The following is a 55110-nucleotide window of genomic DNA, read 5'->3' on the forward strand; positions in this document are numbered from 1 at the left end:
TGCTCAAAGGTTACTAAAAGAGATCTTTAAGGGATAAATTCGTCATTGTACGTACTTACATCTTCCTATTTTCATGTGTGTTTGTGTACATACTTACTGTGGCTTGCTGTGGGCATTATGCTGAGTGGGGACCTGTTTATATCTTTATTTGTTTATATTGTTTGTTCCTATGTTTGTTTTTTATGGCGTTAAATAAATGATTTTCTTTCATTCTTTCTTTCTTTCTTTTACATTGAAAAGACACATTACATTAAGCGTTCGAATATTAACTTCATCTGTTGACTAATATAAGGACCTACATCATAATTGTTTTGTGGGTCACATCTTGCAAGATGAGATGAGTTCTCCAACTTCATGTGAACTCTACTTCAGTCAACCTGACTTTTGGTATAAATACTCGTAAGTATGTGTTTGTCGTATGTGTTACTACATATATTTTGTAGGTAATAATTCAACAAACCACCAACCAAAAAACTTACATTAAAAACGATTCATTTTATAAAATCTTTTAAACTTGGTCGTTTCAGATCTTTAGGTTTTACCCTAATTTCGTTTGTTGACTAAAGATATTTAATTTGCATGTACAGCTAATCTATAAATAAAACAGAAATTACGAAATATTTAAGACCTGATCTCGCACAAATGAAACTACGTCACGTACGTTAAAAGCTAATAAAGTGACAAGTAAAAAAATCACGTTATACACTTATGAACTTACGAACTTACCACAGAATGAACCGTAATCCAACATTATAAGAATCATATTAGAGCAGCGACTATCTTGTTTCAGTCAACTTTAGTTATTTATATGTAAAGATATTCAGGGTATTCATGTAATTTGATCTTTGCGGTCATAACGAAGTGCCTCTTTGTTGGTAGTCATCTAGGGCTAATGCGATGTCTAAGTGACGACGTAATCTATGAAACTCTTTTGTGTTGGATCTAGATATGGGACGTGAGATGTACGATAGCGCTTTGTCAATGGTATGAGGCGAAGATATATAATAATAAATAGATATATGTGACACTTAACTAACGGAACTAAAACTTACGGAGCAACATTTAAGCGCCATTCATATTTATCTGTCGTGTTGTGACGTGACGCAGAACGGTATGGGTAGAGAGAGAGAGAGAGAGAGAGAGAGAGAGAGAGAGAGATCGATCGATCTTTTGGTATCTTTCTTAGACCCAGCCCAGGGCCCTATGCCCGCCCATGATTACAAAGGCTCCACTTCCAACCTTTTGGCTGTCACAGGACTGTGTGTGGAGTTTTCTCTGCTGTAGGTATGAACCGTACACCGTACCTACCTATTACTCCAATGGTTATTAGACATAAAAAAGCTTGAAATAAAAACTAAAAAGGAAATTCAAGTGTAGTAGTCCAGAACTCTGTAAAGTAACTTCAACAGTTGGGACCTACCACTAATATTATAAATGCGAAAGTTTGTAAGTCTGTTTGTTTGTTTGTTACTTCAACACGTCTAAATCACTGAATAGATTTTGATGAAATTCGGTACACATATATAATTTGAATCCCGGAAACGGACATGGTAGGTAGTTTTTATCCCGGAAAATTGCATAGTTTCCGCGGTATAGCGATAAACGAATTCTGCGCGGACGGAGTCGCGGGTAACGTCTAGTTTGAAATATATGCTAATTACAAACTTTCATTTGATACTCATATTGTTATGTTAAAAAAAATATTTAAATAATCCCCTTCCATATTTTTTTTTCGCCGATGCCAAATTTCAAGATGTATTATATGTATAGCCTTTATCATTCCGACAGTTTAAACGAATCTAATGATCCTTATATGTTGAAAACCGTCCAACCGTTTAGTATATAAGCTCGAAAACCATGACCCTCCTTCGGTCAGTTGAGTGATAATAGTGAAACTTTTTTGGCTTCCTCTTAACTAAATCGGTTTTTTTCCCTGGCCTGACTTTGTAACGAAAACTTAAGTCGTGACTATTAAACATAGGAGTAGCTTCTAGTTGCTAATTAAAGTAAGTAGCTTTAATAAACATAGTTCAAAGTGCAGCGATAAAATGCATCAGATAAATATATATTAAAACCGAGCTTGTGTAATTTAAGGCCAAGGTATATTTTTGAAATTAGCCAAGTTTTAGTTCACTTTTATATAAAAAAGAAGAAGATTTATTATAATACTACCGTTTACCCGCGGTTCGCACGCGTAAATCATTAGATACAGCAGTTGAATTGAAATTCCGGGATTTTATTAAATTCTCGTGGGAATTCCCTAAAAATACATTCTGGTTTTCATTGACGTTATAAATAACAACCATGCCAAATTTCACGACTCTAAACCCAGCGGTTGTTATTTCAAGATTTTATCCCTATCCCGTGGGAATATCGGGATAAAAAGTAGCCTATGTGTTATTTCAGACGTCCAGTTACCTACCTACATACCAAATTTCATGACTAAGCCCAGCTGTTATTATTTCGAGATTTTATCCCTATTCCGTGGGAATATTGAGATAGAATGTAGCCTATGTGTTATTTCAGATGTTCATCTATCAGTTTCAGCGTGAAGAAGTAACAAACATACTCACTCATTCACTCACAAACTTTCACATTTATAATATTAGCAGGATATACAAATCTTCTTCGAATAAATATGTACCTATCTACTTACGTTTTAGTGTTCATGATTATTTAACGGTTCAAATCATACCAGACTGTTATGGTTTGTCTAATGTTTGTCTGCCTGACTGTCACCAGGCTGTATCTCATGAACCGCGATAGTGTTGCCGCTATAACAACAAATACTAAAAACATAATAAAATATTTGAAGGGGGCTCCCAAACAACAAACGCGATTTTTTTGCCGTATTTGCTAATGTCTCATGTAACTCATGTCGTATAGGTAATTGCACGGACCCTTTCGCACTTGGCCGGTTTATTTCTGTAAAAACGACCGCTTAAAGAGTATTCTCAATAAATTAATTTTAATTTCATTTAAATGCAAATTTTTTGTTCAATGTTCCTTGTGGATATTTATGCAACCGAATATAACCTGATCTTAAGTTTGTGACAATGTGGCAATTTATACTAAATAGCATCGTTTATTGGCAGTAAAGACACGAGCTGCCAATGAAACGGAATCATGTGCAACAATTTTAATCGACACAATTGTCTCATTATTGGTACTCGTATCGGTTTATCACTAACATTAGAGGGCGTTCTTCAAGGTCGAAACATGAGTCCGTAAATAGTATATTTTTTATTGAGGGACTAAAATAAGCCAATATATACTCGAGGTGTTTAGCCACCCGAGCTTTAGCAAGGGCGTCTATTTATCCGAGGGTTTATATTGACTTTTAGTCACGTCTCGAGGTGAAAACTCTATTTTACACTTCGATTGCCAAAAAAAATAGGCATTTCTGTCAAAGAATTAATGCCTTTCTGGAGGAATACCTCCAGTCCATAAAACTTTCATAGGTTTTTAAATAAATCTTTCTAGATTTCGGCGGCAAAAGATTATCAATTAAGTATGTCTTTTGCTCTTTGCTCGACATCATAATTTTCACTATCACTTGACGACATTGTGAGAATAATCAATTTATTTTAATCGTTTATGATGTATTTTTTTCCAACCAGGCGCTCGGCAAAATGGTCCATACACAAACTGGAATAAGTAGAATGGCGCCACCTTCTATGCGGAAAAAGCATAGAACTAAGACCACGTAGACTAAGAACGTAACATTTTCGTCATGAAAATGGTCCACACACAATCTTATTTTATGCCAAAAAAATAGGCAAGTATTGGCTGTTTGAGTTTATATAAGTCACTCGAAGTAAATTAAAATAATTAATTACTTTTACTGCCTAGGGACTAAAGTACTCACTTTACTCCCGCCTCGTAAGGCTATATTGACCTACTTTTAGAGCATGAGAAGTGAAAAAATTACATGAACAGTATGTAAAATTTAAGTATGGCAAATTATAACAATGATCACAGAATGAGAATCACGTTTTATGTTGGCGGCAAATTCAACCTATATATTTTTTTACATTTTCCTCTGTCTAAATTTCCAATATTTATATTTCGCTAGCCTTCAGAGCACACCGCGTTTTACTTTCCATGAGGCAGCCATACCTCGCATCGCATGCGTATCGCGTTTGTTTCGATACACACGCGCGTCGACGGAGCGTTTAAAAAACTCGGTGTGCAAAGGACGGGCTTTGTTCACCTGAACCATAAAGGGTTAGATTTGACTATTGTATTGAAATTTCATGATTTCAGTAGGTAAATTCTCGTGGAAGATTTCATGTTTTTATTATACCTAAACAGCTGTGAACCCGATTTTGTGGGAATGTTTGAATTAAAAGGAATCTATTGGCTATTTTACCTAAATTCAGTTATTTTCACACCAAATTTCAACAAATTTGTCCAGCAAGATTTGTAATTAACGAGACATATCAGACTATCTTAGATGCCATCAGATACAGTCAGTGAATTCCAAAAAAACTTTAGCCACTGATTTCTACTGATTGTTTTAACGTGGCTTATACAAACAACTCACTATTTTCAGTTAATTCATCAACAAGACGTGTCATTCTGACCCATTCCCGTAGAAGACAGAGAACCTGATCAATTGTTTCTCTTTTTGAAACATTATCTCCCGGTTGTATTTTAGTCTTACCCGTCTTCTGGCCTGGTGACGACGGCGTCAATATTAGCTGTGGACTCAGAAAACACGCTGCGTTTGTCGCGGCCCAACGGCTCATTGTTCAGGGCTTCTGAAAAAAAAAACACAATTAATAAACAATAAACAGTTTAATGTAAGAGTTAAACTCAACTATTTACTAATGTGTGTGGTGTGTAGCAAAATGAGTCGTCGCTACAATTTTTAAATACCTATATAATGATAATCTAAACAACATCATAATATCTTTCACATAGCACGTTAATGACTAAAAATTTTTCAATGAAGATATTTATTTATGACAACAACAAGAAAAAAAGAAACATTGTAGATGCTAATTCTTTGTCCGAGAGAGCTTCTAGCTCTTGGGTCTAGCCTCTTTATAATTTTCTTACAAAGCCTCAACGCGCCAGGACCCCACGTACCAAGGGATATCATCAATAAGTAGGTATGTCCTATTTATCTGTTCCCAAAAGTTAAGAAGTATTAAAATTAAAATAAATTTTTGCCTGTGTAGCATGTTCAAAATCCGACAAGAGCACACAAAAAACTTTTTTCGTATTTAAAATCTCAGATACAGTTAATCGGTAGACATTGTTATGACTTGGGGTATTCTCGTGATTGCAATTGTAGATACCTAATAGCAGATTATATCGGAATTGGTACAATGAAAATGGTCCCTAACATAATAAATAGGTATATACAGCTTAGTTTTGTAACAAATCAGCGACTTGTTTGAAACATGCCCCCGAGCTGTATGACTGGAAGATAATACAGCCCCTCCAAGAACAAACTCAAACTTTGCAAATTATATTTATTACGGTACCACATCAAAGGAGAAAGTTGGAACTTCTAATTAAAACATATAAAATGTAAGCGGCTTTGCTGACTGTTTAAGCTTGTTTATTATTTATTTACATTCACTAAGACCCTTGTCATCTTCTTGTCACGTATCTCGTCGCTATAATTGCAAAAATTAACGCTCCTTCGACTCAAAATACATCGTTAATTAACAAAAACACACACACAGAGACCAGAAAAATGTCAATATAAATATAAGTATATTAGGAGAGCTCTCCAATTCGATGGTTGATCTTATGATTTATGAAGTTTGTGAGTTGTTACGATTTGAAATGTAATTACTTACTGTTATTTTAATAACACTATACCTAGTGCCATCCACGAAGATGCGTGATTTTGTCAAAATTAGCCATTAATGACATTGTAATAAGAACCACGGCACGCATCGTCGTGAATGACTCTACCTATACCTATGTACATCTTTTAGCTAATTGATTAGTCTAATGGTGCTTAAGTTATCTGTAGGTTTCTCTACGCGTATGGAAACGTAGAAACTAATTAGGTAGGTAATATAATAATTTGATCAAATAATTGGCAATAATTTTACATCTGGTGGCACAGTAGTGTCCCCGCCAAGTCGAATAAGGCAAAAAGCTGTACCGTCTTTTCTCGAACCATTTTGGCGTGTTGTGACGCCTCTGTCTTGCAGCACTGGGATATAGTGGAAGATTAAAATTCTGCTCATTTGATGAGCTAAGGGTGCCTACTAATAACACGATAATTTCCAGGTGATAGCTTCATTCGTTGAGAATAAAGGATTGCAAAGTTACGCAAAAAAAAGTGAACTAGTAATTAGGTACTTCCACAATACCTATAGCACTGCAATTTGGCACAGACCTAGTGCGAAATTGCAGCTCCAAAAACACTCGAAATGCGGTTTCTGTGTTGTTATTATCTTTTAACTTCAATATCATGCGCTATTTCCTTCTCAGTTTCCGCAAGCTCTTCTAACCTATAAAAAGCCATATGAACAGTGGATATTTTTTCTACAGTTAAATGAAGATTTCGCTTTATTTAAACAATTTATTTAAAGTCTACCTCGGGAAGTAGCTAACGGCTCTTAACACTTTAAACGCAATAAACATTATGAGAAAACAGTAAAGAAAGCTAAACAAAGCTACACTCGCTTTGGCTCTTTACACAGATCTGCAAAAGATCTAGCAAAACAAAGGCACGGCCGTACCATGCTTTTCTCGAAGTATGTTTACTTGAAATGATTACAGGGAAAATTATTTAAGTTTTTAATGAAGCAAACACAAGAGTTAGAGGGGAAGACCAAGATTCTTATCCGGAATGCTTCCAAAGTTCTAAGTCTCACCAGATGGTAAGTGAACAGATAAAAAGAGAAGGGGGAAAGAGTCTCCCTTACCCTACTTACCCTCACCTAGTACTCACGTCCGTTAATAGCTAAGATATCAAGAGTTTAAGGATTCAAAACAAGTAAGTTGAGTGGTTTGACCTAGTAGAGGATCGTGTGCTCGAGTTCAATGAGAGAGTTCAGTGGTGTGTATGAAATTCTTAATCCTCACCGGACCCTTGAGGGAACTATGACCAATGTCCTTTCATTCCGAGAAGAGTCCTGTGCACAACAGTGGGACGCATATAGGCTGGGATGAGCAATAAATAGTAAGTAGTATTAACAAATTTTTGGTTGAATTCAAATTACTGTGAGACGTAATAATATCTCTCTCTGATGTACTCTTTTGAATGATGTTTGTGTAAGAAATCGGTTCACTGTTCACATACCGGGTTCGTCCGACTTCGACTTGACCTCGGTCTTCTGCAGCAAGCGGTGGATCTCTCGGATGTTAGAGGGTGGCCGCTCGCGCCCCGACGTCACCACCGACCCCGTGAAGTCTTCGGGCTTCAGATGCACCATGTTGGATGTGCCCGTCTGTTGAAATCAATGCACCTTTACTCATAGCAGCCAGCGTAGACAGGTGAAGCGTCGATGTTAAAAGAAAGTGTCTCCCGATGGAGATTCTCCTCGACAAGCCCATATTACTTCAACTCATCTGCTTATAGCCTAGGGACGATTGCAAGATTAAATTTGAAAAAATACATAGTAAAGAGAATATAACGTTTGTCAAATGCAAATACTTACTGATATTTGTATTTAACAGTGTCTAATATCATAATGTAAGCGTTCAAAAGCTATTTCACGGTGCTGGTTTAGAAAATCCTACACGAAGAGTCATCATTCCCGTTAGGTATTATAGAGCTTTTTGTGGTAACCTATCACTATAACGTAGGTATTTGGTTTGAATACCCAACACTCTACACTGCATTACATAACAGCATTCAATATCTAAAAGTGACTAGAATATCTGTGAATAATTACATTTTAATCGTGATTATAAATCTCCTGAATCCATATCATTATCTTCCTGTTCCGATGTTAGCCCCTTGACAAAGGAGAATTGATTCATGTTCGGAAATCGGAATCAGTAAATTTTTCTTTGTCGTTTGAGCTATGTCTCAAAATTTTCATAAAAATGACGTTTATTTAATTTATTCTTTCAACCGTACCATTATAGATATTTTATGATCAGTCTTCCTTAGATTTTCGATCACTTCCACAAACACTTAAATTAAGTAATAGAGAATAAGTATGCATAAAATGCTTAATAAGGGGTCATTAATAAATAACGTCACATATTTAGGGAACGGTTTGTGTTAAGTACATGTTTTACAGAAACAAAATAATTACGATTTTCATAACATTAGGTGTGACAGGTGGAAGGAAGAAGGGTTTAAAATTGGTGAATCGTATGGCCCCTAAGCGCCGCCAGCATCGATAGATGGTTTCAAATTTATGTTAATAATTACTCGCAAGAGCGGTTATAACGATGCTTAAACATGAGTAGAGTAGAAACATAAGACTCATACTTCACAGGTTGTGAAGTTTCTACACGATCAAATTGCGGTTTGCGAAGTAAAAGTTGCTTAATAGCTGAAACGTATGAACTTGGAAGATAGTGTCGTACGAAGTTTTCACTCCGCAGCTTCCAGTTTGTTCCCTAACTAAGGTGAAAAGCCCGTGGAGCTTTTAGCGAGCTTACAAGCTTTATTCAGATGAGGCTTATTGGCAACGTTGCTTTAATGCGGATCTCCTTTATACAACCCATTAAAGCTTTTGCTATAAAGAAATTTGATCCAGGCATTATCGTGTTTACGGGTAAGCTTTGTGATAAAGTAAATGTCTGAGAAACCGCTTTATTAGGCGTATTTCAGTAAGCGATCATAGAATTGTTACAACCAACTTAAGTACCTAATTTTAAATACGCTAATGTATGTTGCTTTGTTTATATGCCGAATACACATTGTCTTTCTTTCTTAATTTTGCGGACAAATACGTAAGTAGTACAGAACTATTTACCATTCGGACAGCTTATTCAGAGGACGGAAGCCGCGGCGCGCGAGTCCAACGCTTGGCTTTTGTTTTTTGAAATTGTGCTTTCAAATAAAAACCATGGGCGTCAAAACTTATAATTTTCGTTGCAATACGTAGGAACCCTCGGCCCTTGGTCGGACTTTTTCGAGGGTTACCTAAACCAGAACTAATTGATCCGTTTCCTTTAAAACTTTCGCAGACAGCGACCCGTTGGTGTTTCTCTCAAGCACAATAGCTAACCTAACCAACAAAAAACATGTCTAAGAACCATCGCCATTGGAAATCCCCCGACTAAACCGATTTTGATGGAGCATATCTAAGAACTATCGCTAGAAAACCTGATTTCAAATAAAAAAACACATTTAAATCGGTCCACCCGTTTAAGAGCTACGGTGCCAAAGACAGATACACAGAAACACATAGAGGTCAAACTTATAACAACCCTCTATTTGCGTCGGGGGTTAAAAATAGAAACCACATAAAAACGTAAAATAAAGCGTAAAATAAAAACATAAAAACGTGATCGATCAATTAACATCAACCACATGGCAGAGAGCTATATTAATAATAATAATAATGTTTATTAACAAAAAGTTACAGTTAGTTAAAGTTGATAATAGTTATAACATGAGATGTAGGGTGATTAGTCTAAATATACGACACCCTATGGTGTCTAAACTAGGCTGAGCCTGTCTCTTAGACACCAGTTTCTTCCTATGCCATTACTAATTGGTGAATGCGATTATTAACTACCATAAATAGTGCAACAATAAATAACAGAAAATACAAACAATTACTGACTGATCTCAAAGCAATAATAAAATCAGGACCGAGTTATACTCGTATCCAAGGGCCAAAGTAACCCTTCAGGGCCAAAGTACCCCGATCTTACGGTAGGTACTTCAGCCAATATTTAAGAAAAAAATTGGTTGAAAATTGATTTTATAGTGATTTAAAAAAAAACTTTATACCTGTCTCTGTCTTAATTTCTTAATCTTGAATTTCAAACATTTGTAACTCTTATTATGTAAAGGTAGATAAAAAATATTTTTCTTTTGATAATATGCTTTAAACAAGGCGTGATTTAAGAAAGAAATTAAAAACAGTTAAATACCATTCAATAAATACCAACCTTTTCCCTCCTCCTGTCATAATCCGCATACCAGTACCCGCTCTCTCCGTCATCATCATCATCGTACATGTCTTCGTCGTCGGCCATGTCATCATCCTCCAGGACAGTCAGGTCCACCAGCTTACGCAGAGTGTCCACATCTTTGACTGTCGTCAGTTCAGGGTCTTCGTCGCCGTCTGCGTATATCTGGAAGAATAAGTTTAGTTGCTGAAAAACAAGCTATTTGCTGTCGTTACCTTACTTTTCCATAGGCATCGGAGTTGGTTCTACAGGAAAAGGTGAAAATGGACTCCAGTCCCCTGTACCACAAACGTCATAATGTGCTACAATTCCACATAATTGTCACTTTTTTGTATGAGAAAATTAACAATTATGTGATATGATTGTAGCACTAAAAACCGGCCAAGAGCGTGTCGTACACGCCCAGGATAGGGTTCCGTAGCCATTACAAAAATATCAAATAATATTTTTATTTCACAGTAAACGTCATAATCACATCGCATTAATTAACAATAAAAATCGTAATGACTTTTCCTTTGAAAAAGTTCCACGGCAGCTCATGAATGAATTAAAGTCCTTGACCATAACCAAAAAAGAAAGATAAAATCTAATAAGAATGTTTTAAGAGTACTTCTACTTTGTCCAATTTAGCGATGTAAAACGGGATCTAAAATGAAAATTACAAGACATAAAAAGCTTTCGGCGCTGCGCCGCCGGCGTTTGCCCTAAGTTTTGCAATTAGTGTTCCAGGAAAAGTTAACAAATAAATATTTGACTCTATAGATATATGTGACGTTTGCCGACAGGAACTCTATGGGAAACTAAATTTCGAAGAAACAATTAAGACACACGGTAGTGTGTCAGCAAGGTGTCAACTCAACTTTAAAAAACGAGCGACACTGCAATGGTATTAACATTTAACGAACTAATATTTTAAATGCAAAAGTATGTTTCTCTCGCTGTTGTCTCTTCCCGCTTAAACTGCTGAACCGCTTAAAATTAATGTCGGTATGAAGATGGTTTGAGGCCCTGGGAAGGACATAGGATAGTTTTTATCCCGGATAATTAGGTACATAGTTCCCGAGGAATTCCAATAGATAAACAATTTTTTCACAAAGGGAGTAGAGAGCAAAACAAGAAACTTACAATCACGTAGAGCCATATTCTTTTGGTACCTGTAAGCTACACATTTTTAAGTTTTAGAACATACCTAACCACATTGCCCAAGCAAAATCACATTAAAAATGAATTTGGAGATTTTTAATATTTTCTTGTAGGTTAATATATGCATATTTATAAGCATGTCTTATACAGAGCCCGGTAATCAATCTTCGTATCCACTGAATGTAACGAAGATACTGCGTTGACACGTTTTTTTCTTGCAAGCTGTAAGTAAACTAATATATATTTTTACGATCAGGATAAAAACTGCTTACTACCATGTAGGTCAATTTTTTAGGTCGGTGAAGCTTTGATAAATGACTGAACAAAAAAGTCGGATTTTTAGTGAATTCAGAACAAGAAAAACACATTTGACATAGATTTCGTCAGTGAAATCTATGCCGAATGCAAATTTCAGAGCAACGCCTACACACAACGTGAATAACACGCTGATGAGCAAAAATAACAGGTCACTCCTTATAGTTCTCTCTCATACCTAATCAATTAAAAATAGGTTTTGTAAGAACGAAGTACTTCAAACTTTACTAACGCCAAAAGCCTTTTCAAAGTGTTTAACAGCAACGAAGCAAACTTGAGTATATTACGTAAGGATACATATTTTAAGCTCTAAAACGGGCTCTTAATACCTCTAATATGTCTGGTATTGAAAAAAATATACCCACAATGACCCACATCTTTTATCGAAAAAAAAACGAAATGAATACTTTTTAGTCGCTTCTAGTTATGGTCAGTAAAATTGTGTTTTTAATTGTTTTGTGTTTTTTAGTTTTATCAAAAAAAACCTAAAACACATATTTGATACGTACCTACTGTGTAGGTACTCTATTCCCGTGACTACCGACAAATTTATGTACTATTTTATGAAGTAAATAAAATTCGATTAATGGAATACCCTCGTCGAAAGTTCCGGCATAATCGCAGCCTTAAAAATAAATTAATCGTGTGATCGCCATTGAGAACGAGGTTGCATATTAATTATTTTATGAGACTTGTAACGTGTAATGTGTTACGTTTATTACTCGCATGACTCTAATCTTGATAACATGTATTTGAACATGTTTGTTAGCTATCTGATAGGATTGAGGTTCGAGCTTTAGTCTTTTTCTTATTAAAGTCTCACAAACTTTAAGTCAAAGTATAGGTATTTATAAAATAAGTTACTTTAAAAAAAAATATTTTCTCACAGGGACTTTTCTACAATACTTTATTATTACATTGACAGATGCTTTATACATCTACCTCCCAAATTTTAACCCAATTGTTCCTGGGAGTGGGTCCAATTACACTTGCAAAACTTGAAGAATACAAATAAGAAAAGAAATAATAAATAAGGCAAGTTATATAAAAGTTTTATCAGTAAAAAGCTCAACTGATTTACTGACAGCAAACTCCCCCTTCCCCTTCGTTATATCCCACCCCCTTCAATGAACAGAGATGACTATTCGGGATTGGTGAAATAACATGTATAGGATTTTTCACTGAATTATTGGTATCGTTAGTAATTCAACCAAAAATTTGATGAAATTTATAGAAAATAAAAATGAATTAAAGAAAGAAAAAGAATAATACTTAGTCTTACAAATTAAATACGATCTACTCCTTTTGTGTCAACCAAAAGGGAAGTTAAAAATATTAGGATTATCTCGTGTAACTCAATAAACTTCAGACAGTTTAATGAAGTTGCACAAAAAACTGACTCTTCACAAAGACTGTGTTTAGCTGAAATTGGACCCGACACCCGTGGGTGGCTGAGCACAGTCCTTTGAAAGACATTTAAATTAGTTTAGCATAAATTAAACGTAACGAAATGCAGGGGAGTGTTTGTAACAATTAGCGACTGGCCAACGCTTCACACGGAGTTTAAGTCTGCCTTGATAAATAAGTAACAGCATGTAATCTACAATACGATTGGACAATTATATTTTTTAATTTGAAAATTTGAATTTAGTACAGAAAAAGAACAAATATTTTTTTTTTACTCGCGTTCTACAATGTGTGATCGCAACTTTGAAATTTCATTGTGAAACGTTACATAATGAAATGTCAAAGTTGCGATCACAAGCACCTCATTGGATTACCGATAGCGATATCGTTAGTAGCACATTGTGCTACGTGAGTAGAAAAAATAATATTTTAACACAAACATTTTGCTGTGTGTTTTTTGTTGATTTTAGATACATTGTCATGCAAACATTGGTATCATTGAAAAATTTCAGAATTACACGCAATTATTAATTCAAACATGGTCATCGCTTATCCACCAGTACGTCTCATATTTCGTTTACAAGGATTTTTACCGTAAAAAGGCAAAACCTACTAGAAGCTGGCAAAATTGTCCTTCTATGAAAAGAAAGAAAGAAAGAAAGAAAAAGAAAGAAAATACATTTATTTAAGTATGGATAGAGCCATATACATATTATTATAGAAAATTAAACAAAGTATGATATCTACAAAAGCTTAGATTTAAAATTAAGCGTGACTAGCCTGCTTACATAATTGAAACTTTAAATGAATAACATTTGGTATGCGCTTTTTGACAGGTTACAACTGTTGAAAGAAGTACATTTACAATTCCCACTTCTATATACTCGTCACTAGCACTATTTCCCAAACCTATTGTTTTCATGAAAATGAAACCGTAAATCTATCCCTAACTCGATCTCTTTCAGCTAATTTTATTTCCTTCGTGATAGATACTCGTAAAGCCAAAGGGATAACTACAGCTGCTTTCTTCGATGTCGCATCTCGAGGATATATTACACACGTTCCCGGAAAGTAACAGGGTTTTTTATAGAAAACTCAATATCTCGACAAGGTGAGCGTTAGAACTATTTACCGTTGGGATGTCTCGATAATTCCCTCACGCTGTTATTTGTTTGGAGTTTAGTCGAGGATTTTCTGCATATTTAGTATGTACCAGAGCGATCGAGCTTTACGCAGAGTTTTTTCTTTTTGTCGTATTTGGTTTGTTTGGGGAAGATACGTAGCTATTTAAATGAGCTTTAAAAGGAAAACGTAACTGAAGATATAAAAAGAAGTTTTTTAAAACTAAAATAATTTAACGTGTTACAAATAAAACAAATGATGTAAAAATCATCAGTGTCTGATGAAAAATATGGAAGATACGAGAGAATGAAGTATGTATTCCATCTCTTTGTAGAAAATGATATTTAGTATAGACTTTTATCGTCGAGGCATATTTATTTATGTACATTAGATGAAAATTTAAGTAATAATATTTATTACATATTACGACGCGAGACTGAGTGTATTTTAAACCTCTATGGAACCATCTTATAGTCAATTTTATAGTGAAAATTTCCAGCAGGGGATAGCTGCAAAACAACTCTAGGTACTTAACGTAAGTAAATCAATATTTTGTATATCAATCAACGACGTGGACCGGCTTGGGCATCACGGTCTTTCCTGCCAGAGAAGTGCGGGTCGTTTCTCAAGACATGCTGCCCTTAATGATATTATCGTCGGTCTCTTGCTACGGTCAATGTGCCGGCTATTTTAGAGCCAACAGGCATATCTAGAAATGACGGCAAGAGACCGGACGGAATGTCGCTGATTCCGTGGAGTATGGGACGTGTGCTAGTATATGCAACTTGTGTTGACACACTGGCCCGTCTCATCTACCGAACATCAATAAGGGCAGCAGCAGCAGCAGAAATGGCGGAACTGCCAAAGCAGGAAATATAGTGGTCTCGGTGCTGAATATGACTTTGTACCTTTCGGCGTCGAGACCCTTGGTCCGTGGGCCCTGGCGCTCAGAGTCTCTTCAAAGATCTATCGAAGAGACTCAGAGATACCACAGAGACCGAAGAGCTGGCAGTTTCCTCGCTCAACGCATCAGTCTTGCGATCCAAAATGCTGTCTTTGGTACCATGCCGCAGGGTCCATTTTTAGATTTATATTTTTAGTTTATTTAATTATTGCATAATATACCTTATTTAGAATGCAATGTAATATGCTATTAGATCTTAAAAGCTCATCCGACGTTCCTGCGCCATTAGCATTTCATCCGCGTGACAGCGTCGGCATAATTATCTTGCGGCCTATAATTTTGGCGAAAAAAACGTTGGTAAATTGTGAATTACAATTACCGAGCCCTTTTGCCAAAAGCTGAGCTACGTTGTTGTTGCGGATTTAAGTTGTGACTCCGACAGCTTGATCTTCACTTGCCTGTACCTAAGTACTAAGAAAACAATGCCATACATCCCACTAAATTACTCCATAAGATCGTCCGGCCAATAAAGTCATCTAAATTAAAACGTCACGTCATAGCAAACCATCTCCTACGGCATTTGGTTATCTGGCATAGAAAACAGAATAAAGGGAGGACGAATTTATGCCGGCCATCAATTCGTACCGTCTAAATTGGTTCGGACAGCCGGCATGCTTCCGAGTTATTTATATGAAGCTCTAAATATTACTCGTTATTTGATACCTTGATATTAAGAGGTTGAATGAGTTTTCGATTCGTGTGTCTGGCTACCAATGATGTGCAAAGATGAGAGCGCCGCTTCGTGCACAAGATCAGTAGGTACGAGTATTCACTATTTGTTTATTATTGACAGACAAAAAGACCGTCACCTTAAAAGACTTCAGAAAGTAATCAATTACTATGGGTAAGAAGCAATAGAATGAAATGATTCTTTGAATATTTTGCTGCAAATGAAAATGATAGTGACACAAATTATACAATTTAATACACTTCCCCACAGCAACGATTTATGTCGGTGTACATTATGTGGGGTTAATATTGACAAGCTATAAAATTGCATCTGATATATCGTAACAGCTGCCCTGATTCAGTCGATCGATACCGAATATCGTCCAATTAAACAGCAAATTGGCCAAACGTGTGCCAGATGTATGATCTCAAATAATCAAAAGTACTTCGACTGACAGCGAGATATATGATTTTGTTTTGTGTAGGTACGTGGGCGGGCCTTTTAATATGGAAGGAAACACGTTAAATCATAATAAAATATGAAATATTTACCAGCATAAGAACGCTTTGGAAACAGCTGTTGCATTAAACAAACATGGATATGTTTGTGCGCAAAGCGGGTTATGTGCATCCCACGCCTAAAATTCATTTAAACGGTCGGTGCGAGAAATATCGTGCAAATCAGTTATTCTTACTAATATTATAATACGAAAGCAACTGTCTGTCTGCTGTCTGTCGGTCTGTTACCTTTTTATGCTTAACAGAACCGATTTCGATAAAATTTGGCACAGATATAGCTTGAGGCCTTAGAAAGGCTAGTGATAGTTTTTATCCTGCAAAATTGTATAGTTCCCGCGGGATAGTGATAAAAGAATTCTAGGTAGACAAAGTCACAGGCAAAAGCATAATTTATAAGTAACTAGCAACCTGCCCCAGCTTTGCACGGGTGCAACTTTGAAAAAAAGGATTATAAATAATCAAAAGCACTTCACATTTTTGACCTTCCTTTCCCCAAAACTACATCCTTGTGAAGCCGGGGTGCGTCGCTAGTTATACGTAAGTATTATAATATTTAGGTATTATTTTATTTAGGTTGCCTGGAAGAGATCGCTCTTAAGCGATAAGGCCGCCTATTGCTTACCTTGTAATTTTCTCTCTGTGTATCTGTTTTCTGTATCGCTCACTATTTTTGGTGTACAATAAACAGTCATTGTATTGTATTTATTTATTTATAAATCATTCAGGATGGTGAAAACCGTATAAAAATACCGCAGTACGCACAATATTTCTCACCGTATGTTTGAGAGCTAACATAATAATAATAAATACTTTCCCATAAGTAGGTACTAGTGATGGTGATACGTTTCGATGCCACACGAAGTAATAAGATGCGGTCAATGATACAATAAACGAGAATAAGTAAATTCTCATTAAAATTTAAATTAAGATACAATTTTAGGAACAGGTTTATTGTTCCAATGAAATTAGTAGGTAGACCCTCTAGCGGAACGTTTGCGATATTCGTGTTTCCATACAAATTGAGATTTTAACGCGAACGCGGTCGAGACGTATTTTGTAACCGAAAACTTACACTAAGGGTACTCACCTGTACTTCTTAAATACCTAATATAACTATCGAAGTCTCTGATTGCTCAGAAAACTATAAAGATACTGTGTGTACCTACACTGTACAATAGAAATAGAAATAGAAATAGAAATATATTTTATTTGCATTAAATGTTGTATACAGTATACTGTAACGCGTAAAAACGAAAACTCATTTACCAATTCGATGACGTAGGTTTTAACAGTAAGACTGAAGCGTATTGTGAATGAATGCAATGTTTTTGGTAGCCAGCCGAGTTTAGACATTTATTTTTAAATACAAAATAATAGTCCGGCTTGGATTGTGTGAATTTGGCTGGCATCGCATCAAGCGCCGATAAATATTACTGCGCACATTGCTTTTTAAAGATCTAGATCGTTGAACTCATGACGTATTACTTTAATAGCATTTTGAGCGACGGCAAGTTTCAAATTGCAGCCCAAATATATAATAGACAAGTCATTATTATATTATACCTACATTATTTTACCTTTTCAACTTCAGGATATTTGGATTTCCTCATCTCAAATTTTCTAAAAGATTTTCACAACGGTTTTTTGTTAGTCTTGACATCAAAAAAAATCAAAATCATTTATTCAGTAAATAGGCCGCAATGGGCATTTATACACGTCATTTTTTAAAACTACAAGCGCTTTCGGAAAGACCATCATTGCCAAGAAGAATGCGCCGCAAGAAACTTGGCAGAAAGTCATTTTTTCAACATAAAATAATTACAAATAAAATACTTAAAAACTACAGTATACAATTAAATAAAAGAAAATATAAAAAAAATATAATAATAATACAGGGATGTATGGGGTCCCTTAGTTACAAAACTAAACACTAACTATAATCTACGTTCAAAAGTGTAGACTGCTTCCACCGTCATAAATAAAAAAAATAAAAATTATAATAATAATAATTAATTCTGAAATTTACATTTCAGGTCAAGTAACCATTAAACTTTTGGATTCCGAAGGCAAGCTCACGTCTGCCGCCCCAAAGTTAGCTTACACGAACTCATGTCATGCTCTGAAAGCAGAGCGGTACCGAGGCATGGTATTGCTTCCGTCCATAAGCTCTATGGGATCGTCTTGGGAGCTTCGACGTCGCGGGCCTGTGACTAGAAATTAAACTAAAATATACAAATTTAAAATCCATAAGCTTAACAATATACAGCCTTAAATATAGCAAGGGGATGTATAAAGTCCCTGAGTTAATAATAAAATTACTATATAGCAAGGGGATGTAGAAAGTCCCTGAGTTAATAATAAATAAAATTCCTAATCTAAATAATTCAGAGATGTATATAGTCTCTGAATGTCAAAGTAAACTAATTTAATTAATTAAATTATACAATCTTCAGAGGTGTAAAAAGCCTCCAATGTCAAAAACTAAAAATAATTATTAAAATAAAGAAATGGAGATGTATAAGGTCTCCAAATGTCAAACCAATAAATATTTTTAAATTAAATTCTGCAACGTGGACAACGGCAACAGAACCAGAAACTAGACACGAAATGCGCCGGGACACTGCCAAGTCACACTTCACAACACTTATTTATACACCGACATAAACACACACACACACAAACACGAATACATCACATCACACATCAACATCCTAATTTTCATCGGCTTTCAGTTTAGGCCATGTCGCATCATCACATAAGTACTCCTCAACGTTATCAGCCGGAAGTCATTTGAAATTCTTAGAACTTTGCTAAAAAAAAGAGAAAGAATTCAGAAATCATTCAAGTTTGAAAAAATAGGATTGGGCTGATGTTTACCCGTTAATGTTCAGGCAAAATTGTACTTCCTTACAAGCTTCTCATCATCTAATTTAGGTTTTTTTTACAGCTAATAATGTCATAGTTTAATAATCGTCTGAGTAACAAGCAGAGTGAGTGGAGTTATACTCTGTATAAAATAAATCCAATGTTATAAAATGAACGCTTGTTAAAAGTTTTTCCCCGGACGAACGTTAAAAATAAAATTAGGATTAGGTACCTACTTGTTTTTTTTTTATAATGAAACGGGATTAAGAGTCAAATATACATCCATATTCAAACATACATATTATTATCTAAAAAAATCTGAAACATTTCTTAACGCGTTATAAAACAATTGTGAATCAGAAAATAATTCTTACTAGTTACGTTTAGATGGCTTACTCCTTTTCTGTATCTTTCTTTAATTAAAATGCTTACTGACCTTTTGGAGCAAAGCTCGTTATGCGGCATTTAAATTTACAAGTTTTAATTTTTAACACCTGTAAATTACTACAGGAATCGAAAGAGTTTTGCCTCCTGAACATGGGAAAATATTTATTATAATTTAATTTCTCCATATTTAAAAAAAATACAAAAAAATATATATCTGAATTTGCCAAAACTACCACAGAATAGATATGTTTCCTTTGTCATAATTTTGACAACATCTACGTCAGACTTACGTGATCTTTTTTTTTAAATAGAGACTAGACAAAAGTAATGGATCTATTGTGTGGTAGTTTTGGAGTTATGCTCCTTTAGAATAAGCACATCTTTAAAAATTGTAATAAATTAATTGATAATCGTAGCGAAATTTTAAAAATATCAGCGTCTTTCTCTTTCCAAGAAGAATACAGAGAACGAATCAAATTATAGTCTTAGAAATATGAAATCTTGTCAATTGCCCGTTAACATAAAAAAATATTGGGTCTTAAAAATAAAACAAAATACCGACCGCAACTCCCGAACAAACCTTTGTCTTGCTATTTCATTTAATTCAGCAATTTTTTTGTTTGCCAAACAACACCAAATTTTAACTGGCTTCCGTTCCTTGCCACAGCTTTTTGTTAATAAAATGAAAAAGCAAACAACAAGAATCATACTAAAATGAAATTAAAAACACGAAGAAACCTGTCGCATATAAGAGGGAAAATGATTCGAGAACCTTGTGTTGTTATTTATAAACTAAAGTGTGCTTTTCGTCCGCTGTAATTTAAAGGACGCTGCGTCAAGTCGCAGTAGCAGTGTTTTTAGGCTTTCTAAAGATATAGCCTACAGTTTGGCCAAGGCTAAATTTGGAAGTCTCGAACTGTTAGTCTTAAACCAGGTTTATGACTTAAATTTGATATTTTTTAGCGAGTGGCCAGCTCTTGTAGCTGTAATTCTTGTAAGTAAACCAGTAAGCAAACTACAAAATATTCCAAATAGGCAGACATTTTGAGGGTGATTAAATAAGAAGGTACATACCTAAGTACCAAAGATATTGAGAATTATACAGGTTTAACTTAGTCGCAAGTTAGTTCACAAAATAATCAGGATTATTAAAATGCATCGAAATAAATTATAGTTAAAACTAAGAATAACATATTTTTCACCGTATTCCTGCAACTATCCGGGCGCTTCAGGTGTACATACGTGCCGCTTGAAACGGTCACTTACAGACTCGACTTCATATATCGAACTAAATGATTTATTATAAAAAAGAATCATTTTATTGCGCAAAATAAATTCAAAAACCCCCTTGTTCCTTACAGATAACCATAGCTAGATAACGGGTAATCTTTGAAGAATTTTTTTCTTCCAGTATAACTAGTTATCTCCAAAGATTTTATTTTCCCTACAGATAACTGTTTTTTTTAACGGTTATCTGCAAGAAAAATCCATTCCTTCCAGATTACTAGCTATCTCCGGGGATTTCTTTTCCCCACAAATAACTGTTTTTTTTAACGGTTGACTGTAAGGAAACTTTGTTTGCCCTACGGGTTATTTCTATTTCATTACTGTACAATAAAAGTCAATTATACCACAAAGTATTATACTAACAGTGTCCAACAGTGGACGTCCTACGGCTGAGATGATGATGATGATGATGATACTAACTAATAAACGCATTTCTTACTAATATTATAAACGTGAAAGTTTGTGAGTATGTAGGTATGGATGTATGGATGTATGGATGTTTGTTACTCTTTCCCGCAAAAAGTACTAAATGGATTTTAATGAAACTTTACAATAATATAGCTTATGCATCAGAATAACACATAGGCTATAATTTATAAAGATATTGAGTGAATTGTCCAAAATATAACGATAAGTAAGTAGGAAAAAAATCTGCCATGTGCGAGCTATTCAAAGGGAATCAATAATTTCGTATAAGAAGGACTTTTCGTATAAGACTTTTATCTGTTAACTTTTTGTTACAAATAAAGAATGTTTATGCATTTTTGACCAATTATAGTCATCCTTTAGGGGGTGAAAAGAGGGGTGGAGAAAAAATAAGCTACCCAAATTACTAATTCCACGCAGACGAAGTCGCGGGCAAAAGCTAGTTATTATTTTAAATTGAAAATAAAAGAAGCATTTAAATCACAAATCCCACTTAAAACCGTTAAAAAAAACCGTTATCTGTGGGTAAAACAATCCCCGGAGATAGCAAGTTACCTGGAAGGAATGGATTTTACTTGCAGATAACCGTTAAAAAAAACAGTTAAGTATCTGTGGGGAAAATAAAATTCTCGGAGATAACTAGTTACACTGGAAGAAAAAAATTCTTCACAGATTACCAGTTCTCTAGTCATGATTATCTCTAAGGAACAAATACTTAAATATTATAACCGATTGTATTAAGTAGATGTTATATTACTACAATGGAAATGGTCACTTGAATGGTGTGTGAAGTCCCCAATGTACATAATAGGCCCGCATAGGAAACAAAACCCAAACAATCTCATGGCATGAGACCAGCAGGGCTACTACGAAACTAGAAACTCGAAGTTCGTGTCATGCGGTCCCTCTGACACTTACTGTTTTTGTACGAGAGTGAAAGGGATGGTACGATACGAACTTCGAGTTCCGAGTTTCGTAGTAGCCCTGCTGTTTCCAGTTGAGACGTATATCGGACAGAAGAAAACGTCCATTAATATAGTGCGGCTTTGAATTTCTTCGCACGGTCCGTACACGACGGACCGATGCATGAATGATTCGACAAACTCGAATTATTTACAAATAGTAGGCCAAATGTGGTGACCGATCCGATATGATAGCTGAATGAAATAAAACCAATAGGTGCTTTATCGTTTAACTACGTAGTTTTATGCAAAATAACCCTTACATGACTTGAACCTATCGCTACATGGTGCGGCGTTGCCACTGCAGTCTCGCTGCCAACTGACCTTACAGTTGGAGAATATAAGTCATCTCCTGAACATACCAATAATTTCAAGTTTCAAAGAGTTAGAGTATTATATCGATAACCAAGTAAACAAAAGCAAGGACTTAGTGTATTTTGGCCCTGGCAACTCAACTCCAAAAAACCGGCCAAGAGCGTGTCGGACACGCCCAAAATAGGGTTCCGTAGCCATTACGAAAAAAATAAGTAATATTTTTCTAAGGATTTCGTATTTTATACGGAATCTTCCAAGTTTAGGTATATTTTATACCTGAGGCTGCTATTTACTCTTAAACTACTAATAATTCTCAAGCAAACTTAGCCGTTATAGTTTCCTTCATTTGATAAATTACTACCATTATAATTTTTTCAAAATTTTCCACCCACCGGTTTAGATTTTAGAGGGGGGGGGGGGCGCTCGATTTTAATGAAAATTTGCACTTTAAAGTTGAATATTTTGCAATTAAATCACTGAATCGAAAAATCGTTATAGCAACCCCCTAATGATTTTAAAATACCTATCCAACGATACCCCACACTACAAGGTTGGATGAGAAAAAAAATCACCTCCACTGTACGTCTATGGAAGGTACATTAAAAAAAATTTTTTTTCAATTTTTATTGTACCATTTTGTCTACATAGTTTACATACATATTCGTGCAAAATCACAGCTTTCTAGCATTGATAGTCCCTGAGCAAAGCCGCGGACGGACGGACAGACAGACAGACAGACAGACATGGCGAAACTATAAAGGTTCCGTTTTTACCATTTTGGCTCCGTAACCCTAAAAACGAAATGTCCAATGTCAATGTGTTTTACTACAGCCAGTTATACTGTCGTGACATAAGGGGGGAAAAATAAGCTTAAATACTTATTCCTCTTAACTTCTTAAGTTTCTTATGTCATCTTTAGCGAAAAAAACGGGTGGATGTTAAAATAAAATATCTAAAAATATTACTAACTAATTCGCGTCGAGTAGGGAGACACCCGGCTTGCTGGCGTAACACCATGCAGTCGAAACGCAAAATTGTGTTAACCTATATTATCTGTGACTGAAATAGCGCGGCTGCGGTTGCAACGATGCAACACTTGCACTCTAGCAATTGAAGTGCAAATATTAAAATACTAACTTTTGCACGCAACTTCGTCTGCGTAGAATTCGTTACCTATTACTATCACGTGAGAACTACATAAGGTAAAAGTAGTTTCTCTAAAATTTCATACAAATCTATTTAGCTTTTTACAAGATTAGTGATTGAGTACCTAACTATAACAAACAAACAATCTTACCAACCTTTACATTTTATTACAAGCTTTTATTCAACTTACCCTGTTCGTTGTAGGTAATTAAGTAATTCATTTTCATTATGGAATATTATTAATTGCACATCAAATAAATAATTGTCTATCAATTTATTTTGAATGGAGTATTTTGCTGTGCAATCAGTAATTTTGATGTGAATTCGGTTTTTTTTTGCATAAAAAAAGGTCTTTTTTTGATGTGCGTTTAAATACTACCCATTAATTATAGTTATAATGGTTGAGTTGAAATCTGGCCTGCTTACATTATACAAATGTAATTCCGGCGATAATACAATACTGGTAGTATCGTCTCGAAACTTGGTATATACGAATGTTAAGTTTGGATGACAATGCAAGCACAGTCAACAAAAATTACCATTAAGAAAAAAGTATGTACTGAAAACGGTATTTTAACAAAAATTTATAGTATTAGTAGAAATACCTAGAGAGTTTTTTTGTTCTTAATTAACGAAAGCAAATAACAAACAAGTTTCAGTTTTAACTCAAGTTCCACGAGGACGAGTGGGCGTGATAGCCGATAGCAGAGCCGCGCCCAATAAAATGCTTTATTTTTATTCAATTCCAAATTTAAATATTATTCAGCCAGTTCCAACAGCGTTTTTCCAAGAAACAAGAAAAAAGAAGAAAACCTTTTTCAAATTGGCCGTAGTCGTTTTTTTATTTTGATAGTTCGTTTAAATATTCAAATTATGTTATACTAGCTGTTGCCCGCGACTCCCTCCGCGTAGAATTCGTTTATCGCTATCCTGCGAGAACTATGCAATTTTCCGGGATAAAAACTATCCTATGTCATTTAAATCGGTTCAACCGTTTAAACGTGGTGAAGTAACAAACAAACAGACTTACAAACTTTCGCATGTATATTAGTGGGATAGATAGTTTAGTTATTCTAATTCGAATTAAGTTTGCAGAAATGAAATAAATGTATTTTTGAATAAAAAGATGAGCAAAACCCTTTCTTAGTTTTGCTAAAAACATTATAAAACCTCAGCGTCCAAAAATTGCTTAGAGAGAAGACGCCTGGTCAATTCTTGCGTAAACTACCGACTATACCAAGCAACAAGGACTGTCGCGGCGTTTGTAATAAATTAAGGCCGGAGCCAAGCTTAATTTCAATCTAGGGCTCCTTCCTAGAAGCAAATGATTATTAACTGGTTTAATTTGTTTAACCGGCGTAGCATTCAGCAATTATAAATATCAGTCGGTACAAAGGTTTGTTGTTGCTTACATCAGCGCAACGAATAGAATCGGTGCCACGTTTATTGACACGTTTAATAGGCATCATCATCATCTCAGCTTATATTCGTCCCACTTCTCGGCAAAGGCCTCCACGCAGAAGAAGAGGGCTTGGGCCGTAGTTCTCACGCGGGTCCAGCACGGATTTGGAACTTCAGAGACATCATTGAACTGCTTTTCCTTGCTGCAGAGGTTTCCTCGCGATGTTTTCCTTCACCTTAAAGCTTGTGGTAAATTTAAAAAATGTTATTTCCTAGGTTCTAAAAACTGAGAGGTGCGAGCCGGGGTTTGAACCCACGATCCTCTGCTTCATCGGGTCCAATAGAAATAGGTCAAAGATCTATCAAAGCATTTTGCAACTAATAAAATCTAAATAAATCTAAATCTAATTTTGGGCATGGTAGCTCAAAATAAGTTGATATTCAATTTAATTTAAAGAGCATATATTTTTAAAAAGGTATCAGTTTTTTAACCCATTAGGTACCTATTACCTTTACTCCTGCTGTTGACCTAAAATGTTTTATACAAATAATTTACTGACGCAAAGTTATATGCATGTATAGACATCGTTACGAGAACTAAGCCCGTAGGTGCGGGTCGGCGATTGTCAATTGTCCACTTAACTTCAATTCTTTCCTTCTGCTAATTCTATTAAATGATCTCCAGCCCACGTTCCACCACATTCACCCTATTTGAAACAAAATTTACCTCGTATATATCTACTTACTTCATCATCATCATCTTCTTCCTTTTTATAGCGGCAATATTTCCTATTGTTATTTTTACTTATTATGTGTCATTGCTGTTAAATAAATTATTTTCTTTCTTTCTTTCTTTCTTTCATCTTGGCCTATACAAATGAAAGGGCTTGGGCAGTTGTCCGCGCGAGCCCAGTGCGGATTGGAAACAGTCACAAACCATTGAATTGCTTCGTAGGTTAGTGCAAAAACCTGTACCTATCATGATAAAGATTATGGTAAATTTCTTTTACTTAGATACTTATCTCATGTCACTAATCTCATGTTCTCACCAATTTAGGGTCCTTGTCACTAATATTACACATAAATGCGAAAGTTTGTAAGTCTGTTTGTTTTTTTGTTTGTTACTTCAGACGAAGTCGTGTGGGTGGCAGGCTTGCACATATTTTTTTCGGCACTATAAAAAAAGGTAAACATGAAACATATTTGCTGAGGGATAAAGACTGTCATTACTTTTAATAAGCTCCAGATATTGTCTAACGGTCTGTAATAATTAACCGCGAATTAGTAAAATAAAGTTAGCGTTTCTGAGCACGCAGCAGCAAAATCTTTGTACAGTTAGTTCTATAAAGTTGTATGAGGATTGATTCATCATCGAACCGCAAACGTTGAATTTCATATTTCATTGTTTATTGGAATGACTAATGTTTAATTATTGACGATAACTAAAAATTACTCAGTATGATATTGGTTGTTTGGATCCAAAGGTTCTTGCGTATTAATAATTTGTTATATGTATTTCTTCCCCAATATCCATCCACCTCCATCGCGGAATACTTTTGATATTTCTATGAAACCGCTCACTTAACTAGAACGGGTTTTCCGTTTTGGTGAACTAACGTTTTAGCTGTTTTAAGTTTCTTCATAAATAAACTCAGAGTTGCTCAGCAAGCTATGGAGACAGCTATATATGCTCGAGCTTTCTCTACGGGATCGAATTAGAAATGAGGAGATACGTGGAAGAACGAGGGTCACCAGCATAGCCAAGCGAATTAGCTCGTTGAAGTGACAATGGGCAGGCCATATAGCACGGAGAACAGATGGCCGTTGCGACCGCAGATCGGTAAGCGCAGCTTAGGACCTCCACCATCGAGATGAACGGATGACCTGGTTGAAGTCGAGGGATTATGGTGGATGCAGGCCGCTCTCCAATGTCCGGCCTACGACTGATATGATGATGTTGAAGTTCTTTTGTTTATAAACTACACTTGTTGTTCACGAATTTATTTCTGGAATACGTTGTGCAAAATCAAAAGGGCAGGCTTCTTCTACGCCGATACTCATGAACAAAATCACCGGTAAACACCACGCCGTCTTTAATTTTTGCTAAAACTCTACACCCATTAATTACCGTTTTAGAGACCGGCGTACTTTTTAAGAGAAAATAATATATTCCCGCGACAGTTTAATGTTTGCCACTCTAATTCCTCGGCACTGGACCGCTTAATCCCAAACGGAAGCTGAGTCACGGGCATACAATAAAAAACTCCCTGCTATGAGGAAGTCTTGTAATAAATCGCTGTTAAAAGGACATTAGAAATACGATTTGTGCGTTATTAAAATGATTTATAGTCTTATAACTTTTGACATCTTATGTTATGTATCATCGAACTAAATCAATAGTGACCCGCCGTAGGACGTTCTCATAAAGTTTTCAGGAACTGCAATGTCTGTAATGGCATTTCTTGTGAAAAAGTTCCAAGGTAGACTACGATTTAACTGGTTAGAAAGTACAAGGATCATCGCTAACGGGCTAAAGATATGAGATTTAATTTCTCGCCCCCAGACTGTACTTACTGTATTACCTATTATTTATATGCTGCTGAGTTGAGTAGGTACTAACTCTGAATGTGACGACTTGGTAGTTCCCACTTCCCACTAGGCTCACTGCAATTGGAAACTTCATACACTATTCTACGGTATGTTTTCAGATCCTATGCTTTTAATAATAATAATAATACATTTATTTATTTCGGGCAACTTGGCCCATACAATAAGTACCTTTTAGACATATTTTTTATTTTAAGTGAGCACGAGGATTTTGTGATAGTTCACTGTGTCTCTGGTTGTGTACCGGATAAACCTGGTGTTATTTTTGTTTATTTTTTTTGTACCGCATATAGGTATTTATGAAAAAAAAAACCTACACCAAATGAGAGTCAGATCATAATCAGGTAATAGCGAGGAGGGAATGTTTTGGTTAGACAACTCCCGGAGAATGAGTAAAGCACGAGTAAGTCTTTGAGAGTTAAGTGAGTCTTTGGATACGGCACCTGGCAGTTAGTAACTCATACAAATTTAGGCAACCCGGCGGGAATCGAGTGATACGACGTCCCGCCACCTACCCACATTCTGCTGAATTATTTGAGGTTGCGAACTAAAAGGCATACAGCACTGCGTTCCAGGATGACGTCAGTAACATGGAGAGTCGCTAGGCGGGGCAGGTATGAATAGTGATCACGCAAAAGACGTGGACTTGCGGAAAATAGCATGCTACTAATAACACCAAAAACAGTTAGGTACCTATAACATTTAGGTACCAATAATAATTAGCTACCAATAACTGTTAAGTACCAATAACAATTAGCTACCAATAACTGTTAGGTACAGTCAAGTGCAAAGATATCGACACAGCCAAAGTTTTAAAAATATCTATACACGACTTTATGCACTTTACATTATGTTTGTAAAAAGAATCTGTATCAAAGAAACATCGTCTTATATGAAAAAAACTTCACTAAGAAGTTAAAGATATTTCCAGAAAGACAAAATGACGAGCTAAGTTATAAAAAATCTCAAAATACTTTCCTACGTTATTCCCATCTCCCGGCGGCTATCACGTTAATAAATTAAATATCGCGAGACGAGATGCGCTTAATTTTATTAAAGCACATTAGCCTTGAGGCTATTAGGGTCCCACGTTTCTCATTTTACAATCTCTTGATCTCTTGATTAATAATTTAAAATATTACATCATTTAACACGTGTTGGTATAAATTAAACAACGGCACATTACTAATTTGGCGTTTTTTTACCTCTATTTATACGATGTTAAAACACAAGTATGTTACCGTAATTAAATGAAGCTTAAAAGTGTAGAAAATACATGAAAGTATGACCTAAAACATAAGTATTTTCTTTATTTTAGATAGACCGATTGAAGCGCGTTTCAGCTCTGTTATAAATGCTTTCTTAAATCTAAAAGGATCTCCGACTATTTCTCTTCTACAGTTCGCATTTCTCAGCCGATTTTGGTTAAATTTTATGAGCAGTTTCAAAAGGACATGGATTTTTTATAAATGGCGGAACCATGTGGAGGTAGAAAACTTAAATATATGTATGCATACACATAATATATATTTCAGCCATTTGGAAAACCTCACGGTCTACAACTCGCAGTGCCACTAGTGGCCACAGATGCAGACTAAGGGGCTGTTTCACCATTCAATGAGTAGAGTTAACTGACGGTTAAATGTGATGCCGTCTCCGTCTATTCGAACAAAACACTAATCAATGGATGGTGAAACAGCCCCTAAAACTAAAACTGAAATACTAAACTGTTACGATGTTCTGCGTCAAAAATGCGACAATAACAAAAAGTAACCTTATGAAAATAGCAATAGATTTATTTGAATTTTTTACATATTTTAATTTTAATTAAAAAAAACATATTTTAATTTTATTGCCGAGCCTGAACAAACTAAGGAAGCCTATATGCAAACATGTATAAGTACACATGCCATTACTGGTCTACCTACGCAGCTCCACCTCCTTAAACATTTAACAAGATTTTCTTAGAATTCTATTCAGACATAAATAAAATGTCACGGAAAATAACATTTATTTTTGTGAATAATATTTCAATGCTATAAATGGTAAACCGTACTTGGCATGCCTAAATTTAGGCATGTCAAGCATATACGCTTAGCTTTTATATACATACTTACTTACTTATATGATAAATAAAACTGCCAACTTTTCTGGAAAGCGAGCTTAGCAGTATACGGGTCTTACACCACGTACGCCTGCATGACATATTGTGATAATTTAATTTGTTACGTTCCTAGATACTTATACTAAATACGATACCTGCGCATTTTATGATATTTTTGGGAAAGGAGAAATTTGCGATGATGGCCTGTAATTAAGTGCTCTGTCTGAGCAAGCCAACCTGGAGTAGCTCTTCATTCTACTAATATTATAAATGTGAAAATTTGTGAGTGAGTGAGTGAGTATGTTGGTTAGTTCTTTGCGCTGAAACGGCTGGACAGATTTGGCGAAAAGTTAGTTTATAACCTGGATTAAAACATAAGATACTTTTTATCCCGTTATTCCTACGGGATAGGGATACAATTTTGAAATAACAACCGCTGGGCTAAGAGTCATGAAATTTGGTATGGTTGTTTGTTGTAATATAACGTCAATGAAAACCACGATGTAATTTTAGGGAATTACCACGAGAATTTAATAAATCCCGGAATTTCAATTCAACTGCTGTATCTAATGATTTACGCATGCGACAGCCGCGAGTAAACGCTAGTATTTTCATATCTTTTGTTGCTACAGTAACTATTTCGTGTAAGATAATAATTGGGTCTGTTGTATAAATTCACGAATTTCAGAGAAAATCTTGTCCTATTTGCTTTGTAAAGAGGACCTGGAAATATATTTTCCTTATATTACAATGTTCTGACGTTTTCGTAGGAAAATTTTGTAAATTATTTATACAATATCTGGGAGCTTCAATTTAATCCCTCTTCTTGTCGTGTTTGTTCTTAAGAATTCAGTAAATTTAGAAATTTCCACCATGGAATTAATATCTGCCTTTCGTTCTAATAAATGGGAATTGCCGCTTCTTCAGTCAATAATTCGCAATGAAGAATGATGATTGACACACCCTTCTACATACATCCAGTATAGATTTTCGCCGAATTTTTTCATTCAAAATTTATTCATGTTTGACGTAGGGACCTAAATACAACAGTACTGACTTATATTACTGAAACATTTATCGACTCTTCAAAGGGCACACAACCACTGGCTCAAATTTTAATATTCTGGTTTCATTTTGTGACATAATATTGTAATACCTGGGTGACCGAGCTTCGCTCGATAAGATCAAGCTAGATCGATCCCGGAAAAAACCTACATATCAAATTTAATCGAAATCGTTGGAGCCGTTTTCGAGATCCCGAAATATATATATACAAGAATTGCTCTTTTAAAGGTATTAGATAGATAGATAAATATTTAATGAGTAGACTATCACAACCTTGCATCGATTGCTGGTCCATTAGAGCATTTTTCAAAGAGCTTAAATTATATCTAGCACTATAAAATGGCCTCCTAGAACGCATTGCGATCATTACGCCGTGCGCTGGCGTACGTCCAACGAAAGGGTTTGTAAACTTCCGACCGTCTATATTTATTCGGTGAAATTGTAAGCTCACGTTCTCGGATGCTGACAGTCTAACTAACCACCTATGTCACAGTGTACACCAGTATGTAATCAATATACAACTCTTTGATTTCAAACTCACACAATAGCTACATCGCCCAGTCTCGCCCGTGAGAGCACAGAGAGCGAATGAACGCGCCTTATGCTTTCAGCAAGTGTAAGGCACTATAAGGTTGACGAGTTGTTTGTAAATTATACACTTGTTTATACTGTGCCAATGCTTACGTATTTTTTTAACGATTGCTTTTAGTCCATGATGGTGTGTTTGAAAGATGCTGTATTTGTTTGATTACAGTTTAAGTCAATGTGATGTTTGTATTGAATGAATCCGGAATACGATGTTGATGTTACAAGGCCAACCGTTTACGCTACTTTCCGGGCGATTAAGTACGAAAAATACTTGTATCTATTTCTCCAAGATTTCCAAAATTACCCATCCTCAAAAAGTAACTTTTCATTAACAGACTTCCAATTTTTAGTCCACACCGCAAGCACAAAATAAAGAAAGTAAAAAAAATCCAACGGGTAAATAGAAAAAGCGAGGCACTTACCTAAAGTATTAAGTATCAAAAAAAAAAATATTTTGTCCCTGATACGTTTCCGAAATAAGAAAATATTATAATTTGTCGTTTTACTGGACAGCAAATTAATGACTTAAATTAAAAATTGTGAAAGACTTAATTAGTTTGGACTAATTCTAGGAAAAACGCTATGCATATTTATTATCTCAATGGAAACAAATTGTCATTAACGAAAGTAATTACCTAATTACTGAGCCCTTGCTGTTTGCTGTGATGTTGAGTGAAACAAAGGCAATTGAAAGTCACTATTAGACGTAACTACACAACTATTAGAGGTTTAGAAATATTAGGCGAGCTAAAAGGAAACGGCGCACATGTGGCTGTAAAACCTTTTATCCTCCTTGGTCATTAACACTAATAATAACGGCCGAATGTACTTTATAAAGTACAAATTGTTCATTGAATAAAGTATTCTAAGAATTTTGAAATAATATCCAAAATGACAAAGCAGGTCAACCACACGTCACGTCAGGACTCAGGAGGATATTTATTTTACAGCGTGTAACGAAGTCAATTGCTCAAATATTGGGTTTTTGCACATAATCACAAAACATTTGATGATTCAAAATCTTACTGATATTATAAACGCAAAAATTTGTGTGGATAAATAAACAAATAAAATAAAATAAATCTTTTTTTGAAAACTTACAATTTGGCGCCAAAAATCCGCCATTTTAATTTTTTAAGAATTTAATGTACCCAGTGTCACTCGCGTCATTAAGACGAATCCAATGACGTATCATTTATCAAAATCGGTTAAGCCGTTGAGTAGTTGCAAGAGGACATAGGAATAGACATACATGCATACTTACATACATACATACGCGTCAAACACATAACTTCTAATTCTTCGCAGTCGGGTAATAAATATCACGGGACAATTCACACCAATTTACCTGTACCAAAGTATGCTTAGGAAAGCTTGTGTTATGGGTACTAAGCAACGGATAAATATAATTACCCAAATCCCGAGAAAAAACATTCGTATTTTTCATACAAATTATCTGCCCCGACACGGGAATATATGGATATGTTAGGATGTTTGTATGTTCGATACTCTTTCACGCAAAAACTACTGAACGGATTTGCATGAAATTTGACATACTGGTAATATATACCATGGATTAACTAATAGGCTACTTTTATCATGAAATAATCTATGGTTCCTGTGGGATCAATAAAGTCTTAAACTACATAATAACTCTGCGCGAGCGAAGTCGCGGGCAAAAGCTAGTATAAAATAAAAGGAAAAATAAGTCTAGTAGTCTAGAACTCTGTTAAGTATGTAACTTAAAGTTCAACAGTATAGCAGTGCGATGAGGAAGTCATTTATGTGTAGGTATTAAAAAAATAAAGATATCCAATATTGATGGGATCACTATAACATGTTGTTAGTTACAAGTAACTAATTGTTTTTTTTTATACGACTCGATGGAAAACGAGCAAGTGGGTCTCCTGATGGTAAGAGATCACCACCGCCCATAAACATCTGCAACACTAGGGGTATTGCAGACGCGTTGCCAACCTAGAGGCCTAAGATGGGATACCTCACGTGCCAGGTATAGATTTTTATCAGATAACAATTTATTAGCTTACCATCAGGCCATCCGTTTGTAGGAGGTTCACTGAAATTAGTATAACGAAGTAGATAATTAGGGTAGCGGGCATACGGCCGTGAAAGCCATAGCCAAGGTCAAAACGCGAGGAATTTAGGAACTTGTTAATAATAACTCCCTAAACTCTTTGCATTCTGGCTAGCTTATTATTGTTACCCGTAAACCTAATGAAAAAGGTACAGGAATGTTATCGTTTGTATTTTCTGTGCACTTCCGAGATGGTGATTCTTCTAAATAAATGCACCTTTTCAAATGTGCACATTTCGCGGCGGGCTAATCGACTAAAACTGAAATACACTATAGTACCTACCTACCGATTATCGCTAGCATCGATCAACCCAACACAATCGGGAAAGGATCTTATAAGGGCTCTATGTAAATAAATATGGTGTTTCCCTAACTTAAGTAAACAACACAACACTGATCTTATCACAATATTTTCGAAGAATTCCGCAGTTGTGACAATATTATACTTACGTATAATGTCTTGAGTGTCGCAACAATATAGGTATAAGTTACTAGCCGTTAGGTACCCGCGACTCCGTCCGCGCTAAAATTCATTTATCGCTATCCCGCGGGAACTATGCAATTTTTCGGGATAAAATTATCCTATGTCCTTCTCCGGGATTCAAACTATCTGTATACCGAATTCCATCTAAATCGGTTCAGTGGTTTAGACGTGATAAAGTGACAAACAAACAAACAGACTTACAAACTTTAGCATTTATAATACATATTAGTAGGATAGTAGGATAAGTAATCTTGATCATAACAGTAATGGTCTTCCATTTTGTTTTGAGGTTAGAAATGGGCAATGCTTTACTATTTACTCTTAAAACTGTTCCAAGCGCGTGCGTGATAAGTCTATATCTCAGCCCATTAAGTATTAATGACCCTCACAGTTTTTATAGTGTTTTAACAACTCCAGTAGCCATAATCTAGAGTGAGTTACTGCTTGTTAAGAGCTTTATTTTTTACACAATTTAGTTCGTTCCTTGTTCGTTCACGCCAGCTTTAAGTTTGAACAACGATAAAAACAAAGTATGAAAGTGTTCCTATTATCAGTAGAGAGGCGTGAGGTTGAGGTAAAATTCACGTTTTGAAGCTTAACAGAGATAAAAGATTCGGAGGATAAAAGAACGGTAACAACAAATAGTAAAGCGTATGCTTTACAATTAGATTTCAATGCCAAGATAAATAACTGATTTGGTTCTGAACGCACCAAAGCTACAGAAAAGGTTTATTGATAGAAACTGATATAAACAGACTGTGAATATAACATACATCCGTTGCCATACGAGATTATCTATCGCCTATCGAAGTTAATTTCAATATCTAAACGTCAAATATCCAACACGAATTCTTGAAAAACTTTGTCTCCAGTCTAGATTACCTACCATAGTCCGCACTAGTAAATGATTTAATGTTTTAATTTTTATTTGGGTACAATGGCTAATTACGATGTATTCTGATTTCTTTCACTTTGGCCCCTATCTAACCTTAGAGGTAAAAAAATACTCACGTGAACTTAGACGTATCTACTTGTTCTTATTACGTCAATTGGTATCAATGGCTGGCCTCTGTCCAAAGGCCACGGCCCACGGGCGGGCAATAAACTAAGATTCCGTGGGACAGACGCAGGCCCGGGTAAAAACTAGCTTAGACTCGAGTTTGATTGTATGTTTTCATTTGGCGCTCCAGCTTCCCCTGGACTGGAGCAACAATTTCTTGACGTAGGAATTATTTTTTGTAGATGTCTTTGATACTAATACCCATATATGGACGGACATTACCTTCAAATTGTAGGTATCTTATTTGTTTTTGGATACTACAGCATAGAATCATTAATTCATTATGTTATGCCAAATAAAATCTACTAAGTACCTACATATTTTTCTACACTATACCAAAGTAAGGACCAATATTATAAGAAATATTTCCATCCTGATAGTGAGCTATACAACTTACGAGTAGAAGTATAATTTGGGGGACATTTATAAAACATCTTAACACAGGTCTTCTGGAAAGATCGAAATTAGTCGGACTATTGTTAACTTGTAATCATGAGTTGAACAAACCATCGGTACAGCCAAGTCCGGCCTGCGAGCCCCTCTAATCCGGCCCGCGGAAAGAAATCGTTATTTAGCTTATAAGCTTATAAGCTTTAGCTTATATATATACTATGGTTATGCGTTACTCGTATCTAGGTACTCCCTGAAGACTAAGTCTACTTAACTAATGTATTACCCCCATGACCAGCCAAAGTCTTCGCCCGCACGAATTTACATTAAGTGCAGTGTGGCCCTTGAGTCAAAAAGTTTGAAGACCCCTGATATAAACCATTAATATTATATTTTATTGTACCGCTACCACTGGAGGTACCCCTGGCGGGATGAGGTCCTGAAAGACCTTTTGGACCTCGTGGTCGAAGGCTGGCAAGAGCTGGCTAAAGATCGTAAAGCGGGGCGTAATGGTTTTGGACGCCAAGACCCACTTTGGGTCACTGCGCCCTGATAGTAAGTAAGTATTTTATTGTAAATTTCAACAATTGACTTCTTGTGTAGGTATGACTTTAATGTCAGAATGATGCTGCACAGTTTTGGAGGTATCATTATAACTTATAGTGAGAAGGTTGCATAGTGATTCACAATTCACTCGGTTCGAATGTATGTACCTATGCATAACAGTTTTGAAGCGTCCACAAAACCCTATTCCCATGGGTTTGCCTATTTTTTACAAAATAGGACAAAAGGACATATGGACGAGATTTCAGAAAGATATGAGCTATGTTTGGTTCGGATTTACCACGAAAATATCTGACCCCACGCCACTGATCCATAATAATATTATCGTTATCGTGGTGGCCGTGGTACCGTGGACACAGGCCCGGCGGCGCCGGCCGGCAAGCTCGTGTTTACATCCTGGCCGGTTTGTTGTGCGAACCAAACCTGTTTCGTACCTGCCATTAGCGGTTACATGATATAATAACAGACCATAAGGGGTACATACATCATTTTAAATCAAATGCCTCTGTCAGTAGTTATAGCAAGTTGCCTTTAACCTTAGAGCTCGGATCATATTGCACATTGCACTGATGAAGTTGCGTGTTGGAAATGTTGGTCACAATGGGTCATGGTCGTTTAGTACGATTATGTACCTAATGTATAATTATAATAACTTGAAGTCGCTATATAAGCAGACTCCTAAATACTGGGAACTAAGATAAATTGAAGAAGCCCGAGGTGTGAAATGTACCGTACAAGTAGGGATGATAACATCGTACATTTCTAAATCAAAGCAGGTACGATTAGAATTGGGATTAGGTAGAGTTAGTTATAAGTTTAAAAAATTGCACCAAGAGTGTACAGTATGTAAATTTGGCACAATGGTAATGGTGTATTAGTACGATTATGTACCTAAGTGTATAATTATAATAACTTGAAGTACGCTATTTAAGCAGACTCCTACTTACTGGGCTAAGATAAATTGAAGAAGCCCGAGGTGTGAAATGTACCGTACAAGTAGGGATGATAACATCGTACATTTCTTTAAATACACCAACTTTTAGGTACGATTAGAATTAGGATTAGGTAGGTAACTAGTTATAAGTTTAAAAAAATCTCACCAAGAGTGTACAGTATGTAGTTTGGCACTTGGTAATGTATATACATTAAAATATTTAACAACTTTATTTTTAACACAAGTTTTTTTGCGGATGTAATTTTGGATGGAATTATTGTCACCCAAACTACATTTGCATAAGTACCAAATTTCAAGTCGATGCCATTAACCGTTGAAGAGTTCCGTCCTGTGGAAACGAGCCTGGCCGGACTACCAGGATGTCACTACCAGATTATTGTATTGTCACGCAATTTACATAAGTGTACCAAATTTCAAGTCAATCCAACTACTGGAAGTTGGTAGAATTTAACTTGCAAGATTTGATTACAGACAGACAACGGGACAGGTGAAACTAAATAAAGGCTTGTAAAATTGCAGTCATTTTACTATGGTACTTTCGTTAAATATACTCTACTTAATACACGGGCTTAATTACATATTTACGCAGCAGTAACAATTACCTTTGTCTTAACAGAACAAAATTAATTTCGATAAGTGTTCAATTAATCAATGAAATGGTGAAATTTAATATCGAACTGTAAACAACCTGTGTTTAACTACGTGTTCAAATATGACGCGATGAGTGTAATGAGTGTATGTACCGTAAAACCACAGCGTTGTTTATTTTGAGTTAGGTTGTTAATTAGTCATCGATAAAATTAATTCTAGGAATTATAGGGACAAAGTTACCTATGAATAAAACTATTAATCAAATTTTGTAGGTAGGTATACTTACGTAGGTTTCGTGTGTCATTTCATACACTAAGTGGTTTTTACACTGAAAAATATTTTTAATAGTTTAATGTTTTATGCTTGATTGAGGGGAATTTACTGAGCGTTATGAATTGAAATAAGTTAACATTTTACACCCCTATGACGCATGTTGACTGAATAATATCAACAGGATTCCATTCATTAGATCATGTCGTACAAGGACTACTGCACAGTACCTATGCAGACAAAATACGTCTTGTACAACATGCAGATTCGAAACCCGCAGACGATGTTACAGACAACAGTTAAAAAAAAATACTCCATTCGGAAATAGCCTGTGATTGCTCAAATAGAGGACGATTGGCGGTTATATCACACGTTATACGTAGCAGTCATTGATTCAGCCTTCGGTGGAATGGAATTAAAGTGGTAAGGGACCTTTATTTGGTCAATTTTGTTATTAAATCGTGTAAAAAGTATATCATCAAGTAATGATAATCCTTAATGATAGTTTCAGTATCACACTGACAGTTTAGTAGCAATTGAAGTAAGTTTAGTTATAGGAACGAGTTCTTACTGACACTATCGGGTCTCTGGAGACCTATAAGTCTCTAGAAATTTCTAGAAGTATTCATACTTCTAGAAATTTCAATACAATGTGGGTCTTACTCGCAGAAAGAAGCACTTAATAAAATTTTCTTTAACAGAACAATCCAATATAATAGCTATAGGGCAGGAATGGCGAACGACAGCGTGTATCATTGGTGACACGTAACATAAAAATTCGAGGACGTCTCTAAATCGAATTGATAGTTTTATTTTCATCCCTGAAGTGACTAAGTCAAGAATATTTGTTTTTCATAAAAAAAAACACATTTACGAGTAACGTTAACGTAACAATCTCGCCATCCCCGCTCAACTCAATCATCGAACCGAAAAAGCCTGCATTTTTTTTTATCTTGTGGTTTATAGTTTCAAACAAATGTCGTGTGTTCAAAAGTTTTGTGAGTAAAGCATGATTCTGCTGCAATGCTGCTGCCGTACATACTTATACCTACCTCTAACCTCGTGAGCCCTCACGTACTTTATAAAAAACCAATCAACACTAAGAAGCCGTTAGGCTGAATGTACATTATGTAGCACAAATTGTTCATTGACTAAAGAATTTTAAGAATTTTGAAATAATATCCAAAATAACAAAGCTGGTGAACCACGTCTAAGGTCTTAAGTATCGTCATCATCATCCCAGCCTATATACGTCCCACTGCTGGGCACAGGCCTCCTCGCCTTAAGTATACGTCTGTTAAAAAAAGTTAGGGCTCAGGAAGCTAAAAGAGCAACACAACATACAGCCTTAACCAATGTAAGTAGAAATTTCAAATTTGGCACACATATTCTTTGAGGATCACAAAGATGGACTAAAATGGGATATTTTTAAATTTCCATGGGATAGAGAGCCCGTCTTTTTTAGTTTTATACGGGGACAAACCCTTGGCCACAAGCTAGTGAACAATAAATGAATGTTGCTTACTAGAGATACGCCTGACGAGGAATGATCTTATCGAAGATCGACACTGTACCTACGTAAGTACCTGCTGGTCATGTAATATTCCAAGCACGTTGGCTTAACACGCCGTAAGGACTTAAATGTCCTTGTTATTTGCATGGGTTTTTGAGTGAATTAGTCAAGTTACGAGCATTATGTTCTCATCGATCAAAAGATAATGCAGAGTGAGCCATATCAGTGAAAGTGATATTTTAATAACTATCATGTTTAATTAATTGTTTTCTAATAGTATTTTTAATATGGCTCTTAACGAATTCTTAAGACTTAAGTAGGTACACCAGATTATAGTTATTTAAATAATTTATTGAATCAGGCAGGCGTTACTTTGCGGAGGTCCATATCAATGAACTAAAAGAATTTCTTTGCTCACTCATAAGGTCGCTTATGATAGCTAAGTTTATACTTACTATTAATATGCGTGTTCATGCAGTTCCTCCACCTCCACTACCACCTCCACCTCACCTCCACTACACTACACTAGTACTAGTGTAGTGTGGTGGTAGGTATGTGGTAGTAGTGATAGATGGGTTTGTGTCATTTGTGTATGTTCTTACAGTGTGGAGGTGGAGGAACTGCATGAACACGCATATTTTGCATAAACTTAGCTATCATAAGGTCGCGGGTGAGCAAAGAAATTCTAGCAAAAATTCCGTAGCAAAAGGGTCCTTATGGCAAGGACCCTTTTGCTACGGATTGTCACAAATTATCTTGCCTACGACCGAAAGCGCGATGGTCTTATTTTGTAATGTCATAACCGCCAATCGCGCGCACTCGAAATAACACCTTAATTTTCGTGACATTAAGGTTGCTTGTAACAAAAATCGAAATGTTCTTTAGTACATTATGTGTGTTTTTGATTCGCCTTAGTAGACGCGCGCACTTGTAAATTAGCTATGGGACATTTTTGCGACTTGAATTTGTAGGTGACAGTGTATCTAAGGTATTCTAAATAGATGCTTTTAGGTCATAGATTATATTTAATATTTTGCGTATATAATAATAGTCAATCCGTTGTGGATGACAGAAATCCAGAATGATGGACTGACCTGATGTGAGAATGTGCGTGCAACCGATGTCTACGCTACGCAGGCAGTACACCATCCTTCGCTGTCAGTAAAAAAAAGTGGGCAGTGTACCCTGACAACTTTTTCCAAGGGTTCATTTGTCAAACCATTGTTTTTTTTTAACCATATTAAGAAAGGGAACCCCCTTGAGCCCGTATTTTTTTTCCTTGCTACAATGTTTATAAAAAGCGGAGTCGTCTACCTGTCTGTTTTCAAGCGCAGCGAGTAAAAGTAAAGAGACCTCTCATCTCATTTGAAATTGAAAACCTAAAACCTAAAACTAGGTACTTATTTGTCGTAAGCGACGGTAATTTGCGTAGCATTTAAAGTTGTTATAGAACACATGATTATGATAACACGGGCAGTAGTGGACATATACTAGCCTGTTTATGTTATTAGACATTAGTGAGACGGGGCCTCAATTACGTGCTGTTTAATGTGAGACAAAGCTCAAGTAACTATTGTTCGGATACTTCATAAAAACTGAGGATTTCTTGTCGCTTGTGTTGCCGCTTGCTCTCAGGATCAATGTTCTGCTATTGATTGTCGTAAAAAAAAACAGAAAAAAGATGCATAGAGAAAACATTCAATGTAAATTACAGACAGTTTAGTAGATAACTTACTATAAGCTTAACGTCTTTGTGGAGTTCGTAATGTAAAATGAAACCTTTGCTTGTGGTTTCTACATCCTTACCTCGTCGGAAAAATACAACACAATCAACATAGGCGCTTGCTACGTACTGTTTACCTATTTGCTGAACTGAAATTATACTAGTGGAAATAATTCGATGTCAGAAACAGAAACAAGGTACCTTACTGTTCTGCGACAAGTATAGAAAGAAACAATATTCAGTTAAATATGTTCCAATCGATCCAATAATTGATAATAGGTAGAGTCATTCACGATGACGCGTGCCGTGGTTCTTATTACAATGTTATTAATGTCTAATTTTGACAAAATCACGCGTTTTCGTGGATGGCAGGTATAAGTATTTACCTATACTATGAACATATACCTATTAGGTAAATCACAATAAGAAATTTAGGATCCTTTAAAATTGAAGCGTATAAATTTGCTATAAACTACTATCGATTTTAATTGTTATGCATGCACATGGATTTTATATTTCGTAAAGAAGGCGAACTACTTATTTGGCAGCTGTTTGTGAACTTGGTCAACAGCTTTTGGTGTTAGTAAACATCTGCTTATTTCTAGTATTTAATGGCCCGATTCGTGCCAAACGGGGCATAATGTTTAGCTGAGGATATTTCAAGAACGTGCGCAATATTATTGTGGTTCGGATTGAATCTAGTTTACTAAATAAGCTAAAAGTCAAACTCACAGTGTCATCCATAGTCTTGAAATCATTAAAGAGCTTGTTGCTGCTTAATTTCTGATTGAGGGACTTGACGTTGGCAGTTACGGCGATCAAGTTGACGGTTAGCTGGTCGACCTCGCTGCGGAGACGCGCGAGCTGGACTTCCCGCGCCATCGTCAGTATCGCCAAGCACAGCGCCAGGGCCCCAAAGGCGGTCGCGAGAGCGATCACACACACCCTACTCTTCTTCACCGGCTCACGATACTCCTTCTCGAACTTCCCGGTCACTAAATTCGCCGACATGTCCTTCACTTCCTTCAAGGCTTCCGTTTGTGTATACATGGCGTTTGGGAGCAGCGAATAGTTTTTTGCCATAACAAAACAACCGAACTGCACTCGCGACTGTGTCAAGGGGCTATCGAGACATAATCGGTTTCGGTGAAGGCGAGTCGCGCGCTGATAGTGTCGTAATGGGTGCACGTGAGGATGCGCTCGCGGCGGGGACGCGCGTGCGCGGCGGGACGGACCGGAGAGGAGTGGAGTGTGGAGTATGCCGCGCCGCGCACGACGAGTCGCGCCGCCCGCGCATCCGATGCAATTTGGGCACTCAGCAATATCTTTAAGTCCCTAACCTACTCTCAAATTTGCAGCACATCAAATAATTAAAGATCGCTTCTAATCAAATTCACTTTGTTTTTTACTCGACACGATGACGTAGCACTGACTGCTTGACATACGTTCAGTAATGTTTATTCTTGTTATGTCACACAGCTACTCGTACTGATAGCATTCATACAGAGATAAAATGCTTCGATAATAATGAGGACTAACTATCTATTTTAATTAATGAGTTTTCAGCAACATTTTGTTTACGTCATTTTGTTAAGATAACCTAATTAATTTGTTTACATATTAAGAGAAAAAACTCAAAAACAGGAGAATGATAAAAAAACCGCGTATTGCGAGTCGGACTCGCGCACTGAGGGTTCCGTATACATTTTCAAGTATCTATGCATGTCCAGTGTTAGCAGAGCCCGTCTCCTGAGCAAAATGTACGCAATGTGGGGTCATTTTTAATGGTCACAGACGGACGGACAGACATAAAAAAACAGACTTTTCTTACTGTTTGTGCTGAGCTACCTTTATGTCAAACTTCAAGTTTCTAGGACAACCGGAAGTACCCTAAGTATAGGTTTTTCACTTATACAGCTATACTACAAATTGTACGGCGACCTTTTTTAACTGACTGTATTTTTTATTTATTGGCAAGCTGGCCAGCCATCAAAATAATAATTAAAAAAATGTTTGAAACGTTGTGTGGAATGGGGACCTCATTATTTATGCTCGTTAGTGTACAAAGAATAGGACAGCTTAGTTAATATTAAAATCCAATCATTACGACCGGATAAATAATTAATTCATAATAGTATTTCAGTATTTATGTAAGTAATTGCAACATTCTTTTCAATAATTAAAAAAAGATCAATGGCCCCCGCGAACAAACTTGTTATTTTTAACACATTTTTAGGGTTTACCCCCTCAACTGTGAAACCAAAGACTACTAAGAGATACTACATACATAGTTAATGAGGAAGAGAGCAGTCAATGGACTTCTCATTCTAAACGCCATACTACACGCAACAGATTTGCATGGTTTAATGTACCGATTGCAGATGTTACTAAAACAAAAAAAAATAGGGTTCCGTAGCCAAATGGCAAAAAACGGAAGCCTTATGGATTCGTCATGTCTGTCTGTCTGTCCGACCGTAGGTATGTCACAGCCACTTTTTTCCGAAACTATAAGAACTATACCTACTGTTGAAACTTGGTAAGTATGTAGATGTATTCTGTGAACCGCATTAAGATTTTCACACAAAAATAGAAAAAAACTATTTATTGGGGTTCCCCACACTTAAAACTGAAACTCAAAAATTTTTTTCATCAAACCCATACGTGTGGGGTATCTATAGAGATCTGGATAGGTCATCAAAAATGATATTGAAGTTTCTAATATCATTAGGGTTCCGGAGCTAAAATGGCAAAATGAACCCTTATAGTTTCGCCATGTCCGCCTGTCTGTCTGTCCGTCCGCGGCTTTGTTTGGGGACTATCAATGCTAAAAAGCTGTAATTTTGCACGGATATATAGGTAAACTATGCCAACAAAAAAGTACAAATAAAAATCTAAAAAAAAAATTTTTAGGGTGCCTCCCATAGACGTAAAGTGGGGGTGTTTTTTTTCTCATCCAACCCTATAGTGTGGGGTATCGTTGGGTAGGTCTTTTAAAACCATTAGGGATTTTTTCGATTCAGTGATTTGTTTGCGAAATATTCAACTTTAAAGCGAAAATTTTCATTAAAATCGGGCGTGCCCCCCCCCCCCTCTAAAATCTAAACCGGTGGGTGGAGAAATAAAAAAAAATTCAGGATGGTAGTAAGTAAGTATATCAAACTTTCAAGGAAAATTAAAACGGCTAAGTTTGCTACTACTACTATTACTTAATTTTTTCATAATGGCTACGGAACCCTATTTTGGGCGTGTCCGACACGCTCTTGGCCGGTTTTTTCTAAACTGAATAGTGTGGTAAAATGTGTGTCCGGGTGGTAAGTGGTAAAAAGCGGCCAAGTGCGAGTCGGACTCGCCCATGAAGGGTTCCGTAGCAGCAAGTAACATAATATAAAAGTTCATTGTTGATTGAATGAAAGGTAAATTGCGGTTTACGATTTAAGACTTATTAAAAAAAACTACTTACTAGATCTCGTAACCATTTTTCGGTGGAAGTTTGCATGGTACATCACATATTTTTTTTACTTTTATCATTCTCTTATTTTAGAAGTTACAGGGGGGGGGTCATACGTAACCTTTTATAACGAATTAGACACATTAGTTAGGCTCTTACTCATATAAGTAAGGCTCATTTGTTAGTCTTTTACCCCAAAAGCACAAATTCCTTGTAGCGACTCACCGCGTAGCATTTCACCTCGAACTAACAAAATTTCAATAGAATCTTGTACCTAATTTTTCGCGTAGTTTTTTACATTAGTATAATTAATTTATAGCATCTCATTTTTCGTGTATTATTTTACCCTAGACGCATTTCGCCGCGATCGATGTTTGCTTGAGACTCTAATTAATTTGACGCGTTAATGGATGTTTGCACTAAAATACATTAATACACTACACGATCTAGGTGAAATGCGACTAAGTCTAATAGCGACCAAAAAAAACACAATTGCGACACAATAAAGCGATACTTAAACGCTAGATCGAGAAGTAATTCGACTAGAATTTATAGCGACCAAAAAAAATAAATGATTGTGACACAACGCTATAATTAAATATACGATCGAGACTGAAGACTTCATTATTTTTAAAAACCGCTGAACTAATGTTGTTTAGTTTCACGAGTACGATCTATTGTTTTAATTATTTGCTCGTATTACAGGCCACACCCGGTATAAAATCATACTTAATTTTCAACTAGCAATAAACTAAGATACCTAAATAACAGAAAACACAGATAGCCAGTTAGCAACACTAGATCATGTCGCACACATCAGTCATTGCGCAAGCTGCACACCGCTTCATTAGATTTCTAGCACGGATGCGCCGGCGCATAGACGCTTGTGATTGTTCCTGCACTCGCAATTAGACCGGCATGCTTCGGGCATTCCTGCTTATATATGTTTATAAATGCTACCTGGAGACACTACAAACTTTTGCAACCGTTTCTAAGTACTTCTGAGCTTGAAGGATACGTGTAAAAAAAAGGTTTACTTTAAAAAATCTTTTACGAGCTTGCAATGATTGTAAGTCGAATTTCTCCAACTTAAAGAACCACGTACCGAAAGAGGTTTAGGATTACTTATATAACACACATCACAATAATAAATGAAACACTGTCTTTAGTTATGTGTTTATTGAATTAATGTCCAGTCCACCTATGAAGATGCAATCGATGATTGGAACAACCACGTCTTTCCGGGAACTGTTCGCAGTAAAATTACTGCTGATTCCAATCCAGCTTCAATTAATTGCCGTAGCTCCAAAGTCTTGGTCTTCAATTTTTCAGTTTTTACCGGTGGACGAGGCGGCTTTGCTTTTATTGGGCGATACGTCGACGTACGGACGATAGGAATATGCGTAGTAGTCCGACGTGTAGGGTGATGCGGAGGACTTGGTGTAGTTGGTGGATATGTTGACGAGTAGTACGGAGGACTCGTAGTGGTGCTAGAAGGATATACAGGATTACTGGAAGAGTTGTACAGATCCTTTTGTGTGGAGTTCACAAGATATATTGGTGTAGTAGGTATCTGATCTCTCGATGTGTTACTTGGAGGATACGTAGGTCCAATGGGTGTGTGGTTTAAAGGTTTCTGTGTAGAATTTACAACATATTTTGGTGTAGTTGGTGGGTACTGATGTCTCGGTGTGGTACTTGGAGGATAATATGTAGGTGTAGTAGGTGGGTACTGATGTCTGGGTGTGGTACTTGGAGGATAATATGTAGGTGTAGTAGGTGGGTACTGATGTCTGGGTGTGGTACTTGGAGGATAATATGTAGGTGTAGTAGGTGGGTACTGATGTCTGGGTGTGGTACTTGGAGGATAATATGTAGGTGTAGTAGGTGGGTACTGATGTCTCGGCGTGCTACTTGGAGGATAATATTTTGGTGTAGTTGGTGGGGTCGTGGTACTGCGCCGCCGTGTGGTGGTATCGCGAGGGGGCGCCCGCGTCGTTTGTTTTCTAGCACTGGGCGAGATTTTACTAATAACATTCGATAATTTTGATTTGGAATCCTTTTTTTTTGTTGTCTTTGATTTTGATCTTTTAAACCGTGCGTGATAAACACTCTCGAATTGTTCGCTGCTTTCATTTTGACTTTGCGCTGGGATGGTCACACTTTTATCATGAACAGAGTTCTGGGCACTGTCTTCTAACGAATTTCTCAAACTTATATCACCAATGACTCCGTTATAAAGGAGGCAAAAGACGCTTATCACGAGAAATAATTTGAAAATCATAGCGTCGTCACTGGGTCAAACGAAGTTTAGTTATGAACAGTGAAGTTCTGATAACTTTTTGTGCATCTGATGCACACAATTCTTAAACGACCTTAAATATACAAAGTGTACTAGTAACGAAACACTGTCTCTAAGTAGGTATAAATTCTAGTTTTAATCATTACGATATTATTAAAGTTTCGAGGAACAGAGATGGTACTGAGACCGGAGTCGGAGTTAGAATGTGTTTGGGTTGAGACCGGATCGGTATTTAAGGCTTGTTTAGACAATAAGGGCCGAGGGGGGATGAAAACAATTATCTAAGGGTGAGTCAGGTTGCCGATGATTCGGCTAATGGCGTCTTATCGCTAGGCTATTAGTAAATAATACAAAAGTTATAGTTTAGGATATTAACACATAAGATACAAAGGAAGTAATAGAAATATGAAACACAAAGCTACTGATAACATGGAATTCGAAAGTTAAGTAATTAACAATGCAAACTATTACTAATAACTTAATAAAATGAGTAAATAGGAGTTAATAAACTTATGACTAATTTATTCATTTATTGACTTTGGCACACAAAATAAATGGATTATAATTATTATAAAATGATTTTTAAAGACTTCGAGTGAAAAGGTTTTCGGATCATAGTATTAAAATAACATCCATTACCATATATTATAGGTTTTGTTGCTCTGATGATGAACTCTGGTAGAGGCTTTTGTGGGCTTGTGTGATGTGTGTGTGGTCTTACAATGTGGAAGCGGAGGAGCTGTATGAACACACATTTGTTGCATAGACGTAGCGTAGTATCCTAAGGTCGCTTCTAATCAAATTCACTTTGTTTTTTACTCGACACGATTACGTAGCACTGACTACTTGACATACGTTCAGTAATGTTTATTCTTCTTATGTCACAGAGCTACTGATAGCATTCATACAGAGATACAACATCCAATGCTTCGATAATAATGAGAGCTACCTATTTAATTAATGAGTTTTCAGCTACATTTTTTTTACGTCATTTTGTTAAGATAACCTAATTAATTTGTTTACACAATAAGAGCGACACTTTTTTAACTGACTGTATTTTTTATTTATTGGCAAGCTGGCGAGTCATCTTGCTAAAAAAGAATAATTTAAAAAATGGTTTGAAACGTTGTGCGGAATGGGGACCTCATTATTTATGCTCGTTAGTGTATAAAGAATAGGACAGCTTAGTACTCTTATTAAAATCCAATCATTACGACTGGAAATAATTAATTCATAATAGTATTAATATTTCAGTATTAATGTAATTGCAACATTCCTTACAATAATTAAAAAAACGATGGCCCTCGCAAATAAACGTGTTATTTTTAACACATTTTTTATATTATTGCTTAATTACATTCTCTTTCTTGCTTTATTACAGCGGACCACCTACATTTTTCGAGTAATTATAATCATAAATAAATAATTTATTGAATCAGGCGTTACTTTGCGGGGGTCCATATCATAGACTGACACTCTAATATCTGACAGCATGGTTTACGGTTGTGTTGCTCTGAAGATGAGCTGTGGTTGAGTTCGAAACGGTCAGTGTTGTGTGGTGGTGGTGATAGATGGGTCTGTGTGATTTCTGTGTGTTCTTACAGTGTGGAGTTGGAGTTCCTCCACGAAACTGCATGAACACGCATATTTTGCATAAACTTGGCTATCATAGGGTCGCGGGTGAACAAATAAATTATTTTACTTCAATCATAATAAGTCGTTCAGTCAGTCAAATTTTAGGGCAATGTAAATGTTATTTCCAGGCGAAAAATAAATATGAAATTCGCAAGAACAAAATAATATAGGTACAGTCGAGTTCATAAACTTGTGAACAAAAATTTGATCAAACGGCGTAGAAGCGTGTTCAGATATTTTTGATCAAATTTATGCTCACAAGTTTATAAACTCGACTGTACCTATGTTACTTTTAATTCATACATGTATTGAGCATCTTGGAATTTGTGCACAATTACGTTACATGTTTGTTCATTGTAATTTATTAAATTGCACGTTTTTGTATTGTCTCATGCAAAATACACGCGAAACAATTCATCTATGTTTGTCACAGTTTTTAAGTGTAGTGTATATACTTTTGCGTCTATAACTAGCAGGAATAAAAATTGCAATGGTTAGATAGCAAAACAGGTGATATCAAAAATTCACGAGAACATCCGTGGAACTTTATCTAATACCTTTAAACGAGCAATTCTTGTAATAATAAGCTAATGAAGTTTTTAAACCCATTTGCAATTATTTTTTGGGGTCAACTTTTTTAGTAATCACATACGAGGGTCATGCCAAATTAAATTAGATATTCAAAAACTACAAGGTTTATTATTTATTATTGCTATCTATTTTTTCGAAGTATTCACCGTTTCACCGTGAGCACGTATACACTTTTTCATCCGGCTAAACCACTTGGAAAATGTCAGTGACCATTATTCTTTGGGTACCTCAGAAATTTCATAATTATAGGCCGCCAGGGCATCTTCTCTGGTTTCAAATCGCCTTCCTTTTAATTTTTCTTTAATTTTTGGAAACAGGTAAAAATCACAGGGTGCCAGATCAGGAGAATATATTGGGTGAGGGAGTATAGTGTCATTTTTTGAACTAAAATAGTCGAGTGTTCTGGCAGAAGTGTGCGGGGCGGCGTTGTCGTGGTGCCAGAGCAGGTGCTGGGTTCCTGACTTTGGCCGCTTGTCACATCAAGCTGACAGCACCTGTGGAGCACAAACTGTCACATACCATTCTGAGTTGACAGTTCTTTGATCCTCTAGCACCAAAATCGCAATATGGCCTGTCTTGCAGAAAAATGAGGCAACCATTTGTTTCTGTGTGCTTCGTGCTCGGCGACATTTTGTTGGAGTCATCTTCAAAGCACCATACCGTTGACTGCCGCTTTGTTTCAGGATCGTAGTTATACAACCATGTTTCGTCACCTGTCAGTATATCATACACAGTTTTCTTCTCGCCAGCATCCAATTTATTTATCATAAATTTACACCAATCCACGCGGCGTTCTTTCTGCAAATCGTTAAGTTCGATCTCTCGAACAACGCTTATGGAGGGACAGTTGTCCATGAATTATGGTTTGCAGTGCTGCTGATCCAATGCCTAGATCACGCTCAAGCTCTACGTATGTAATTCGTCGGTTCTCACGGATATTTTTTTCCACGGCTTGCACATTTTCTTGAGTAACTGCGGTTGGTGGTCGCCCCGACTTCGCCTGATCTTCAAAGCTCTCCCGCCCTCTTTTAAATTCAGCAAACCAATTAAAAACAGTTGCACGAGAACAAGCAGACTCATCAAAAGTCGTGGCTACAAGTTCAAAACATTTTTGGGCTTTAAACCTTTTTTAAAGTCATAATAAATCATATCTCGAAAATCACGTCGACTAAGTTCCATTGTAACCGCAAATTCCCGCCAGAATCCATCAGAAAAATAATATAAAAAAAAATGTTGCGCAGATTTCCGGAGTATTCCATTTTTAAATTTATAGCTATTTAATCAGCCTTCACGGTGATGTATAACTGGCCAGTATCAATCAAACGAGCCGTGGTTTACTTTTTACTTTGAAAAGTCAAATTTTTGATTTATGAATTCAAACTTTATTCATTTATGATAAGTAGTTGAATTTAAAATTCAGTAGTTCTTTATAAGGACTCTGAGCGTTAGGAGGCTATATGTTTTTAAATACTACCTTAACACTGCAAACTTTTGAACCGTTTTAATAACTGAGCTTTAAGATACGTTAAGAAAAAGTTTATTTAAACTTTTTAAGACGACGAATTGGGCATTTTGGTGAAAAACATCTAGTTTTATCTCAGCAATTACAAAACATATCAAAGTGATATTTGAAAACCTGATTCTTCATTTCAATGACTTTGTTTTCCAAGTTGCCGAAACACGATTCGTAAAATTTTATAGCACAGAAAAAAATATCAAAGATACCTCTTGTAAGACAGGGATTTGCTTGTTACAGGCAACCCAGATCAAATTAAGATTCCAAATTTTCATATTAAATTAGTTTTAACCCATACTTCAACCTTCAAGTTGGATTTTATTTTATTAAATTGTAATTTGTAGTTGAAACGACAAAAACCGTTTTGTCGCTTACGACATTTTAATATAAGCTAGCGCGCGCTCGTATTTTGTATGAAACCCTATGAAACCAGTCCCCTCTCAGCGCATGCCTCAGACCGCCGCCGGCGTTGTCAGCGACGGACCTATGCTAGTCGAACTGCCACGCGCCATCGATCGCATATAAAATAATACCGAGCAATAAATGGGAAAAAAATGTCGGATCTTCAAAAAGGAAAAAGAAAGGTTGTTTAATTCATAAATGTATGGTTATGATTAAGAAAAGGTGAGTAATCATTATATTTCTACAGTTCACTGGCACAAAACGTAAACAAATCGCCATGACAACGTCAGTTCTTAGTTTGTCGCCATGACGGTTCATGACATATGACATACTAACAAAATAATATGATATTTACATCGAAAGTAACAGAGCTATATTTCCAAAAATTTTATTGATATAATGTGATATTTTGGTATCTTACGGACATTTAAAAGGCATTCGATTACGGTTTGTGCTAGTGCTGCATTCTGACGGCAGAACATTGCAGTAATATTCCCTATCTGCTTCTAGTTTTATACGAGTATAATAGGTAATACCTAAGTACTTACCTACTTTTTAGATAGGTAAGTAGGTAGGTAGGTAAGGTAATTAATAGTTAAAAATATTCTAAAGTATGTGTGTGAACCAATAGTGAACTGCAAGTACCTAAGTACGCGAAAACATTAACTTCTAAACTTTAGAAATCTAAAGGTACTGTAGAAAATCGATTTTATTCCTTTAATTATTGCAATTCAGTGTTTGTACAAAAAGCCATTGACTATACTTACAAAACTATTCATATTTCAATAAGCAGTAACACAAATAATAAAAATACATTATTATCTTTCAGGAAGCAATCATTAGAACAAAGTTCTGAGAATAAAGTCATGGAGCCGTCTTCGAATTTAGGTGGAAATAAAACAATGTCAATCGATTTTATGCAAGGGTATGTAGTGGTATGTATCCATATTAATTTTAAAGATCTACTTACTTTGAATATCAACTCAAGTTAATATCGCTTCATTTTAATTTCGTTTCTTTAGAAAACGAGAAAATTCGCCAATGTATGCAGTTACAAAATGTATTAATCTCGTAAGATTTTAGTACCTACCTGGGCGTTTTCACAAAAAAGCGTATTCATTCTTTTTTTTCAATTTTGGAAAAATATAGTTTTTCCTTCTCAGAATCAAAAGTACAATCGATTCCGATGGTTTAAAAAAAGTCCCTATCAAAAATGACAGTTTTGTAACGTTTTTTTTTCATACACTCGGTATGGGCGTCACAAAACTGACTCATAAAGTTTATATGAAAAAATTAAATACATTTTGAAAGAAAAGGTACACTTTTTTTTGAAAACGCCTACCTACCTACATAGTAATTATAGTATAATTAATAACAAATTCAAGTTTATAAATAAGAAAATTTATTTAAGGACTGCAGATAAGAATAATAAGGACCTTCTTGAAGAAACTATGTAGGTCTACAGCTACAGTAAGTATTTCTTTTATTGCCAATTTTTACGTGAGCAGAATAAAGATCATATTTTTTGGTTTGAAACTTGTAAAAATGTTTTTTTTTTCTATTATAGATAGAAATATAATGTGAGAAAAATAACTCATCTCTCAACATAGTATTAGAATGCGCATCTGAAGTATCAGTAAGTTTTGTATTAACTTAAAGCCAGTAAACGAATGTACTTATACTTTGGTGTACAATAAAGAGTCGGAGTATTGTATTGTTTTGTACTTAGGTTCTAAAAAGGTTAATTTTAAAGATATAAGACAGCTTTTTTCTACTTTGCCTTTTTTTACTGTGATTTCACTGTATAGTCAGCACCCAAAGTAGCGGATCATTTTTTTACTTTGTCGTATTAGGATATTGCCAAATTTGTATGGTGTAAGTACGTTGTTGTATAACGACAAAGTTTAAAAATACGCAGCTACTTTTGATGCTGACCGTACTGATCTGTGGTGTTACGAATATTTGTATTGTACTAAAAATAACACAGTTGAACCTTAAATAAAAAGTTGACCCTTACAATATCTAGAGTAAAATAAACGTTTGTTTCAGATTGAGACCGAAAATCAAGATTTGGGGCACCGAATAATTGATTTTAATCATTTTATAATGGAACTTGTAAAACTTTCTCAGCATAAGTGTTCGTTTGATTGCAGATTAGCTATAATGAAATTAGTTTCTGAAAATCAAGTACGAGTAGGCTTGCAATCTGAGTTTTCGGTGTGTAGCTAACGTTGACAACTCAAATTATGTTATGTCAGTTTCCGAATAATAACGGTGTTAAATTTGGGTAATTCTGGGAAAATACAAACAAACATAGATGCACGGAAAAACCAGAAAAAGAGACCAGCGCTTTCCTGATTTTTCTGATCTATGTTTCAGTTTGTATTTTCGATGTGGATTTTACGGGATGATCGTAAAAGTAACAAAATTTGGAGTTGAAATAAAAAAATACGAAAAGAATCCAAAAACCAATCTCAATTCTGGGAAGAATAAAATACAGATTAATTGTTTGGTGCCGACCGTTGCCGGCGGTGATGGCGGAAAAAAGGCCTTTATTTCTAAGAGTTATCTCCTTATATACTAGTTTAACAACGCCCTCTTCGGGCTGTTTATAGAACTTATTGGTTAAATACAGCCATTGGCAGATCTTGTAGATCTAAATGAATAAATTTAACAAACGGCTATAAATGATTGTGTTGTCTTTTAATAATGTTTGTGTAAATAATATTTTTTAATATAAATAAGTAAAATGTAAAATATAAATACCTATGTAAATTAGTAAATAACTGTGTTAAGTGTAAATAAGTAAAATATTAATATTAAAAAAGATAAATATAAAAAATTACCTGTAAAACCGTATGTTTGTATTATTTACTTTTTGCTCTGCAGTACTTGCCTACATTTACGGCCCGAGATTTCTTATGTCTAATGGGTCTCAACCTACTTACTATCAAATGGACAATATATGGTGGCAGGCGAAATCTATAAATTTAATTTTTAATACAAGCTCTTGTCGACTGTGCTTTTTGTGGATTGTACTTGCACTGTCATCCACCCCACATAAGTACCTATGCCAAATTCCACGTCAATCAGACCACTAGAAGTGAGTCAAAATTCACTTGCAAGATTTTACAAACAACAACACAACAACAACAACACACAATACAAATATTGCAAGTTAATAAAATTTTGTAAAATAGTTCCATAAGAATAAAAAATTGAACCGACTACAAAAAACCATGAAAATAATTTTCTACCATTCAGAAATCGGTGCCTCAGCACGAGCCAGCAGGAGTGGACCTATATAGTCGTCTACCTCACCTACATACTATACGCGTATATTGGGCTTCAATTACTCCTGCTGGCTCGTGCTGAGGCACCGACTTCAGAATGGTAGAAAATTATTTTCATGGTTTTTTGTAGTCAGTTCAATTTTTCGTTATATTTTTTTTTCACGCCTTTCAGTGTAAAAGATCTAAGATACAATAGTTTAATGTCAACTGCTCGTCACCTTTTACAAAAAATTGCTTTTTCCGATGCAGAGACTTTCATTATTGAGGAGTCCTGGTGCATCGTCACCCGTTCCATTTCACCATATGCATTACGATTAACTTAAATTGCTTAGCAACTGTGTTAAAGTCATTGAAATTCAACCCGTGAGGTACTTGTTATCGAGTAGTAGCTCGGTTGGTCAAATGTGGTCTTCATCATCAGTTCCACTTCACGAAATGAAGATTTTCAAGAGCAAATGCACAAGTTACTACTAAAGATATCGAAATTACCATAGGTGTCCCTACAATATTTGAAGACTTCCCTCGATTTCCTTAGGATCCGATCATCAGATCCTGATTTGGTGCATATGGGACCTAATTGAAAGCATTACTAGACGAATGACGGAGTTCTGAGGTAACAAACATAAAAAAAGAAAATACAACCGAATTGATAACCTCCTCCTTTTTTTGAAGTCAGTTAAAAATACTCGTGATTTCATTACCTACTGCTATTTGCAAAAAAACTAAAAAAAAGTTGTAAGGGCAACTCTAAGACGTCTCTGTCTGTTTTAGCGCGCTGTCTAGGCGCTGTCAGTGTAACATACGGTCGACTGTGACACGCAAGCCGCGTAAAAAATAGAGGGGTGTGAGCGGGTTGCGGGGTACAAACGCTCTGTTTTCGATTAATTGTTTAGCGATGCGTCACCTTAA

At 35.8% G+C, this 55110-nt stretch overlaps 1 protein-coding gene and 1 long non-coding RNA gene across 3 annotated transcripts; one reads left to right on the top strand and one right to left on the bottom strand.

Moving 5' to 3' along the window:
- Positions 1–4647: 4647 nt before the first annotated feature.
- LOC141437711 (uncharacterized) lies at positions 4648–42265 on the bottom strand. Of its 2 annotated transcripts, none has more exons than XM_074101185.1 (4): positions 41747–42265; positions 10057–10242; positions 7277–7424; positions 4648–4760 (listed from the first exon to the last, which is right to left on the bottom strand). In XM_074101185.1, the coding sequence occupies exons 1-4, from the start codon at positions 42095–42097 to the stop codon at positions 4663–4665; spliced, it is 783 nt and encodes a 260-aa protein (XP_073957286.1). In that variant the 5' UTR covers positions 42098–42265; the 3' UTR covers positions 4648–4662. The 2 variants fall into 2 exon arrangements, with proteins under 2 accessions (XP_073957286.1, XP_073957285.1); XM_074101184.1 differs by having other exon boundaries at positions 4648–4763.
- Positions 42266–50543: 8278 nt separating this feature from the next.
- LOC141438039 (uncharacterized) lies at positions 50544–53351 on the top strand. The gene is made up of 3 exons (XR_012452446.1): positions 50544–51843; positions 52320–52378; positions 52476–53351. It is a non-coding gene; the product is annotated as an uncharacterized lncRNA (long non-coding RNA).
- Positions 53352–55110: the final 1759 nt, after the last annotated feature.

Source organism: Choristoneura fumiferana, chromosome 18, assembly GCF_025370935.1.
Source record: "Choristoneura fumiferana chromosome 18, NRCan_CFum_1, whole genome shotgun sequence".
Classification (NCBI taxonomy): Eukaryota; Metazoa; Arthropoda; class Insecta; order Lepidoptera; family Tortricidae; genus Choristoneura; species Choristoneura fumiferana.

Excerpts from the sequence above, each read along its gene's own strand:
- LOC141437711 (XM_074101184.1), bottom strand. The coding sequence starts at position 42,097 with ATGGCAAAAAACTATTCGCTGCTCCCAAACGCCATGTATACACAAACG. Across the intron at positions 10,243-41,746 it reads TCAAGACTATGGATGACACT|ATATACGCAGACGGCGACGA; the intron begins GTGAGTTTGACT and ends TTATTCTTCCAG. Across the intron at positions 7,425-10,056 it reads ATGACAGGAGGAGGGAAAAG|ACGGGCACATCCAACATGGT; the intron begins GTTGGTATTTAT and ends TGATTTCAACAG.